This window comes from Malania oleifera, chromosome 11 (assembly GCF_029873635.1).
Source record: "Malania oleifera isolate guangnan ecotype guangnan chromosome 11, ASM2987363v1, whole genome shotgun sequence".
NCBI lineage: Eukaryota > Viridiplantae > Streptophyta > Magnoliopsida > Santalales > Ximeniaceae > Malania > Malania oleifera.
This window is the reverse complement of record NC_080427.1, coordinates 53831024-53903112: the sequence shown is the minus strand read 5'-3', so window position 1 is coordinate 53903112 and position 72089 is coordinate 53831024. Positions and strand designations below refer to the sequence as shown.

The 72089-nt window shown below is 37.4% G+C and overlaps 1 protein-coding gene across 1 annotated transcript; it reads left to right on the top strand.

The window, feature by feature from the left end:
* The first annotated feature begins 28645 nt into the window (after window positions 1-28645).
* Window positions 28646-57092, top strand: LOC131168451 (glycosyltransferase BC10). Its single transcript, XM_058127880.1, has 11 exons — window positions 28646-29512; window positions 36095-36211; window positions 37839-37939; window positions 38234-38305; window positions 38656-38737; window positions 38858-38938; window positions 39656-39694; window positions 40027-40092; window positions 52141-52290; window positions 56305-56433; window positions 56678-57092. Exons 1-11 carry the CDS (start codon window positions 29261-29263, stop codon window positions 56693-56695), a joined length of 1107 nt encoding a protein of 368 aa, XP_057983863.1. The 5' UTR covers window positions 28646-29260; the 3' UTR covers window positions 56696-57092.
* Window positions 57093-72089: the final 14997 nt, after the last annotated feature.

The window sequence follows — 72089 nt, the reverse complement described above, 5'->3', positions numbered from 1 at the left end:
ATTGAAATTAGACAAAGATGAATAAGGTATTCATGTAGATGTCAAGCTATATCGGGGAATGATCGATATCTTACAGTATCTGATTGCTAGTCGACCTGACATAATGTTTAGCGTATGTTTGTGCACAAGATTTCAGGTAACACCAAAAGAGTCACATTTACTAGCTGTTAAACGAATACTTAGATACCTGATAGGAACTGTGGAACTTGGGTTATGATATCCCAAGTATACATCTTTTGAAATTATTAGCTATTCAGATGCTAATTTTGCTGGTAGCAAAGTGGATAGGAAGAGCACAAGTGGTACTTATCTTTTCTTAGGACATTCGTTGGTCTCTTGGTTTTCCAAGAAACAGAATTCAGTTGCTCTTTCCACAGCTGAGGCAGAATACATAGCGGCAGGTAGTTGTTGTGCTCAAACGCTATACATAAAGCAACAACTAACGGATTTTGGATTAAGCTATGAAACAATTCCTATAAGAAGCAATAATATGAGTACAATAAATATTTCAAAGAATCTCATATTTCATTCATGAACTAAGCATATAGAAATAAGACATCACTTTCTTCGTGATCATGTGCAAAAAGGGGTTGTGACACTTGAATTTGTATGCACAGATGAACAATGGGTAGATATAATTCACAAAACCACTTGCGGATGATAGGTTTATCCAAATTAGGCGTGAATTAGGCCTGATGCATAGTCGAGAGGTTGCCTAGAATTATATAAAATGACATAATTCAGGGGGGAGTAACGTCACTTACGATGTAAACATTTGGTATCACATTAATTAACTTTTGATATCCTCGCATAATCTTTGAAATTTGATACACATTGTATGTTCACGATGCAATTTACATTCCACAACATAGATTTATGCATTAGTAAAGGGGATAGTTGATGTCAAAAAAAAAGGGGGAGAAGAATTTTTTTTTTAATCTGATGGTTGAATTAAGGGGTTTGTACACTGCAATAGGTTTTGCTTTTTTAATTGAATTTGTGGTTTTATTTTTGAGTTTATTGTTTCAGTTTTCTAGAAATATTCTTCAATTTTCATGGCTGTAAAAATTCCAGCTATGACTATTCATTTTCCATATTAATTTGGAGGCCAAACAAATAGGTTTTTTTTTTTTTTTTGATAACCTGAAACTCTAACTTGACCAAGCCCTGCCCTTTGAACCCACCTAAGTGGCACCAAGCCGAGTGGATGAAAAGATTGCCGCCTGCCCATTGCTGCAACCCTAGTAAGTCATGATGCAATTTGAAGGAAATAAATGCAATAATACATTATTTAGCTACATGAGTGGTGACTTTGATGTTCTATTTGGAATTTGAAAAATATTTGAAAAAGGAAAGAAAAATGAGAACAATTCCACCTTTTCATGTTTGGTTATCAAGGAAAGTGAGAAAGAAAATAAAAAATATATCAAATTAATGAATAAAATTTTAATTTTATGCATCCTTAACATTTGGTTTTTCTTAATTTTTAACTAAATTAGAATAATTTTTCATTTTTAATGGTTTTTGATATAGATGAAAGAATTTTGAATTTTAAATTTAAGTCTAGATGAATTTGAATAAATTTTAATACAATTTAAGACATTTTCCAAGCATGGATGAGATAAATGGAGCCGACTCTACTGAAAATTGCAAAGAAAGAAAGTTGGAATGTGGAGAATCAATCTTCGTCTAGCTATACACATGCTTCCTCCCACTATAAATCACGACCTCCAAACCACTCATCATCCCCTTTCCATTCAAAGACTCATATGTACTACAATTGTTTAATACCATTAATTAAAAAAAAAAATCATTTTTTGAGCAGAGTATTATTCTCTCCCAATCAAAAGGGACCTCAACCTACTCCAATCCAAGGAGCTATTTGATGGACGTTGACTTCCTTTTGTTTTGTAGCATCCAATTCCTTAAAAATGATTAGAAATATGATTCAAAGACCAAAATATATTACCCTTTCTTGAAATTTCTAAGCTTGGCAAAAAGGGACCTCCTATAAAGTTGTCAAAATTGGTTCAAATTTGACAAAGAGAACAAAGTTTCTTTTGATGTTGGACTAAAATACAAATCAATAAAGATCTTTTATAGAAAATTTATGAATATATAAATACTAAAATAATTTATATATTTATAGCAAATTTTTTTTATTAAAAAGATCTTTTGTACTAAAAAGATGAATCAATGTGGATTTGCTATGCCAGGTTACTGAGGGCACCGACTTTTGCCAAAGGGTGTGAAATACCACCAAACAAGCCAACTTAGGCTGAAGAGTGTGATGACACTAGATCGTATTACTTTGTATCATATGTATACTGGAACTGTATTGTGAAAATACTGAAATTGTGAAATGTTTATGTTTTACTGTGAAATAATACTCATGTATCCACACACTAATATAACATGTTTCTGCCTTACTGAGAGGTGTCTCAACCCTATCATACAAATATTTTTTTCAGGTCCTTCGAGTAGCCGACCCTAGCATTCTTCAAGAGCCTAGGTGTGACGACTCGAATAAAATGGAATGTAAATAATAAAGAGGAAAGGAAATTATCAGAGGACTCGTCGACTAAGATAGGATTCGTCGACGAGGGTATAAGAAAATACATCGACGAAGATAGGATTCAACGAAGAGGAAATATCGAGAGAGGTTTTGAACCGATTGAATTTTGTTGATGAGGACTGAATTTTGTCGATGAAATTATTAAAGGATTCGTCGACGAATGACGTGGCTTGTTGACGAATCCCCTGTTCTATAAATATCAAAAATTCGAGTTTTAACTTCTTAACTAAGCTAACTCTCTCCTCTCTCTCTCTCTCTCCTCTTTGGCTCTCTCTCTCTCTCTCTCTCTCTCTCTCTCTCTCTCTCTCTCTCTCTCTCTCTCTCTCTCTCTTTTTTTCTTGGATTTTGGGCTAAATTTACGCCGGGTCTACAGTTTGAAGCCTCCACGACGCTCCTGGGGAAGTTCTCTCCAAATCTGTCGAAGCGGATCGTTGGTGAAAGCAAGTTGGAAATCATCACTGTATTAAGGTAAGACTTTTTAAGCCAAATTTGACCTTACGATAGTTATAGCAAGTGATGTACACATGAAAATACTGAAGTTTAGAACTGAGAGTTTTTATTTTCAGGGTATTGATCAGGAAGTCCTATGGGTGTGAGACTGGAGTTTATAGGGGCATTTCTCAGTAGTCAATTAAGGGAATAAACTAAAGCAGTTAATTTCATGCAAATTATTATTATTTTTGAGAAAAGTTATTTTCTGGAAAGCATGTATTATACCTGTAGAATACGAAGGAAATGTACGTTTGAGAAAAATACTGCAACTATGTTGAAATGTATATATATGTATGAGTTGACAGAAATTATGATTTTTATAATGCAATGTATGGTTTTATACAGCAAATGTGTGGCATGAATATTATTTTACATGGAAGAATATCATGATATGACAATGATACGAATGGAATATGTTTTGAGAAACTATGAAAGAATACAGTACCTTATGATGTTGAAAATACATGATAAATTGATTATTTTCAGAATGATATATATATATATATATATATATGATATGATTTCGGCGCGAGACTGTATTTATGAGACGATCGGCACGAGGCCGTATTTATGAAATGTGAGGCGCGAGGCGGTATTTATGAAATTATGAAAATGCTATATTATCATGTATTATATGATATCAAAACCCGAATGTTAGTTTAGTTTAGTTCAGGAGCACGGTACCGTAGCTTATAGATCAAATGTTTATGATCATATTAGTGCTAACCACCCCACGAGGGGGTGGGAGATGGATAGTCGATGTGGCTTTCAGTAAAGTGTGGACGTCCACCTGGCAGTCCGGACCAGGGTGTGGCGAGCCCATCGTACTTACAGACATATTTGACTTGGCAGTGGTTGGCCAGCCATTGTCTAGTCTCGCCTTCAGGCTGCACAATCCGTCATGGGGGGTAATACATGACATTAGCTAGCTATTCATCTTAGGTATGTTTTTAGTATTATCAATATAACAGATGTTTACGTACGATATGATTTATCTGAAATTATGAAAGTATATGATTATTCAGTATGTTATGATAAATGTCTACAGATATATGAAATGTACTGTGTATGTATAATTACATTAAATATTCATGTTGCCACACAAATGTATTTAGTTTATTTTCCCTTACTAAGAAGTGTCTCACACCCAAACATTAAATAATTTTTAGGAAATCCAGAGAGACCGACTGGTCAGGGTCGCCGTTGAGTGATTGGAGCTTCCCTACTAGAAGGGTAAGCGTTGAACTAGGATCAGGATATTTTTGTTGTATGATCCTAGTGTTATTTTGACTTTTTGGAGGTTGTATATAGGAATAGTATTTTGATGATATAGTAAACTCTGGTATTTTTTTTTATGGTTGGATGATTGAGATTTTATACCTACTGCTGCTTAGGTTTCCGCTGTGATTGACAGGTGTCCCCGTTACCCACGGGTCCGGGTTGACTTTTCCATTCATTATGTTACATTTTATATTAAGAATTTGAGGTCGTTACAGTGGGTGTTGGTTAGCACTATCTAGGTACTTATGTAAGTACTAAATTGTGGTAAGGGTATCATTTTGAGTTATGTGGATACCTGGGGATTATGTTTTGTATTATGGGACTAGATCCTAATGTTGTATAGACTTTGGTATGATTTTTAAATGTATTAGGTTAAATTTTTCGCTACGTATATATGTTGTGTATGTAATGATGGATAGGGTATACGTGAACCCTACGAGGTCAGGCCTTTATATTGTGTAGTATCATGGATGTTATATGATACAATGACAGGTTAGGTTAGTAAATCACACCCTAGGTCCCATTTTGTGGTTCAAGGCATGACAGCTTGGTATTAGAGCTAACCAGGTTGTTAGGTCTTGTAGACTTGGTTAGGCGTGATTTTGTGAACATACCAGAGTATAGGATGTAAGGAATGGGTAGAGTAGGTCGAGGGTTGTCTTGTAGCTAGACAGGGACTCATTAATGGTGTTCTGTGTTTTTCCTAGAATGAAGATTTTAGTAAAATCACGGCAAACCATTGATGGTTTCATGTTTGTGTGGTAGGGCAGACCTGGATCTGAGAGTTTAGAAGTTAACATGATTATCCTGCAATGATTGTGTTAATTGTGCTATGATATAGGAATGCTAATCTATTCCTATACTATTTTCAGAATGAAGCCCAAGGATAACAACTAGGATAGTAGTTCAGAGTGGACTACGAGTGAAGGGTTACCTTCCGTGCCTCGGGGTTTGAACAGGCATATTATGCGAGAGATCAGGCGAAGTGTTAGGGTACGAGAGTGTCCACCTACAACTTCGGGTTGCACCATTGAGAAGTTCACCTGCATGTATCCTCCGACTTTCACTGGAGGGTCTGACGCGATTGTGGCGAAGTACTGGGTGAAGAAGACAGAAAATATACTGAAGGTTCTGCACTGCAACAACAAGCAAAAAGTTCTCTATGCTACTTTTCAGATGGCAGGAGAAGCAAATAGGTGGTGGATGGCGGTGAGTCTGCTTGAGGAATAAGGAACTGATTCATTAGGGATGACGTGGGGTCATTTCAAGGAGGTATTCTTCGAGAGATACTTCTCAACTTCCGTCCGTGACGCAAAGGCAAACAAATTCTCGAGTTTGACTCAGGGGACCCTAACAGTGCAGAGTTACGTAGCTAGATACATCAAGTTGTCTCGCTTTGCGCCGTATATGATCTCGAACGAGTGCGAAAAAGCTCGGAGGTTCGAGAAGGGTTTAAGGAAGGACATCCATAGGCTAGTGGGAATGCTGGAGATTTGGGAGTTCTTGTTTAGGTGGATAAAGCCGCTGTAGTTAAGGCAAGTCTCCGGGAGGATGAGGTGGCAGAGGATCAAAAGAAGAGGTCCATACCTTCTGGTTCACAGACTGGTTCTAGACAGGGACAGTGGAAGAAGAGGAACTATGGTTTGGGAAATCGTTAAGGTATGGAATCGCGAGGTCCATAGGAGAACGAATCTCACGAGCTTTGTACCAGGTGCAACAAATGGCATGATGGTGAATGTCAGCTGTTTGTGGGTAATTGTTACCGATGTGGCGAACCAGGCCATGTATGCTAAAACTGTCGTACGCTGATGAATGACATGCTTGCACCGAGTCAGAACCGAGGAAAGAACCAGGTGCCTTAGGGAAACACAGCTCAGGCAAGGGTGTACTCGCTTACTCCAGCGGATGCATAACACGCTGGCAACATGGTGACAGGTACCATGTAATTGCTTTCAAATAGAGCTGCTATCTTATTCGATTTAGGAGCAACCCACTCCTTTATATCTGTAAATTTTATGAAACTGTGTGGGACTGAAACCCAAGGGATGGATGAGGGGTTGTCTGTGGCTACACCATCTGGGAGTGTGGTGATCTTCAGGAAGATGTTAGGAGACTGCTCAGTGGTAATTCAGGGAAGGTCACTACTAGTGAATTTGGTAGTATACGACATGTATAAGTTTGATGTTATACTGGGGATAGATTGGTTATCTTCCAGTTTTGTGGTGATTGATTGTTGTAGGAAAGTGGTGGTATTTAGACCTCTCAGGGAGCAGGAATATGAGTTCATAGGATCGTGTGTGCATTCAACGCCACAAATTCTGTCGGCTATGCAGGCAAGAAGGTTACTCTTGGACGGTTGTCAGGGGTACCTAGCTTGTGTGAAGGAACCACCTCGGGATGATATGAAACTGAAGATATCCAAGTGGTTAACGAATTTCCAGATGTATTCCCGAAATCGTGAGGTGGAGTTCGCTATTGAATAACTGTCAGGCAAGGCACCAATTTCTAAAGTTTCATACTAGATGGTTCCAACTAAACTTAAAGAGTTGAAGGAGCAGCTACAGGAACTACTGGATAAGGGCTTTATCAAACCTAGTGTTTGGCCTTGGGGAGCTCCAGTATTGTTCTTAGAAAAGAAGGACGAGTCAATGAGAATGTGCATTGACTGCCGTGAGATCAACAAGGTAACAGTGAAGAACCAATACCCGTTGCCTCGTATAGATGATCTATTTGATCAGCTGCAGGGAATGCAGGTCTTTTCAATGATCGATCTATAGTCAGGGTATCATTAGGTGAGATTTAGGACTAAAGATGTTGCGAAGACTGCTTTTCAAACCAAATATGGCCACTACAAATTTCTATCCATGCCATTTGGGTTGATTAACGCTCCGACGGTATTTATGGACCTAATGATTAGGGGTTTCCATGAATATCTGGATCAGTTCAGAGTGGTATTCATCGACGACATTCTAGTATATTCTAGGAATCTGAAAGAGCAAAAAAACCATCTGAGGTTGGTACTTCAGGTACTATGGGAAAAGAAGTCGTATGCCAAATTGAAGAAATGTGAGTTCTGGTTAAAGTAGGTCGCATTTCTTAGTCATGTCGTGTCAGGAGGTGGTATCTCAATTGATCCAGGTAAGATAGAAGCAGTGGTTAACTAGGTGAAACCGAAGAGCGTGCGGGATATTTGGAGTTTCCTAGGTTTGGTTGGGTATTACCGACAATTCTTGGAGGGGTTATAATGACCCGAAGAATAATGATATTTAAATAATAGAGAGGAAAGAAAATGGAAACAGTAACAGAAGGAGGCAGTCGACTTCGTTGATGAACGTGAAGCGTTTGTCGACGACATTGCACTTTAGAAGTATTAACTGAGGGAATTCATCAGGTCCTCGTCGACAAACACAGGGGATTCGTCGATGAGGGTACAAGAGGGTCTCATCGACAAAGGCAAGTTTCGTCAACGAGAAGATACCGAGAGAGGATTTTGGGGAAGTCTGAAATTCATTAACGAAGGTGCAAGTTCATTGACAAAATTTCTATAGGACTCGTCGACGAATCCAGCCCTATAAAAAACTCAAAACCTATATCTAAATGTAAAAATTAAGAAAAATCTCTCTCTCTCTCTCTCTCTCTCTCTCTCTCTCTCTCTCTCTCTCTCTCTCTCTCTTTTCTCTTTGATTTCGGCTCCGTCGCTCGCCGGATCGTTGATCTGAGGCCACCACGACACTCATGGGGAAGTTCTTTCCAAAATCTGCTGGAGCGTATCGTTGGTGGAAGCTAGTCGAAATTCATCCGTGAGTTAAGGTAACACTTTTTATGCCAAATTTTGTCCTACTATAGTTATAGAAAATGATATTCACGTGAAAATACCGAAGTTTAGTTCTGCGAGTTATGTTTTCAGGGAGTTGAACAGGGAACCCTACGAGTGCAGGACTGGAAATTTTAGGGGGTTTCTTTTAGTGTCAGGTAAGAGAATAAATTAAAGCAGTTATTTTTCACGCAAATATTATTTATCCGTAAACTAATTTTCAGGAAAGCATGTATTATATCAGTATATTACGAAGGAAATGCACATTTGGAAAAATATTGCTATTATGTTGAAATGTATACATACGTATGAGATGACAGAAATTATGATTTTAGAATATGAAGTTTGGTTTTATACAGCAAATGTGTGGCTTGAATATTATTTTACGTGAAATGTATTATGATATGACAATGTAATGAATGAAACATGTTTTCAGGAATATGAATTATTACAGTATAAAATGACGTTGAAAATACATGATGATTTATTATCTAGAGTGATATGTATGAGATACTCGGCACGAGGCCCTGATTGATAGCCGGCGCGAGGCCGTGTTTTATGTATGATTTCGGCGTGAGGCCGTATTTATGAGATGTTCGGCACAAGACCATATTTATGAAATGTTCGGCACAAGGCCATATTTATGAAATTATAGAAATGCTATCAATCTATTTATGTTAAATGTTATATTATCATGTACTATATGTTATTAGAACCCATATGTTAGTTTAGTTCAGTTTTAGGAGCACAGTACCGTAGCTTATAGATCAGATATCTATGATCAGATTGGTGCTAACCACCCCACGAGGGGGTGGGAGATGGATAGTCGATGTGGCTTTCAGTGTATAGTGTAGACGTCCACCTGGCAGTTTGGACCAGGGTGTGGTGGGCCCATCATACTTACAGACATTTTTGACTTGGTAGTGGTTGACCAGCCATTGTTGGGTCCTGCCTTCGGGCTCCACAACCCGTTATGGGGGGTAATACATAACATCAGCTAGCTATTCATCTTGGGTATGGTTTCAGTATTATTAGTTATACCAGTCAGTTATGATTAATATGATGTATTAGAAATATGAAAGTATACATTTTTTCAATTATTAAATGATCAATGTTTTCTGGTATGAAGATTGTACTATATATCTATATTATCATTAAGTATTCATATTGCCACACAACTGCATTTAGTTTATTTTCCCTTATTGAGAAGTGTCTCAGCCCCATACATTAAATGATTTTTAGGAAACCCATAAAGATCGGCGAAGCGTGGCCGCCTTTGAGTTTATCGAGTTACCCCGTTAGGAGGGTAAGTCTTGTACTAGGATCAAGAGATTTTTGTTGTGGGATCCTAGATGTATTTTTGATACTTTGAGGTTGTATATGAATATAGTATTTTGGGATTATAGTAGACTCTGGTATTATGTAATTATTGGTTGATGGTTGTGATTTACATTTACTGCTGCCTTGGTTCCGCTGTGTATAACAGGTGTCCCCGCTACCCACGGGTTCAGGTTGACTATTTTATTTATTATGTTTCGTTATATATTAAGATAAGCAGGTCGTTACAGTTTGGTATCAGAGCCTAAGATACTAGGTTCTATAGACTCTAGAATGCAGCAGTAATAATACCAGAGTATAGGATAAAGGGATTTGAGGTCTGGTTTTGTAGTCTAGATGCAAGACTTCTGTGGTGGTTTGTGTGATTTTCCTGGGGTGACGATTTTAGGAAAGTCATGGTAAACTATCGTCGGGTTGGGTATCTAGGTTACAGGATTGAACCTTGAATTAAGATTAGGTGAGATGGATTAATTAGGAGTATATATTATGTTGGTTGGGTGATATGAATAGAAAAGGGGTTCTAAGTTAAGTTACTTTTTTTTCAAGATGGACCCTAGTGGCAGTAGTGCCCACGCTAGTGGGAGTGAGGATGCTGGACCCTCAGGCACTGCGGGTAGTGATTTAGATGCAGTTTTACGTAGCATAGCACAGCAAGTCATGGCCCAAATTGCTAGGAGTTCAACGGAACAGGGTGGTTCGTTGGTAGGCCACGGTAGCTCGATAGAGAAGTTCATTAAGATGAATCCTCTAGCTTTCTCAGGGGGAACAAATCTTACAGTTGCTGAAAATTGGGTGTAGGAGATAGAGAAAATATTTGCGATGTTGCAGTATTCAGAGGAGCAGCGGGTGCTATTTGCTACCTACAGACTGACTAGGAAGGCCGAGAGATGGTGGTCGGCGGTGAAACTTTTAGAGCAGTAGAGGATAGTACCCGTGGAGATGACATGGGAGTGGTTTAAGGAGACATTCTTTGACAGGTATTTTCCAGTAATAATGTAATTTAAATAAAGAGGAAGGGGAAATTATCAGGGCCTCGTCAACGAACACAGGGGATTCGTCGATGAGGGTATAAGAGGACCTTGTCGACGAAGGCAAGATTCGTCGACGAGAAAATATCGAGAGAGGTTTTTAGCAATCTGAATTTTGTCGACAAGGAGTGGGTTTCGTCGATGAAATTATTAAAGGACTCGTCGACGAGATGACATGGCTCGTCGACGAATCCAATCCTATAAATATCAAAAACCCGGATTTAAACGTCAAAAATTTTCAAAATTTCACACTCTCTCTCTCTTTCTCCCTACAGTTTCTCTCTCTTCTCTCTTCGATTTCGGGCCAGATTTTCTCCGGTTCGATGATCTGAAACCACCACGACGCTTCTGAGAAAGTTCTCTCCAAATCTGCCAGAGCGAATCGTTGGTGAAAGCAAGTTGGAAATCATCCCTAAGTTGAGGTAAGGTTTTTTAAGCCAAATTTGATCTTACGGTAGTTATAGGAAATGATATACACGTGAAAATACTGAAGTTTAGTACTGTGAGTTTTCATTTTCAGGATATTGAGTAGGAAACCCTACGGGTGTGAGACTAGAATTTATAGGGGCTTTCTCAGTAGTTAGGTAAGGGAATAAAGTAAAGTAGTTATTTTTCACACAAATTACTATTATTTATGAGCAAATTGATTCTCTGAAAAATATGTACGATATTTGAATGTTATGGAATAAATGTATATTTGGAAAAATACTGTTGTTGTACGGAAGTTATAATTTTAGAATGAAATGTATGATTTACCTAGCTTTGTGTGGCATGAATATTATTTTCATGAAAAGTATTATGATATGGAAGATTTTACGAGTAAAGCATGTTTTCAGGTATTATGAAAAGATACAGTATGATATGATGATTTTGACAAATATATGATAATTGATTTACTTTTAGAATATATATACCTGAAACGAATTCGGCACGAGGCCATGTATATATGAAATGATTTAGGCGCGATGCCGTGTATATATATGAAATGATTCTGGCGCGAGGTCGTGTATGTATGAAATGGTTCCGACGCAAGGCCGTGTATATATGAAATGATTTCGGCGCGAGGCCGTATTTATGAAATTATGAAAGATGCTATAATATCATGTATTATATGTTATCAAAACCCGGATGTTAGTTTAGTTTAGTTCAGGAGCACGGTACCGTAACTTATAGATCAGATATCTATGATCAGATTAGTGCTAACCACCCCATAAGGGGGTGGGAGATGGATAGTCGATGTGGCTTTCAGTAGAGTGTGGACGTCCACCTGGCAATCCAGACTAGGGTGTGGCGAGCCCATCGTACTTACAAACATTTTTGACTCGGTAGTGGTCGGCCAGCCATTGTCGGGTCCCACCTTCGGGCTGCATAACCCGTCATGGGGGGGTAATACATGACATCAGCTAACTATTCATCTTAGGTATGTTTTCAGTATTATAAATTATAATAGACGTTTTATGAACGATATGATTTATTAGCAAATATGAAAATATATGATTATTCATTACGATATGATGAATGTTTATAGATATATGAAATGTATTGTATATGTACAATTGCATTAAATGTTTATGTTGCTACATAACTTTATTTAGTTTATTTTCCTTTACTGAGAAGTGTCTCACCCCTGAACATTAAATGATTTTCAGGAAACCCTAAGAGATCGACGGGTCATGGCCATCGTTGAGCTATTGAGTTACCCCACTAGAAGGGTAAGATTTTGATATAAGATTAGGAGATTTTGTTGTATGATCTTAGGGTTATTTTGATGTTTTGCAAGTTGTATATAAATATAGTATTTTGATGATGTAGTAAACTCTGGTATTATGTTTTATGATTGGATGATTGAGATTTCATACTTACTGCTGCTTAGGTTTCCGCTATGATTGATAGGTATCCCCGTTACCCACAGGTTCGGGTTGACTTTTATTTTTATTATGTTACATTTTATATTAATATTTTTGAGGTCATTACAGTTTGGTATCAAAGCCTAGGATACTAGGTTCTGTAGACTCTACAGTGCAGCAGTAATAATACCAGAGCATAGGATAAGGGAATTTGAGGTCTGATTTTGTAGTCTAGATGCAGGACTTCCGTGGTGGTTTGTGTGATTTTCCTGGGATGACGATTTCAGGAAATTCATGGTAAACTATCATTGGGTTGGGTATCTAGGTTGCAGGATTGAACCTTGAATTAAGATCAGGAGAGATGAATTAATTAGGAGAATATATTATATGAGTTTGATGATATGTATAGAGAAGGGGGTTTTGAGTTAAGTTATTTGCTTTTTAGGATGGACCCTGGTGGCAGTATTGCCCACGCTAGTGGGAGTGAGGATGCTGGACCCTCAGGCGCTGCGGGTAGTGATTCGGATGCCGTCTTACGCAGCGTTGCACAGCAGATTATGGTAGAAATTGCCAGGAGTTTGAGGGAACAGGGTGGTCCATCGGCAGGCCATGGTAGCTTGATAAAGAAGTTCATAAAGATGAATCCTCCAACTTTTTCAGGAGGAAATGATCCTACAGTCGTTGAAAACTGGGTGTAGGAGATAGAGAAAGTGTTTGCAGTACTGCTGTGTTTAGAGGAGTAGAGGGTGCTATTTGCCACTTACAGACTGACAGAGGAGGCTGAAAGATGGTGGTCGGCAGTGAGATTATTAGAGCAACAGAGGACTGTACCTGTGGAGATGGTGTGGGAGCGGTTTAAAGAAACATTCTTTGACAGGTATTTTCCAACCTCGTCCAGGGAGGCTAAAATTGAGGAGTTCCTGAATCTGAAGCAGGGACAGCAGACCGTACAACAGTACGCGACGAGGTTTATCGAATTATCTCGCTTCACCCCGTACATTATACTAGATGAAGCAAAGAAGGTATGGCAGTTTGAGAGAGACTTTAGGAGAGAAATTTATAAGTAGGTGTCGATTCTGAAGTTGCAGGATTTTCCTGAGCTGGTGGATAGAGCCACTATAGTAAAGATTGGGGAGCGGTTGGAGGCTGATGAGTAGAGGCAAAAGAAGAGATCTGCACCTTCCGGTTCCCAGTAGGGATTCGGCCGTGCTTCATGGAAGAGAGGTGGCTATTATAAAGACCAAAGACAGGAAACTGGGAATCGCGGTTTCCAGGGTGTGCAGCCATCTCCAGCTTGCCCATCTTGAGGGAAAAGACACCTGGGGGGTGTGTCGTGCCGGGCAAGGTTTCTACTACAGGTGCAGGGAGCTAAGACATATGATGAGAGAGTGTCCGACACAGATTGGTGCTGCTCCTGCTCCTAGATCTGCTCGAGGAGGCTATCAGGTGCCACGTGGAGGCCAGCAGAGGAATGGCCCCTGCTAGGGTTTTCGCTTTGATGTCGGGCGATGTTGAGGTAGCCGGCGACGTGGTGACATGTATGGTTAATATGTTTTCATTTAAAATTATTGCACTTTTTGATTCTGGTGCCACACACTCGTTTGTGTCCTTGGGATGTGTTAAATTGTGTGGGGTTGAAACACAATTATTAGATGTCGAGTTATTAGTGGCTACACCGACCGGGTCAGCGGTGAGATGTAGTAGGGTACTCCGTGGTTGTCCAGTTGATGTTCAGGGGAAGATTCTATCTGCTGAGTTGGTGGTGCTGGATATGCACGAGTTTGACATCATCTTCGGCATGGATTGGCTAGCAGCTAATTCTGCTATTATAAACTGTCATGCAAGGGAAGTGATATTCAGACCTCCAGGGAAACCAGAATTCAGATTTATAGGGTCACGAGTGCAATCTTTACCTCAGATGGTCTCAGCTGCTTAGGTGAGGAGACTGCTCCAAAGTGGTTATCAGGGATTTGTGACTTTTGTGAAGGAAATGTCAAAAAATGAATTGAAGCTTATCAATACACCTGTGGTAAAAGAATTAACAGATGTGTTCCCAGATGAATTACCAGGTTTGCCACCTGATCGTGAAGTAGATTTTACTATTGATCTACTTCCAACTACCGCGTTGATCTCTAAAGCACCGTATCGAATGGCGCCAGCAAAGTTGGTAGAATTGAAAGATCAGTTGCAAGATTTTCTTGACAAGGGCTTCATACAACTTAGTGTATCTCCGTGGGGAGCTCCAGTGCTGTTCGTGAAAAAAAAGGACGGGTCTATGAGGATGTGCATTACAGGGAGACTAATAAAGTGACCATAAAAAAAAAGTATCCTCTACCCCGTATCGATGATTTGTTTGACCAGCTCCAAGGTACACGGGTGTATTCCAAGATCGATCTTAAGTCAGGCTACCATCAGGTAAATGTGAGAGTAGAAGATGTATCGAAGACAACTTTTAGGACCAGATATGGGCATTACGAGTTTCTTGTTATGCCATTTGGTCTGACGAATGCTCTTGCTATATTTATGGATTTGATGAATAGGATTTTTCATCCATATTTAGATCAGTTTGTGGTTGTTTTTATTGATGATGTACTGGTCTATTGAGAGGAGCTATGAGGAGCACGAGATACATTTGAGGCAGGTTTTGTAGATGCTCAAGGAGAAGAAGTTGTATGCAAAGTTCTGCAAATGCAACTTCTGGCTCAAGAAAGTTGTGTTTTTTGAGCATGTAATCTCAGGAGATGGAATTTCTGTGGATCTTAGTAAGATTGAGGTGGTAGTGAATTGGGCTAGACTGAGGAACGTCCAGGAGATTAGGAGTTTCTTGGGGTTAGCCGGTTATTACCATCGTTTCGTTGAGGGATTCTCAGCTTTATCAGGGCTTCTGACACGACTGACTATAAAGAATGCCAAATTTGAATGGGATGATAACTACGAGCAAAGTTTTCAGGAATTGAAATAGAGGCTAGTTACAGCACCAGTGCTGATCATTCCGTCTGGGGGCGAGGGTTATACTATCTACAGTGATGCGTCCTTGAAAGGACTTGGCTATGTATTGATGTAGCATGGTAGGGTAGTAGTATATGCGTCCAAATAGTTGAAAGAATACAAAAAGAACTACCCTATCCATGATCTTGAATTGGCTGCAGTGGTACACGCATTGAAAATTTGGAGGCATTACCTGTACGACGAGCAGTGTGAGATTTTCTCCTATCACAAGAGCTTAAAGTATTTCTTCACCCAGAAGGAATTGAATATGAGGCAGAGAAGGTGGTTAGAGTTGATTAAATATTTTGATTGTACTATCAGTTACCACCCAGGGAAAGCAAACGTGGTAGCTGATGCACTGAGTAGAAAATCTAGGGAATCAGCATTGACAGCTATAGAGATCCAGTGTCTGATCATGATGAATCTAGAGAGACTCGGCATTGAATTGATAAATAGTAATACTCCCGTGTGTATCGCCAGCCTAGTGGTACAACCTACTCTATAGGAAAGAATTAAAGCAGCCCAGAAAGAAGACCCATAATTAGTAGAAGTGATGGATAGAGTGCAGAGTGGTCAGGGGGAGGAATTCAGTATTGCAGACGACGGAGTTTTGCGGTTCTGTTCCAAATTATGTGTTCCTATCGATATTGACATTAGGAAGACTATTTTAGAGGAGGCTCACAGATCATTGTATACAGTTCATCCCGGAAGTACGAAAATGTATAGGGATCTGTGAGAATTTTATTGGTGGGGTGGTATGAAGAGAGAAATTGTCGAGTATGTAGCCTAGTGCTTGACGTGTCAGTAGGTAAAAGTTGAGCACTAGAGGCCAGCGGGTTAGTTGCAGTCATTATTTATCCTAGAGTGGAAGTGGGATCATATATCTATGGACTTTGTTTCAGGGCTACCGACAACATCGCATGGCCAGAATGCGATTTGGGTGATAGTAGATCGATTGACTGAGATCACCCATTTCTCCCTATCAAGATCAGCTATCCCCTCAACCGTTTAGCGGAGATTTACGTTCAGGAGATAGTTTGTGCTCATGGAGTACCCATATCTATCGTGTCAGATCGAGACCCGTGTTTCACATCATGGTTTTGGAAAAGTTTGCAGTAAACTCTAGGGTCTCAGCTATCATTTAGCACGACATTCCATCTTCAGTCAGATGGGCATACTGAGAGGACAATACAGATACTAGAAGATATGTTTCGAGCGCGTGTATTAGATTTTTGGGGTAGTTGGACTCAGTTCATGCCGCTGATAGAGTTCGCGTATAATAACAGTTACCGGTCCAGTATTGGCATGACACCGTTTGAGGCACTGTACGGTAGGAGATGTCGATCTCCTTTGAATTGAGATGAGATGGGTGAGCGGCGAGTTGTGGGACCAGAGCTGGTACAATAGGTGTACGATAAAGTTCGGCTTATCAGGGATAGAATCAGTGTAGCTTAAAGCCGACAGAAGAGTTATGCCAACAATCGCTGCAGGAATTTAGAGTTCGATGTGGGTGATCATGTATTTTTGAAGATAGCTCCATTAAAAGGGGTTATAAGATTTGGTAGGAAAGGTAAACTTAACCCTAGGTTTATCGGTCTGTTTGAGATTTTAAAGAAAGTGGGGCCGGTCACCTATAGGCTAGCTTTGCCACCTACACTATCCAGGATGTACGACGTATTCCATGTATCTATGTTGAAGAAATACGTCCCAAATCCTTCTCATATTATCAGCTATGGTGAGTTGGAGCTCAGTGATTCGCTAGTCTATGAGGAGGTACCAGTGCAGATTCTGGATAGAAAGGAACAAGAACTACGTAATAAGAAGATTCCTTTAGTAAAGGTTCTATGGAGGAATCATGCAGTAGAAGAGGCTTCTTGGGAGCTCGAGGAACAGATCAGATAGAAATACCCGCAATTATTCCAAGAAGTCCATATGTGATTAAGAAATATAAGTAAATAGGTAATATTTTTTTTCAAGTACATGTAATGTTTTAGTTAGTAAGTGGTATTTTAGTTTTAGGGGAATTTTCTTTTGGTTTATATAATCTCCCAGGACTTGAATGTAACCACAGTATTCCTCCGCCATAAGTGAGGGTAAGTAATAAAATAAGTCGACCATTTTTCTAATTAAGGGATGATGAACTATATGGATAGTAAATTTTGAGGACGAAATTTTATAAGGAGGGGAGAATGAAATGACCCGAAGAATAATGATATTTAAATAATAGAGAGGAAGGAATAGGGAGGAAGGAAAATGGAAACAGTAACAGAAAGAGGTAGTCGACTTCGTTGACGAACACAAAGCGTTCATCGACGACATTGCATTTTGGGAGTATTAACCGAAGGAATTCATCAGGTCCTCGCCGATGAACACAGGGGATTCATTGACGAGGGTACAAGAAGGCCTCATCGACGAAGGCAAGTTTTTTCAATGAGAAGATACCGAAAGAGGATTTTGGGAAAGTCTGAAATTCGTCGATGAAGGTGCAGGTTCATCGACGAATTTTCTACAAGACTCGTCGATGAGGTGACATGTCTTGTCGACAAATCCAACATTATAAATAATCAAAAACCCGAATTTAAAGGTAAAATTAAGAAAAATATCTCTTTCTCTCTCTCTCTCCCTTCTGTTTCTCTCCATTCTCTCTTCGATTTCAGCTCCGTCGCTCGTCGGATTAACGATCTGAGGCCACCACAAAGTTCCTGGGGAAGTTTTCTCCAAATCTGCTGGAGCGGATCGTTGGTGGAAGCTAGTCGAAATTCATCCCTGAGTTGAGGTAAGACTTTTTATGTCAAATTTGGTCTTACTGTAGTTATAGGAAAAGATATTCACGTGAAAATGCCGAAGTTTAGTTCTACGAGTTATTATTTTCAGGGAGTTGAACGGGGAACCCTACGAGTGCAGGACTGGAAATTTTAGGGGGTTTCTTTCAGTGTCAGGTAAGGGAATAAATTAAAGCAGTTATTTTTCACGCAAATTATTATTATTTATTAGTAAATTAATTTTCTAGAAAGCATGTATTATATCAGTATATTACGAAGGAAATGCACATTTGGGAAAATACTGCTATTATGTTGAAATGTATATATATGTATGAGATGTTAGAAATTATGATTTTAGAATATGAAGTATGGTTTAATACAGCAAATGTGTGGCATGAATATTATTTTACGTGAAAGGTATTATGATATGACAATATGAATGAAGCATGTTTTCAGGAATATGAATTATTATAGTACAAAATGACGTTGAAAATACATGATAATTGATTTATTATCCAGAGTGATATGTATGAGATATTAGGCGCGAGGCCGTGATTGATAGCCGGCACGAGGCCGTGTTTTATATATGATTTCGGTGCGAGACCGTATTTATGAAATGTTCGGCACGAGGCCGTATTTATGAAATGTTTGGCACGAGGGCATATTTATGAAATTATAGAAATTCTATCAATCTATTTATGTTAAATGTTATATTATCATCTACTATATGTAATTAGAACCCGGATGTTAGTTTAGTTCAGTTTCAAGAGCACGGTACCGTAGGTTATAGATCAGATATCTATGATTAGATTGGTGCTAACCACCCCACGAAGGGGTGAGAGATGGATATTCGATGTGACTTTTAGTGTAGAGTATAGAAGTCCACCTGGAAGTTCGGACCAGAGTGTGGCGGACCCATCGTACTAACAGACATTTTTGACTCGGCAGTGGTCAGCCAGCCATTGTCGGGTCCTGCTTTTAGGCTGCACAACCCATCATGGGGGGTAATACATGACATTAACTAGCTATTCATCCTGGGTATGTTTTCAGTATTATTAGCTATACTAGTCAGTTATGATTAATATGATGTATTAAAAATATGAATGTATACGTTTTTGCAATTATTAAATGATAAATGTTTTTTTGGTATGAAGATTGTAATGTATATCTATATTATCATTAAGTATTCATGTTGCCACACAGCTGCATTTAGTTTATTTTCCCTTATTGAGAAGTGTGTCACCCCTTAACATTAAATGATTTTCAGGAAACCTATAAAGACCGACGGAGAGTGGCCGCCGTTGAGTTTATCGAGTTACCCCATTAGGAGGGCAAGTCTTGTACTAGGATCAGGAGATTTTTGTTGTGGGATCCTAGATGTATTTTTGATACTTTGAGGTTGTATATGAACACAGTATTTTGGGATTATTGTAGACTCTGGTATTATACAATTATTGGTTGATGGTTGTGATTTACATTTACTGCTGCCTAGGTTCCGCTGTGTATAACAGGTGTCCCCGCTACCCATGGGTTCGGGTTGACTATTTTATTTATTATGTTTCGTTATATATTAAGATAAGTAGGTTGTTACAGGGGTTCTTTAAGTTATCTGTCCCTCTAACACGGTTGACGAAGAAGGATGTGAGATTTGATTGGACTGATGAGTGCGAGTAGAGTTTCTAGGAGTTGAAACACCGATTGGTCACTGCTCTGGTTTTAACCATCCCATTTGGGGATGGTGGTTTTGTGACTTATAGCGATGCATTTCTGAAGGGTTTGGGAAATGTGCTGATGCAATAAGGGAAAGTAATTGCTTATGCTTTTCGGTAACTCAAGGAGTACGAGAAGAATTACCCCACGCATGATCTGGAGTTGTGGTAGTAGTATATGCGTTGAAGATCTGGAGACACTACTTATACAGTGAATAGTGTGAGATATTCACGGACCACGAGAGCCTTAAATACTTTTTCACGCAGAAGGAGTTGAATATGAGGCAGAAGAGGTGACTAGAACTGATCAAGGACTACGATTGCACCATTAGCTATCACTCGAGGAAGGCTAATGTGGTAGTTGATGTGTTGAGTCAGAATTCATAGCATGCAATAGTATTTACCGTGATAACTCAGCATCATATCAGATGGGATCTTGAAAGCCTTGGCATGGAGTTGGTGGATGGTAATCATCAGGCTTTCATTACTAGCTTGGTGATCCAGCCGACATTATTAGAGAGGATTAAAGTCGTGCAGGCTAATGATGAAGAGTTAGTCAAGGTTGTAGAGAAGGTGCAGCAGGGGCTGGTTGCAGATTTTAACATCTCCAAAGGAGGTGTATTGAGGTTTGGAACCAGACTGTGTGTTCCAAACAATGAAGGGATAAGGAGGATGATTATGGAGGAGGCGCATCGTTCTTTGTACACGGTACATTCGGGTAGCACGAAGATGTATCGAGATCTGCATGAATATTTCTCATGGAGTGGCATGAAAAGGGAAATTGCTCGATTTGTGGAACAATGTCTGATGTGTCAACAGGTAAAGATTAAGTATCAGGGGCCGGCTGGGCCATTGTAGCCATTGAGCATTTTAGAGTGGAAATGGGAGCACATCTCCATGGACTTTGTCACCGAGTTACCACCAGCACTTCACAGGCAGAACACAATCTAAGTGATCATGGACAGGTTGACTAAATTTGCTCACTTTGTACCGATGAAGGTTAGCTACTCCTTGAGTAGGCTAGCAGATTTATACGTGCAGGAGATAGTCAGAATGCACGGGGTACCGGTATCCATTATTTCAAATCAAGACCTGAGATTCACTTCTTGATTCTAGAAGAGCCTATAGGAGGCACTAGGGACGAAGCTTACTTTCAGTACAACGTTCCACCCCCAGACTGATGGACAGTTAAAGAGGACGATATAGATCTTGGAGGATATGTTACGGGTTTGCATGTTAGATTTCGGCGGTAGTTGGATTCAGTTTCTACTGTTAGTGGAATTTACCTATAACAATAGCTTCCAAGCTAGTATTGGGATGACATTGTTCGAGACATTGTATGGTCGGAGGTGTCGGTCTCCTCTATACTAGGATGAGGTTGGTGAACGGAAGATCTTGGGTCCTAAACTCATACAGTAGGCTTCTGAGGAGGTTAGGTTGATTAGGGATAGAATTAAATCAGTTTAGAGTCGGCAGAAAAGTTACGCGGATGTGCGCTGTCATGAGTTGAACGAGTTGGGGGGGATAAGATATTCCTGAGAATCGCTCCGATGAAAGAAGTGATGAGATTTAGAAAGAAAGGCAAGTTGAGCCCGAGGTATGTTGGACCATTCGAGGTACTTAAACGAGTGGATTTGGTAGCCCACAAGATTGCATTACCCCCAGCGCTCTCTCGGATCCACGATGTATTCCATGTATCTATGTTGAGAAGGCACATGCCAGATCCATCACATGTGATTAGTTACAAATCCTTAGAGATTGGGGATGCTTTGGTGTATGAGGAGATACCCGTTCAAATTCTGGACCAGAAAGTTCAGAAGCTGCGTACCAAAGAGATGCCATTAGTGAAAGTACTGTGGTGGAATCACGCAGTTAAGGAGGCTTCTTGGGAATTGGGGACAAAAGTATGTTAGAAATATCCACATTTGTTTTGAGGAGTAATGTTTACAGGTATAGTTTGGGTAAGTATGCGATGTATCTGTTGTTTAGAGTGTTAATGCGTGGTTAGTCTCTGGGAGGGTTTCGTGATAAATGTGAACTCTCGAGACCCTGTGTATGTAACCATGGTTTTCCTCCGCTATAAGCGAGGATATATTATATATTTGGGACGGGGCTGCTATGTGGGTGGTTGTTGACTTTTTCTAGAGTCGGGTGTGTTTTTGGTTATGTTGATGAGTTATCGAGTGAGGGATTTCAAATTTCGAGGAAAAAAATTTGTAAGGAGGGGAGGTTGTAAGAATTCGACTTAAGAAATGTGGATTGAATAAATAAGAAAAAAGAAGGGAAATTAAAAAGAGAAAATCAGCAAGGCTCGTCGACGAGGCTCCTTCTCTCGTTGACGAAGTCCCTTCTACAGCTCAGCGATGAAATTCAGAGGTTTGTTGATGAGTGACACCGAGAGATTTTGGGAAATCTAAAATCTCATGCTCGTCGACGAGGCCACTCCATCGTCAATGAACTCCCTTCTTATGCTCATTGACGAGGATGTCGCCTCGTCGATGAGGCTGACTAGGTCAAGGAGTCTATAAATATCATTTCTTATTGCTTCATTGGTAAGAAACCCAAATTCTCTCTCTCTCTCTAGAACTCGAATCAACTTTCTCTCTCTCTTTCTCTCTCTCTCTCTCTAAGATCCAGATTATCTATTACCCAAATCGACGATCCGACATTACTATATGGATCAGGGGAGGAATCTCTATGGTTATAGTGGATCAGATCTTCATTTTGAGGATTCTCGGTTTTTGTCTAGAAATCAAGGTAAGAGTATGATTTCATTTTTGGTTCGGTAGATATGTAGTAGATAGAATTATATTGAAGTTGTGTTCTTCGATTCTTAGGTTTTGGGAACTCGGTTTGCTGGTTTGGAGCCTTTTAGTTCATATTTTGATTTTCGGGGAAAGGAAAGGGGTTTCTTTTTATATCATTTATTTTTGTAATCTGAATCGGGAAAACTATGCTTTACGATTATACGGATGTTTCGATTGCTTATTTGGAAAAATCTATCAGGTGAAATTATAGGATTTTCAGGTTTACAGTTTTTAGGAAAATCAGAGGTTTTGGGTATCATCTTTATTTTTGTTAAAAAACTATATATTTGGTTAAACTGTAATATAAAGATGATCATACCTTTGATTATGTTAAACTATATTTTCAAATTATCTATTATAAGATTATTTGTTTACCCAAATAAGTATGGAATGAGATGATGAATTGAACGATGTATTTTGTGAAAAAGCGTGCTGGTTAACTACCGTAGGTTGTGAGGTATTGAAATGAGATATAAGAACGTGAGTTCTAAAATATTCCAGGTTTTATGAAAATGCCGAGTCGGGATAATACCATAGATAAAATATCAAAGCGGGTTGGATTAAAATGCCGCAGGCTGAGATATTGAACCGAGTTAGAATAATACCATAGGGTTTTATGTCCAACTTTTGCCGAAGAGTGTGCAATAACACTAGATAGTTCGGTTTTTACCAAAGGGTGTGAGAACACTAGATCTACACCGGTTCAACGCCGTGGGGGCTTATGTTATGCCAGGTTACCGAGGGCACCGACTCTTGCCGAAGGGTGTGAAATACCACTAGACAAGCTGGCTTAGGCCGAAGAGTGTGACGACACTAGATCGTATTGCTTTGTATCATATGTATATTGGAATTGTATTGTGAAAATATTGGAATTGTGAAATATTTATGTTTTACTGTGAAATAACGCTCATGTATCTACACACTGATATAACCTATTTCTCCCTTACTAAGAGGTGTCTCACCCCTATCATACAAATGTTTTTTCAGGTCCTTCGAGTAGCCGACCCTAGCGTTCTAGCGTTTTAGGAGCGTGGGTGTTGGTTAGCACTGTCTAGGTACTTGTGTAAGTACTAAATCATGGCCGAGGTGTCATTTTGAGTTATGTGGATACCTGGGGATTATGTTTTGTATTATAAGACTAGATCCTAATGTTGTATAGACTCTGGTATGGTTTTTGAATGTATTAGGTTAAATTTTCCGTTGCATATATATGTTGTGTATGTGATGATGGATAGGGTATACGTGAACCTTATGGGGTTGGACCCTTATATTGTATAGTATCATGAATGTTCTATGATATAGGGACTAGTTAGGTTACTAAATCACACCTTGGGTCCCATTTTCGAGTTTAGGGCGTGACATACCTTAATTAAGGTATTAAACTTAACTTTAGTCTTGGCGTAAGTTATGAGTGCCCTAAAACTATTTATTAGACATTTGCTACGTAGAAATTAAATCAAATCGAAGGAATGAAATCAAATTCTCTACTATTTCATCTTACTTTTATTTTATCTACAAACAAACACGGCGTTAGTATGTCTCTCAATTGTAAGTCAATAAAATCAGTGGAACTTGTGGGTCCATAGATCTCACGAGGAAGAGGTATATAAACAAAGATTAAAAAGTTAATACTCATCATAAACCTTTACAATTAGGTCCCAAGGGTTGCATGTGGGAAGGCTGATGTACTTCGTCAAATTCGAAGGCATGAACACATGAAGTTAATTCAAAAGTGAGGCCATACACTTAATCATGCAGCTAAGCACATGGCTAGATTACTAAATTTACCAAGGACACATTGACCTTCGTGTAATGTAATACCCTTCATTTATATATATATTTATATGTACATATCCTTCATTCTCATGAAGGGATTTAGATAAAAAGAAATAATTGGGGTACATTGAAATTTTAAAAATAAAGAGTTTTTGTAAATTTAGGAATTGCCTCACTGAATATAATATTTTAAACTCACTTTTAAAGATAATAAACATGAAAATTTTTAAATTGAAAATACAAAATAGAGTAAAATAATTGTAATAACATGCTAGAAAGTGTTTTTTTTTTTTTTTACTTTTATTTGGTAAATGAATGATATGCAAAGCAATTATTGCTATCATTAAATGCGAATGCCTATGCTTTCAAAAATATAAAGAAACATTTATAATTTATTATTTACTTATTTCTTTGCTTCTACTGAATTACTCTTTTGGGTTCTGATTGGAAGCTCATTTGACCTAAACTATATGACGGAAGATAATTTCATCACAATTTTTCATAAATTTCAACCCACACTAAAACTTAAAAGATGACAGTTTTAAATTCTAATAATTCAAATGTCTATTCAAAAATTTGATTGTTAAAAAATAACTAAAACTTAACGGACAATCCAGTGCATAAAGCTCTCGTATATGTAGGGTCCAGAAAAAGGGTGGATCACAATGAGTTTATAATACACAATCTTACCTTACATTTTTGTAAGAAGTTATTTCCACGCCTCGAATCCGTGACCTTCAAGTCACACGACGACAACCTTATCGGTGCACCTAAGCTTTGCTTCGAAAATAACTAAAACTTGTGAGAAACTAATTGTAGATACAATATTAATATTAGTTATTATTATTGGTGGGAAATAGTTAAAAAAGCAAAGAGTGGGGCTGCCATGGCTGTTAAGGGTGGAGTGCTTTTGGTAGAATGATGACTCAGACATGGACAAAGCTTCTTCTAGTATATAGGCATATCCAATGATACTGCAGATCCCATCTTCCTTGGCTGACTAATTTTTTATTTTTTATTTTTTAGTGGGGGTGCATTAGTTTCATGTGTGTGAACTCTCCAACCATAGCCCATGTTGATATGTGATAATGACCAGGGTTGGTGCTTGCTCCCTTCTTCTCCTTCTTTCTCATCAAGCTTTCATTGATGCTTTAATTCAACATCACTCCAAACAAAACTATCATGCACAAGCAACATATATAATGCTTGCCAATTATTATTATTATCATTTTAATTATTCAAAATTTTTAGACTCGGGTGACATTAAATTGAAGGAGGACGTAATTAGTTTGATAAATTAAAAATTTAGTTTTTGTGCATGCATAATCGAACCTAAGACTTCTTATTATCAAGGAACCTTACAGTCTGTTCGTATTTACTTTAATTAACAGCTCGTTTGGTTTGACGAAATGACTATTCATTGGAACTAATTACTAAAAATAACCCATTCTTAGGAATAAACATTCCCTAAACCAAACATAGCCTAATTCTTGGAGATAAATTATTATTAATATCATTATAGACTACCCCGTCATAAAATTAATTTTAAAATTATAAATTATATTGTCATCACTATTTTAAAATTATTATTAATATAATTGATCTCAGGAATTGAACCCAAACTATTCAATGTGTGTTATTTCTCACCCTAGCCTACAAGGGATTCACCATTTTTTTTTTTAATAAAAAAAAATGGTGCCTCAATGCAATGCCCTAAGAAGGACCGAGATCCATATAATACTCACCAACCCTCACAATCTGTATAATACGTGTATATGAATAAATCGCTAATTACTAGAGATACAAAACGAGAGTCAAAGTCAAAATTTCATCTTTGTGTGAGAAATCGAAAGGTGAATCATTGTGTTCAAAGACGAGCTCAAGAATTTTGTCAACTTAAATACATTATTATTATTATTAAACATGTTACATAGGTTTGACTTTTGATTTTGAACAAACTTATGGCATTCTGGCTTTTATTATAAGCTCAAGAAGTACTTATGTTGGATGTTACCTGGACAAGCATGTGCAGAATTCCCTTTTTAAATGTGCTTTTGTCAACAATAATAAAATTAATGATGACTATAATGATGATGATGCTTTTGAGAATTTTTCAATTCATAAATTTATATATTTTCTAACTACGCATTAGGTTAAATTATTCAAGTACCCCATGAATTCAGAAATCATCTGATAAATTATAATAAAATTTTTTAAAAATAATGCATGAATATAAAATGAGTTCTGATGAAGATTTTTTTTAGGGGAAGGTAGGGGTAAGTATAATTTGGTTTTAACCTAATTAACCGATTGAATTCGTTCAGTTTGATTCGATTAATTTGTAGTTTGATTTTGTTTGATTTCAGAATGAGGTAATTCAGGTATTCGGTTTTTGGTTTGGATATGGGAAAAATGTAATTCAGTTAACCGAATTACCTGGATTTTAATTAATTAATAATTAAATGTAAATTATTAAATTATATAGTTTTGGACTAGGGTTCCAAACTTCCAATGTTCCATTTGACCATTCCCAGATTCCCTTTCCATTCGACCATTCCCATCTCGACATACAAATTATATATTCATTGTTTTCTATAATTAATTTTAATTTTATTCGGTTAAATTCGGTTAATTGAATTACTTAACAATTCGGTTCGATTGGGTACGGTTCGGTTAAAGAGCTCAATTCGGACGGTTCGGTTATGGGGTGGGGTTAATCGAAAAAATTCAGTTAATTTGGCTAATTGGCCGAATCGATTGATTGCACACCCGTAAAGGAAGTGAGCACTTTTTTTTTTTTTGCTGCTATAAAACTTTTAATGGCATTTTTTTTAACTTTTTAAATTTATGTGAGAATCAATGAGTTTTAATACTAATGAAAAAAGATTAGATAATTTTTTTATTTTTTTAAAGAAATGAAATCAATGTAATTAAAAGTAGAAAGACTAAATAAAGATAAAGTTCAAAATATTTTAAAAATTAGGTAGTTATTTTATTTTATCAGTTAGTGAATTGGTGGTTGAGACAAATTATTTTTTTCCCAATTTAACAAATGATGTTATTTAGATATTACATTTATTTTTCATGGAGTATTATATTTTATATTTATGTAAATTAAAATAAATTTATTTATTGCATTATTTTTTTTAATAACAAAATGTTCAAACAAACAAGACCATATATATATATATATATATATATATATTTCATATGTATCATTAATGAAAATAATAAATTCAATATAAACATTTAACAAAAATAATTAAAATGGTCAAATTTTTCCATTTTTGCAATAATATTTTAACAAATTTTTTAATCAAACTAATTCTGGGGTTTAATGAGTATAGATATTGGATTATTCTAATTTCAAAATATGCATTAATATGAATAATATTGCAAAAAAAAAAATATTTTAATTTTTTTGAAGTTTGATGACATTAAAAAAAAGTTTAGTCACATGAAATAAGTTTGATAACATATATTTTAATTTTCAAATAATAAAGTTAAATTGAGAGCTGTGTTGGAGGGAATAAAGATTTGCAAACATTTGAACCATACTAGTATTGATATTAAATGTGATTCGAATATTATACTAAATTGGATAAGATCTAATAGGTGCTCCTTGTGGTATTTGTGAGATTTTTGGGAGCAACTTATTGGTTTATTGAAGGAAGTAGACTTTTCGATAAAACATTGGTATAGAAAAGAGAATACAGTGGCAGATGCCTTGACTCGACAAGGTGTTATGGGGAGGAATAGTTTGTTTATAAATAGTAGTCAACTCTCTAGAATTATTAATGAGTTGTATAAACTGAGAAAATGAGTATGACTTATATGAGATATGTTTACTGATTTTCTGTTAGTTTTGATTTATGCTTTATGTTGTTTATCTTTTATTTGTTTTGATGCGTGAGATTTGTTTTATAAGTCCTTCTTTTGTTTTATTTGCTTGTACTTGTAATTTTGTTTTTGGCTGGATGTTGGTGTTCTTTTTTGGGAGACTTTTAAAGTTTTGTCTTTTGTTTCCTCCGTTAATTGTCTTGTAACCACAGTATTAATCCGTCGAAAGTGAGAGTTTATCAATAAATAAATGAAGGTGCTGCAATTCTTTTAAAAAATATATATATATATATTTTAATTTTCAAACAAGTAAATATTTATAAAATTGTGATGATAATTGATAAAATAATTATATTTATAAATATAGAAATATTTATAAAAAGCTGCCACCAAATATTTTTATGTGATTAAATTAAAGAGCCCAAGCCTTGACTCCCTGAAGCTCAAGCAACGCATACGCATCACCCGACACCAAAAAAGAAAGAAGGAGAAGCTCGCTCGGCAAGCTCAATTCTCTCTCTCTCTCTCTCTCTCTCTCCGTCGACCGTGGAGTCAGTCCACGAGATTCTCGAAGGAGTCTCTTCGAGTCTCAAACTTTCAAGAGTTCTTCCTTCTCGAATCCACCATTTCTCTCGTTGTTGATGTCTAATTGTCTCTGTCTCGTCAAAATTTTCAAGAAATTCCGAGCTGCACATCTCTTGAATCTTTGCATACCAATACCATTACACCAATCTCCACATTCAGTGGATCTGGTTCGATTTTCTTGTCAAAATATATGATCTTCTTCGATAGCTTCATCGCAGAGAGTTTTTACAGAGAGAACGCATATAGCTAGCGAGAGAGAGCTTCTTTTTATGTACTTATAGGAGTCTAGAGCTTCTTTTGGACTCCTCTAATTGAAACTGGATCTTATTTTTATAAATTGTGTCGATAAACGGAGTTTGGAGCCCAATTTTTGAGTGTTCGTGTCGTCGTGTTAGTTGGAGATGGTGGAATACTTTCAATGAAGGTGACATCAATGAAGCGGAAGGTTGTTTCACCGCAGAAATCGAATTATAAATGGAAGAGAAAGTTGTGTGCTGCGCTTTTACTGGCGTTTTGTTTTGGAAGTTTAGTGTTGATGCAGAGTCAGTACAGTAGAGTTCTGATACTCGCGTCTTTGCCCCTTCCATCCGCTCAAAGACCTAAAATTGCGTTTCTGTTTATAGCTCGAAATCGGATTCCTTTGGAAATGGTTTGGGATGCCTTCCTCCAGGTACTTTTCACTTCAAATGTCTCTTTATTTAACTCGGTTTATGCGTGTCCTGATTTAGTTTACCGGATTTAATTTCAATTTATTAGTTTTAATTTGGTGTGTGGTTGTCCTTTTAATTCTATTTACTCCAATTTTTATTTACTGAAAAATTATGTCCTTGTAAAGCTGTTCATTTTATCTGGTGGAGGATTATCTATCTAAAGACAAAAAATGAAGCGCTGTTGTTAGGTGTTTGATGATATGGGATCAGGCAAGATCTGTTCAAAGATGTTTTTAAAACAGATTGAAACAAAATGAAGAGAGCACAGGAAGAAGAAAGAGCAGTACAGAAAAACAGAGGAAGACGATATGGCACTGAAGGAGCTTCAAGAATTCATCTCATTTCCCCCACTGAACTGTACACAATGATCAAAATAAATAGGGAGAGGGAATAACAGAATTACAGCATCTCGAGCATATACAACTGACCAAGCAAAATTGATAACAGAAAGGGATAATATGACAGATTTGTTTAAGCCATTCATGTGGGGTCCCTTCCTTCAGATTTCTGGTGTGAGCTAGGGAGCTGAGCTGGAGTCTGAGCTGGAGCTGAGGTCTGGGCATCCTCAATTCATAACAGCCCCCCTCAAGATGGAGAGTAGATTTTTTCTACGCCCATCTCAGACAGGTGAGAATAAAACAGGGAAGAGCCTATAGGTTTGGTGAACATATCTGCCATTTGCGAGCTGCTGCTGACATGTTGAGTAATCAGACTGCCATCTTGAATTTTTTCGCAAATAAGATGGCAATCTAGCTCAATGTGCTTTGTGCGTTCATGGAATACTGGGTTTGCAGTAATGTGTAAGGCAGCCTGGTTATCACATAAGAGAGTGGCAGGTTGAGAATGAGAGACTTGGAGATCATTCAAAAGGTAATGGATCCAAGTCAATTCGCAGCATACCATTGCCATGGCTCTGTACTCTGCCTATGCAGAAGACCTGGAGATGATGTTTTGCTTTTTGGACCTCCAAGAGATCAAAGAAGAACCATAGAAAACGCAGTAGCCAGTTATGGACTTTCGGCTATCAGGTTACGAACCCCAATCACTGTCACTATAAGCCTTCAGCTATAAATTGGAATCTGATGGATAGAAGAGTCCTTGACCAGGTGCCCTCTTGATATCTAAGAACCTTGTGTGCTGCATTTAGATGAGGGACTCGTGGAGTTTCCATGAATTGGCTGAGAAGTTGGATAGAATAAGAGAGGTCTGGTCGAGTGATGGTCAGGTACATTAATCGGCCAATGAGTCTTCTGTAAATGGTGGGATCCCCAATAGGTTCTCTCTCATCTCTTGACAACTTGAGATTTTGATTCAAGGGGATTTTAGCAGGTGTAGACCCAATGGTTCCCGTATCTAATGGAATGTCCAATGCATATTTTTGTTGACAATGATGAATTCCCTTTTGCTGATCGTGCAACTTCGATGTCAAGGAAATATTTGAGTTGCCCAAGATCTTTGATCTTAAACTTTTCATTCAAAGTTCCCTTAAGTTCGTCAATAGATCTCACGTCATTGTTGGCCATAATTATGTTATCAACATAAAATAAGATGGCAGTGAAGGAACCATTATACATTTGAGTAAACAAGCTATAATCTCCCTTAGATTGAGTGTAACCATGCTGGATGATGAAGGAGGCTTGGCATACCATTGCCTCGAGGCTTGTTTAAGACCATATAAACTTTTGAGCAGCCTGCAGACCTTTGTTTCATCTGATGTGGGGTAACTAGGTGGTAGCTTCATGTATACTACTTTATCAAGATCACCATGAAGGAAGGCATTGTTGATGTCGAATTGATGTAAATACAAGCCTTTGATTGCTGCCAATGCTAGTAAGGCTCTGATAGACACTATCTTAGCTACACGGGAAAATGTTTCATGATAGTTTATACCTTCTTCCCGTGTGCATCCTTTGCAGACCAATCTGGCCTTGTATCATTCAATGGTCCCATCAACATTGTATTTTATCTTGTAAACCCATTTGCATCCGATTGCCTGCTGACCAGGAGGAAGATTAGTGATAACTCGGGTTTTATTCTATTCAAGAGCCGCAATCTCAGTTTGCATAGCTTTCTCCCAATTAGGATTCTCAACAGCATCATGATAGGAATAAGGTTCAGTGTTTGTAGTGATAGAGGTGACAAAGGTCTTGTGTTTAGGTGAAATGTTATGATAGGATAAGTGGCACAAAGAGGAAAAAGACTACCTGGAGCTGCAGGACCTTGTTCCTTGTTGGACTCTTGTGAATGGGTGAGAGAGCTAGCAGAGCTAGCTTGCTGATAGACAAAGTGTTCAAGGTGGGATGGTGGCCTCTTGGTTTTGTTAGATCTCCTTGGGAGATGAGGACTGCCTATAGTGTGGTCTGAGGTCTCACCAGGAGGTTGAGGTGATGTTGAAGGCTGATTTGGTGTATTTTGTGGGTTGTTAGGTTCTGTAGTGGCATCAGCTGGTGTAGGAGAGTCTTCATAGGAGAAGTCCATAATAGTAGGCTGAGGAAAGGGAAGCTGAGTAGTAGGGGCATATGTGACTTCTCCAGATTGGAAGGGGAAAATGTCTTCATGAAAAATAACATTCCTCGAGATGAAGATTCTTTTAGTTTGGAGGTCTCACTATTTGTATCCTTTTAGCCCAAAGGGGTATCCCAAGAAAACACACTTTCTGGCTCGGGCATCAAACTTGTGTCTGTTATTTGAAAGAGTTGAGGCAAAGGCTAAGCAACTGAAGACTCTGAGGTGGGCATATGCAGGCTTGGCTTTAAAAAGGAGTTCAAAAGGAGTCTTGGATTTTAAGATAACAGATGGGGTTCGGTTAATGAGGTAGATTGCTGTTAGTACACAGTCACTCCAATATCTAACAATAAGTCCACTTTGGAATCTCAAGGCTCTGCAACATTTAAAATGTGTTGGTGTTTTCTTTCATCTATGGCATTTTGTTCAAGAGTCTCGACACAAATTCTTTGGTGAATGATGGCCTTCTCATGATAAATTTATTTCAAATCAAACTCCCCTCCATTGTCACTTTGAATGGTTTTGATTTTGGTTGCAAATTGAGTTTCTATGATGGCACAAAATCCTTTTAAGGTAGAACTTGCATTGGATTTAAATTTCAAGAGATATACCCAGGTGCACCTGCTGAAATCATCAACTATAGTGAGAAAGTATTGGAAACCATCATAAGAAATTTCATTACATGGTCCCCAAAGATCACAATGAATGAGTTCAAAACGATGTTCAGATTTGTGTTGACTATAGGGAAAAGGAAGCTTGGCAAGCTTGGCTAAGGGACAAACAAAGCAAGACTTAGCACTTAGTGAAGTTTTGCATACAAGTTCAGGCTTAAGAAAATCTAATTTGACTAATGAAGGGTGTCCTAGGCGATAGTGCCAAAGGTCTAGGCTCTGGCTGTTGGTAATGGCAGCTGCTTTTGGTGGTATGTTGGTGACTTTGGACAGGGCTTGAGTCAAAGATGCTGGAGAGACTTCATTCCGCAGAAAATGGTATAACCCATTCTTCACCTCACCTATTCCAGTCGTGTGCCAAGTCAAAAGGTCTTGAATTAAACAATTTTTAGATAAGAAAATGAGACAACACTTCAAGGTGTGAGCCAATTTTCTGGCAGAGATGAGATCAAAGGAAAAAGAAGGAACACAGAGAACATTGTGAAGGATAAGAGCTTTTGTTACTCTCACTGTGCCAATATGGGTCATAGAAATAGCTTCTCCATTAGGCAAGGTTGCAGAGTAGGAGACTTCAGCTGTTATGGAGGTGAAGAAGCAGGTTGCACAGACCATATGATCTGTTGCACCTGTGTCAATTATCTAGGGAATAGTTGAAATATCTTTGGGCTTGGTGGTGTAAGCTGAGAGACATAGAGGTATGCCAGAGAACTGAGGAATGTGTGCATCGTGAGGAGTAGCAATAGCAGTTTGAACAGAATGAACCGAGGCTTGACTAGTCTGCTGGAGCATGGCCATCAGTTGCTGGTATTGCTCTTGGGTTATAGTGCTTTGACCTTCATGAGTTCCTTGTTCTGAAACAGGTAGAGGAGATGCTGAAACTTGATGAGCATATGAGCCAGTAGGTGGAATCCTACCATGAAGTCTGTGCCCTGGAGGATAGCCATGAAGTTTATAACATTTCTCTACAGTATGTCCTGGAGTATGGCAGTGATTGCACACTGGTTTGTTGGGGTTGGCCTTGAAACATCTCTCTCGAGAGTGACCATGAATTTTGCAATGAGAACAGTAGTATTTGTCATGTCTTTGAGAGTTGTTTTGAGGTGTGAATTGTCTGGTGCTATCCTTGGCCAGGAGAGCAAGAGGTTCAGTGGGAGAAGCATCAGAAGATATCTCTCTACGCTTCTCTTCCTGTTGGATAATCGAGTAAACTTCATTCAAATTGGGAAAAGGTTTAATTAGCAATATCTATGCCTTCAAACCTTTGTAGGAGTCATTGAGTCCCATTAGGAACTTCATTACCCAATCCCTATGTTGATTCTTGGTCACTGTTTTCAAGCCATCACAGCTACAGCTAGGGATGGATTCATAGTTCATTAGTTCATCGAGAAGTGTTTTCAGCTTGGAGAAGTAACAACTCACCGAATCTTGTTGTTGCATTAAGGCAGCTATCCCTTGTTTGATTTCATAAATTCTTGGGGCATTTTGTTGCGCTAGACGATGCTCAAGCTCAACCCACAACTGATGTGCTGTTTCTGCATATAGGGTGCTGCATTTGATGTCAACCAAGATGGAGTTTTGCAGCCAAGTAATAACAATATCATTGCATCGAAGCCAATGATCCATCAAGGGACTATCAGGATCAGTTGGCTCACAAATGCTGCCCTCGATGAAACCCAGCTTGTTCTTAATATGCAAGGCACGCTTCATTGACCTTGCCCAAGGATGATAATTGCTGGAATCATGCACTTGCGTGACGAGTAAAGCTCCAGTGTGGTCATTAGTACTGATGAAGTATGGACTGCTACGCTGTGATGGATCAAGATGGTTTGATTGATGGTTTGAGGCCGTTGAATTGGCGTTTTGGTTTTGGTTTTGATTGGTGTCTTGATCGGAATTGGTAGAATCAGTTCGAGCCATTAAGACCAACCTGGCTCTAATACTATAAAACAGATTGAAACAAAATGAAGAGAGCACAGGAAGAAGAAAGAGCAGTACAGAAAAACAGAGGAAGGCGATATGGCACTGATGGAGCTTCAAGAATTCATCTCATTTCACCCACTGAACTGTACACCATGATCAAAATAAATAGGGAGAGGGAATAACAGAATTACAGCATTTCAAGAATATACAACTGACCAAGAAAAATTGATAACAGAAAGGGAATAATATGAACAGAAAAACAGATTTGTTCAAGCCATTCACGTGGGGTCCCTTCCTTCAGATTTCTGGTGTGAGCTAGGAAGCTGAGCTGGAGTTTGAGCTGGAGTTTGAGCTGGAGTCTGAGCTGGAGCTGAGGTCTGGGCATCCTCAATTCGTAACAGTTTTTGATATTCGCAGATGTATTCTGACCAAATTTTCTTTTTCAATGGGGATAAATGGCTAAAAAAAATGGGTAGGACCCGTGGTTACCAGCAGAATAACCAAAAGGATTATGTCACTGCCACTGCTAAAGGTGTGTTGTGAAATATAAATTTCAAATCACTGAATTGCAAAACATAGAATTGTTTTGCCTGATCAGTGAAAAATAGCTTGAATTTCCGTGGGCAGGTTACTTATGTAGTGGTATATGGAAGCGTTCAGCCATCTGTTGGCCTCAATGAGTTGGTAGGCACCATAAGTTACATTGTTCATTTATATATATGGGACTTTGCAAGATTTTTTTTTTTAATAAAAAACATTATATGGTGCAAAGCATTTTAAACAAGCTCTAGTCCAATATGTTAAAATGTTTTTTTTTTTTTTTTCCTTTTTTTCACCCAAAATTGGGAGTTTGATTCCTTACTCAGTCTCTCCCTACCAATGGTAAGTATGTTGTTTATGGGGTGTGGAGATGGTGGGGCTGGGCTGGGAGAAACCCTGTATGCTGAAAAACTGCCAAAAGAAATAAAAATTGAGTTAACGCAAGGTTTTTTTTGTAAGATGTAGATTGAACAAACTGGAAAGGCTACTGATTTGGACAGTCAGCTCAATACACAGTTTTGATGACGCAGGAGTTAATTTTACTGTGTAATGCTTTGTTGTTTTATCTTGTTAGCACTTGATGGTGATACTTGATCAACTTGTTTGATAGATTGCTTTGTCCTATAGGGAGTTGGGGATTATTTATTTATTTATAATTTTTTTTTGGCGCTGTTCGGGGTGGACTGCAGGGTCTAGGTTCTAATATAATTTGCTGTATTCACACATTCTCCGATGAAAAACGGAATGTAATTCCATCTTCATTATCTTGAGCATGTGATGCTATGATTTTACGGTTCATAATGATAAATTTGAAGTTCAAGGGTGATGTGCACACACCTACACTGTCTGTGCATATATTATGTTCTGTTAATGCTTTTACATAAATGTCAAGTATGTTGTTTGCAGGGAGAGAAGGAGAACAGATTTTCAATTTTTGTTCACTCTAGGCCTGGGTTTGTGCTTAGCAAGGCAACAACCAGATCTGTGTATTTTTTAAATCGTCAAGTTAATGATAGTATACAGGTTACTTTTCCTACCTTGAATCTCAAACTAAAACTATGATGTTCATTATGAAATTCCAATAATATTTTTTTTTTTGCAAGGCAAAATTTCAATAAAATTTGTTTATGGATGTCGTATATATATTTTGTATGCTGTGTTCCTTTGAAGTAGCCAATGTTTTGAATTATCCTGATTTTGATCACTTCAAAATTTGTATTCCAATGCTGGATTTATTATTTGTCTATTTGTTGCCTAAAAAAACTTTGTGAATTTCCACCAAGAGATTTGCTAGTGAAAAAGATAATATTCAACAAATTTGAATTATCAGGTATGATACATAATCCATGATCAGGTTTACAAAAGTGTAAGAAATTACAAAGTATCTTGTCTTTTTTCCACAACCCAATCAAAAAGTAGATTGATTTGAAAACATTCTGATAAATCATTGATTCGTCTAGTGTCTGATAAAGTCAGTTTGCAGCAAGTATCTACTACATACATTTGTTTTTGCTGTAGTGTATTGTGATAAGACTAACATTTACTTGGGGCAGGCAAAAAATTATCACAAAAAAGAGAAACAGTCTCTTCCATGCACTGGCAAAGACATTCTATTTCTAACACTTCCTCGTTGTGATCTTGTGTGATGTTGAAACCTCTCTCTCTCTCTCTCTCTCTCACACACACACACACACACACAAAAACACACACACACACACACACACACACATGTATACACAAAAAATGATGGCATATTACTACCTATGTGGTTCCCTAAACAATTGATGTTATGTGGATCAAATAAGTGTTTGAATGTTTGTAAAATGTTTAAACTGAAACTTTGTTCTAGTTCAAGCATTTAATTTAACAACACCGTAGCAGTCTCTGAGGTTCATTTATTCTTGGTAGCTTGATGATGAATTTCTTCTGAGAGCCCAAAATTTTCAAAAGCAGAAATACCATCTTCAACTTATGATTTGGTGATCCATTTCCTCTAACTGCCTGTTTAGGATTTAATAATAAATTATTGTATTTTTATTTTAATGGCTATGCTTATGAGCATTTGTAAGCCATTCCTCTGCTTTTTAAATTTTTATGACTTGTTCAGTCTCACTAGCATAAAAATTTAAACTATACTTATTAAGGCCCCTGCATTCAAACTTAAATGTCTAATTCTTTCATGGTCTCAGAATTGCCATTTTCATGCCTTTACATAAAAGCACGTGACTATTGCTAGATCATTTTATAGTTTTCTAAATATGCTAACATCAAGATTATTGTTCCTTCCAAATTATGCTTCTTGGGACTTGAATGGCTTATATATAATCAAAACATTGTGAAATTCCACTACCTTCTACTCAATTTCAGAAGCTGCTATTCTGTGGCCTCAAAAGTTTATTCAAAAGCTTACCTCAGAATTATTTGGCTCTAACATTGCTTATTGTAGGATTGAATGGCAATGTTGGGGCCTTCAGTTCATTAGTCAAGCTTTTTTCTGGCCATGTTAATTTTGACTTATCACATTTTTTTAGCCATCCAGCAATATTTCCTTGTTAGCTTGATTCATATTGCATAATGTTACGATGAACAGATTTTCACTTGTGGATATTTATTGACTTAATAATGTTAAGCGCATGCACTTCTATGCCAGGTAGATTGGGGAGAATCAAGCATGATTCAGGCAGAGCGTGTATTGCTTAAAAATGCACTCGTTGACCCATTTAATGAAAGATTTGTTTTTCTATCAGACAGGTAAGTTTTGAGCTCACTCTGCCTCTTCTTCTTTCTTAGTACTGATCAGCATCTGTATATTGGGGCTTAATGAAGCATTTTTTTTTTTTTTGTTGTGAAGGAGAAAAAGTAATCCTTTTTTTGATTATCTTTCTGTTTTGACTAGTTGAGATTCAAAGGGTGCCTGTTTGGTTACTTAAATGAAGTGCACTGAATCCTTCAGTCATAATTCTTGTTCAGTAAATAAGAGGACATGATTGTTTGATCCTGTTATCTAACAACATTTCATATTTTGGCTATTTTATCTTGCCTCAGCTGTGTACCTTTATACAACTTCAGCTACACATATGACTACATCATGTCAACTTCAACTAGTTTTGTAGACAGGTGCGAGGACTAATCTATGCATCCTTCACTTATTCATGTGGATGATTATCCTGGATGTTGTTATATTAGTCACTTACTATCCCCTGATCTATAATTTTATCTATCTCCATCCTTATTTTTGAAATAAACTTTGATTTTTCTAGTCCAAAGTTCTTGTGGGCTGGTCGTGCGTCTGGGTTTTACCTTGCATCCTGTTTTCAATGAGAGGGTGGTGATAGGGTCCCATGAATCCATGTCATGTAAAAAAATATCATATATCTGAAATAAGTTTAGTGTAGTGTCAAACACCTGCATGTTTTGTAGTGGCTACTGTATTTTAAAGCTATTTGGAAATTCAATGCTGGAAACAGCTTTGCTGATACGAAAGAGGGCCGCTACAATCCAAAAATGAATCCAATTATTCCTGTTTTTAACTGGAGGAAAGGATCTCAGGTAAGAGATCAATACATTGGTGTAGTTGCTCCCAAAATATTAATAGAGCAGTAGAAAATAAAAACAGCTGGCAAATGTGTCGTGCAGTCTTATGGCAAACACTACTTGTCTTTCTTGCAGTGGGCAGTCCTGACCAGAAAGCATGCAAAGGTGGTTGTTAAGGATGATATGGTGTTTCCCATGTTTAAACGGCATTGCAAGGTAATTTGTCTTAAAATTGCTTTCCACTAATCTTCTATGGAATTTAAAGTTGTCTTACAGCCCAAAAGGATTGTACTTTTTTTTGGGTGGAATGGGATGGTCGTTCCTTTTCTTTTTTCGATTTGGGACAAGCTGGTTCAGGAGATGATGCAGTTAAGGATACTTTATCCCTTTCATCAGCTTATTACTAGTTTCGATTTTTCCAGGTGTATGCTTTGAAACTTTTTTCTACAGTTACGAAGTGGACAGAAAAAAAAGATTTATTGATCAAGTAGAACTTTTTGAATGTGAAAATATTATTGTATTATAATATTGCTAATGAGCTGTACAACATACTAGTTGCTCAGGCCCACTTCATTCGCATTTTATGTTCTTATTGGATGATAAACATTGCAGAAGGATAGCATGTACAGATTCATCTCTGAACTTGATATTTATGTGCTTGGTCTTTTTTTATTAAGTAATGTGATATCCCGCTAAGTTTGGTTCAATGGTGCTTTGAGAAACTGAAAATCTTAACATTGAGTGCAAAACAACAGAGTAGGAGTCATCTTCTACTGCATAGCATTTTTTTTGGTAATTATTATGTAGGGCATGTAATTGATACTAAATTATTTTTCATAATATTCTTTGGCATTTAACCGTACCCTTTTTGTCTATCAAGTATCAGTACCCATTACATCCTCTAATCTTAACCTATTTATGATGATTCTGCAGAGAAGATCACTTCCTGAGTTTTGGCGGGATCATCCTCTCGTAAGTCCTTGTCTGTTACTTTGTACACATGCACGCGCACAGGCACAGGCACGTGTGCACACAAGCACGAACACACACTCATTCACACAGTTCTATTTATTTATTAATTTATCTATGTATTTATTTATTTTTCTTTTTTTCCTGCATAATGTTTGCTAAGGAAGGATATTTGCACCCATTTTAAGAGTGTTACATACAAAATGTAGTTGCTGTACCATGAATTATTTTAAAATTATAATAAATAAGATTTGTGTATCTGGAAGCAAGTATTTTCAAATGGTTTTTACAGATGAAGCTTTAATTTTTGTTCTTCAATTCTTGTGTGTGTGCAGCCTGCTGATGCATCTAAGGAGCATAACTGTATACCAGATGAACATTATGTTCAGACATTACTTGCTGTAAGTTGATTTCTTTTTCAAAAATTGTGACCCTTGTTTTATTAGAGAGATTGGAATCCTTCATAAAAGAGTTGTAACTCTCCAGAGTACAAGATATGATGAAGTGGGTTTTGGGTCAAGTTTATGCCCTCAGAGCTAATATGTTTATAATGATCAGTCTCTAATTCATTAAAATTTATATTATAAATGCCAGATAGAAATCCAAAAATAATAATTAAAATAGCTATAGAATCTTGTTGAGATGGGTTGTAAACTAAGTTCTTATGTATGTTTTTGTACAAATTGTGTATGGTCTTTTGACTTGATTTTACTATCATCAATAACTACTAACTACCACATCAGTGACATGCAATTGTTCTACATGTCACCTTAGGATTTAGCCTCTCTAGTCACAGCTATTTTTTTTTTTTTAAATTAGTTTTCCTTGTAGCTATTCACAACCAAGCAGCTTCTAGTTTTTATGATCTAAATTTTAAAACCATCTACATAAATAAAAGACGTGAATGAAGGTGTGGCATTAACCATTAAGGAGATTTTGGATTGATTTGAAGCAGAACTTGAGCCAACCATTGGGAACTTTAAGGTTTAAATGGAAGCATTTCTACCATAATGGAATCAGTTCTATTTATCTTGAAGGGTGGTGTGGATAATGTGCGCTAATCTGCAAGCTTTAATTGTTGAAGGCCTATGATCATGTTAACTATGAAGGCTTGTAAGTGGTGCTCATGACTCAGTTTTTTGTTTGTTGTGAAGATGATCAGTAGGATGAAAAGCAGAGTGGTTGCGGAAGGCTTCACAACTTTTTCAAAGTGAATGACAGGGGAGATGGGGAAAATATCTATTTCCTGTATATGCAGTTTTTTTTGGCAGATGATATGATATCTTTTATACGGCAGAGCGCACCCCAGTTATCAACCTTACGTGTGTACTCTCCTTTGAAGCATTCTCAAAGATTCAAATTAGTTTATCAAAAAGGTGAGTTGATACCTTTGGGAGATGGTTTGAGTGGTCAGCCAAACTCTTGGGTTGCAAGCTTCAGCAATTACCCATTACTTATGAGGATCTTCTTTTGGTGCCAAGTTTAAAGAGAAGATGATGAGGGATCCAATTATTTAGGAATTTGACAACAAACTAGCTTGGTGAAGGTCACATCTTTCTTCTCCTTTTTCTTTTTTATTTTTTGTTTTTTCTTGGAGCATAGGCGCAACGGTAAGGTTATCGTTGTGTAACCTGGAGGTCATGGGTTCGGGACGTGGAAACAGCCTCTTGCAAAAATGCAAGGTAAGGCTGCGTACTATAGACTCATTGTGGTTCACCCCTTCCCTAGACCCCGCATACGCGGGAGACTTGTGCACCGGACTGCTTTTTTTTTTTTTCCCTTGGAGGGGAGAGGGGGGGGGGGGGGGCCCAGTTGATAATCTCATTTGTAGGGTTTTAGGAGTCTTAGGACTTGAAATTGTGCACTTCAAGTTCTGTTGACTGAAGGAACTCATGAGGGGAGGGGTGGGAATCAAATTGATGGAAGGATGGATTCGGGAAATATTACAATAACACCCTTCTCTCATATTATTTTATGAAAATGCTTTTGTCTTATTATGTAATATATTATAATGGTGATATGATAAATTAAGGGAGGATGACAATATTATTTGTAATAATATTAATAGGTAATATATTGTAATATTTAGATATCATAAATCTTTAAAATGAAAAAGATAAAAATTTATGTTTTTTTATCAAACTAAATAATTGCGTTATTATTGATACACACATATTGAAAAAATTGTAATAATGTTTCTTAATTTGTACAAAACAAAATAATTGCATTATTTAGAATTTTTTAAATCTTTTTTTAACTATGGATGTTTTTATAATTTCAATCATATTCCATTCTCAAATCCTTATTCCACCTAACCACTTGAATATGAATCAGTTACGGATCCCATTTATATTCTGTACACTCTTCAAATCCATTGATTGGAATGATCCATTTAGATTCTTATGTAATGAGAATTACGTTCTGTACACTGTCCGAATCCATTGATTGGAATGATCCATTTGGATTCTTGTGTAATAAGAATTATTTTTTATTTTATTCCTGTGACTCTAATTCCAGTTGCAGACAATTGAACATCTTACCTAGTTAGCCTTCCTAGGCCCCTTTTGTTTCCCTCTGGCAACTATGTTTCTTCAAAGCTTGAGTATATTCAAAAAGGTAGTTTTGAAGATGACTATCAATACCACCAGTTCAGTGGATAAAGCAAACACTATCAGGTGGAGGATGGGGGCTTAAAAAAATTGTTTTGTTCAACATTGCTTTTCTTAAAAGTAGTTGTTGAGTTTCATGGTTCAGAGATAATTTTGAAGGGTTGTAATCATGGATAAGTATGGAGTTGCGTTAAACTGTTGGGGAAGTTACGGGGTAGGTTTATGGAAATTATTTGCAAGGGTTTCAAGATAAGGACGGGCTCATCATCTTTTGGAATCATGTGTAGTGTTGGGCTGCTGAGCACATATGGCAAATTCAACTTGTAAAGTATCCCATCCTGTCTTGTTCATGTTCGGGATTCATCACTGATGGGGATGTGCCTGGGTAATGGGGACAGGGATGGGGATGAGGATTATTTTGTCCTCATTGGAAAGGATGGCATGGGGATTGGGATTTTGGAATGGGTAGGGCGATGCACCTCCCAAGCTCCAATGCTCTCCTTGTTTACCCGTGATTTATGTATAGGAGAACTCTTGTATATTTAAGGCAGGAAAAAATTACTATTAAATTTATTTAAATAGAACATAAATTTTCGTTTAGATGATTGATTTCATGGAGAACAATTTTCTTTTTCATTTATGTCATTAACTTCACAAATTTTGTCGAAAATGGATTTCTCGGTTGGAGCAAGATTGAGAATGTGGTCGGAATGAGTATGGGATGGGAGGATAAATAAAATCCTTCACAGGAAGTTGATGAAATGGGGATTCGTTTCCTTTTTGAGGATGTCAGGATGGGTATGGAGAATGGAGTTCCCAGCCCTGCACCATCCCATTTTCCATTGTTTAAGGCACCAATTTTTATTCCCAATTTCCCCACATAATTTGGCTACCAACCTGAATGCTAAAGTGGGTAACTTTCTTCAAGTGGACACTTTTTTCTTGGCATCCTATATTTGTAAGAGATGGTCATTGGGATGCAGTTAATATTAGAGCTTTTTAAAAATATTTATGCAATCAATTTGAAAATTGGTCAAAATGATAAATTTGGATGGTTAGTTTTTCTATGTTGCTCTTTTGGAACTCAATGAGCAGGCTGAGGAGAATTTCCTGCAGAAAGCAATTTGGAAGATCAAAACCACTCCTGGGGTGATGTAGGACAAATTTCCAACACAAAATTTCGATTTTAACTCTAATTAGACTTAATACATGAAGCCTTTTTAGAAACCTAACAAAACTCAAACACTATTTCCCTAAGCAATAATAACCTATAAAAAAATATTCCCCAAATAAATATACCCGAATAAAAAAAATGAAAATAAAATTATATCCATGCTTGCATACTATCAATGAGGCAAATTAGAAATATATGTGTGTGTGTGTGTATGTAAATGTAAACTCAACCTCAAAGTAGAAACGTGCTAATTGATGTTATCTTCTTTGCCCTAGTCACTATGATATTCAACTGTGTTCAGCCTGATCGACAGACAAACTCTCTTCAGGCTTAGTTTCAACTTCCATATACTTGGTAATTTCCATGTAATTTCCATCATAGTAACAGTTCTTAGGAAATTCCTATAAGAATTTTGTGTTTGTCCACAATTGTAATTGTCAAGTGGAAAGTTCCTGAATCAGTTGGCTTGGAGGAGGCATGACGTGGCTCGTGCTATGGAACTGATATTTTCTTGCAAGTATCCTTCTACTAATTGCTCTTTTTTCTCAGCAGTCCTATTGAAGGCAGTGTGTCGATCAATTGAGCTAAATGTACAATCGCAACTCAAGTCGTAGATAGAACTCTCCTATATATTGAATTATCTGTTTTTGTTCGTCTGCCACAAAAGAACATCCTGCAATGGACATATGAAAATTGTGTAAGCATCAACATCTCTATCATGTTGAGCTATTGATCTAGTAAAATTTTTTCTTAAATGAGATGCCTCATAAGATTCCACGCAGTTATTGGAGCTTGTCTACGAAGTTGTTGATGAACTAGACCATGCCACCAATTAGGGAAGTACATGCAAGATCCCTAAGGCAAATAATTGCCATGCCAGCTTTTTCTTTCTGTTTGATGACACTATAGGCAAAGAAATTTTTCGATTTGATGGAACCAAATCTCATAACATTTGTGGATCCCCCTTGCCTGTTAACTTGGGGAAAGTAATATTCATTCCATATTCCGGATTTCTAGTGACTTGCATGGAAGCAGGTGTGTTATGGATACATACAGCAGTTGAGATATTGGAACTTGTAGGGAGAAACAATACTCAAACTCCCTCTTTGTGTGAATTTGCGGGAAACTATAAAATAGAGCAATATATATGTGGAATATATATATCTAAACACGACAAGCACAAGACACGATTTTTACGTGGAAAACCTTCTCGGTGTGAGAAGGAAAAACGATGGGACCGTAGTCCACTTAAACAATTTCACTATCAACAACTACGGGAATGCATGAGTCTTCTCTAGTCTCAATTAGAGGCATACAATCAACATTTATCTTCAAGAAATGGAATTCCTTGGCTTAAATCAACTTCAACAAGAATTAAAGAAAGATCTCACCAAAACAGAGGCTACTGTTCACGGGCTAAAAAATAACACCGACTGCTCATAATCGAATGTCCACCGTTCACAATGAGGATTCACGTGTCGTGAACATCCCTATAAAATTTCAGCTCAATTGGACCAAAAATTCTTGTTGATCGGAGCAGTTGATCAAGACTAGACAGCTCTCTCTCTCTCTCTATGTGGCGGCGGTGGCGGCTCTCTCTTCTTTTCTTTCTTATTTTCTGATTGTTCACCACATTTTGCAATAGCAAAGGATAAGGTTATTAACCTTATTCTTTTAAATGGGCCTCTCCACACATGGGCCTGTATTGGGCAAGTTTGGGCCATCCTCACTTAGGAGGGAAACCCAACCCAACAAATATCTCCCTTCCCGACTAGGTGGTTGGATTTGCCATCCCGGCGATCGAGCGACAAATCTCAAGCTTCTTCCTTGCTAGTGCCTTTGTTAACATATCGGAGCCATTATCATCGGTGTGAATTTTCTCAAGTGTTATGAACTTGTCATTAAGAATATCTCTTATCCAATGGTACCTTACATCAATGTGTTTCGATCTCGAGGTGAATAGTACTTTGATTATTACAAAACAACACATATTGTTGTTGCGTGAAACCAAGCTCCCGTAAAAACTTTTTCATCCATAGCAACTCTTTACAAGCTTCTGTTGCTGCAATCAACTCTGCTTCAGTTGTAGAAAGTGCAATACATTTTTGTAACCTCGACTGCCAAGAAATAGTCCCTCCTGAGAAAGTGATCTAATAACCCAAAGTAGACTTAATAGGTATCCACATCTCCAGCCATATCAGAATCTGTATAGCCAACCAACATTGGTTTGCCACTCCCAAAGCTAAGAATCAACTTGGAAGTGCCTCGTAGATATTTCATAATCCACTTTACCGCATTCCAATGTTCTCTTCTTGGATCTGAGAGAAACCGGCTAACAACACCAATTGCATGGGCTATGTCTAGCCTCGTACAAAACATTGCATGCATCAAGCTTCCTACTGCTGAGGCATATGGAATTCTTTCCATATCTTCCTTCTCTTCATCTGTTGAAGGGCTTTGCTTTGTGCTCAACTTAAAGTGTGTAGCAAGTGGAGAGCTAACCACTTTAGCCTTGTTAATGTTGAACCTCTCAAGCACTTTCTTAATGTATTGTTTCTGTGATATAAACAGTTTCTTGTCTTTTCTGCATCTATGAATGTGAACCCCAAGAATTTGCTTTGCTGGCCTCAAGTCCTTCATCGCAAATGACTGACTTAACTGCTTCTTCAACCTGTCAATTCTGGAAGAATTCATGCCAACAATCAACATGTCATCAAGATAAAGCAATAGAATAATAAAATCACCATCAGAAAATTTTTGCACAAAAACACAATGGTCAGAAGTAGTCTTCCTGTAGCCTTGCTCTTCCATAATAGACTCAAACTTCTTATACACTGCTTGGGTGCCTGCTTCAAACCATAAAGACTTTTCTTAAGCCGACTCACATAGTCCTCTTCCTTTCACCCTGAAACCCTCTGGTTGTTCCATATATATATCTCCTCCTCCAAATCATCATGAAGGGAGGTAGTTTTCACATCCATTTGTTCAATCTCTAAGTCTAGGCTAGCAGCTAAACCAAGAACCGCACGAATGGATGACATCTTCACAACAGGGGAAAAAATCTCATCAAGGGCAATACCTTTTCTCTGTCTGAACCCTTGAAAACCAGTCTAGCTTTGTACCATGGTTGTGAAGTGTGTTCATGTTGCTTCACCCTGTAAATCCACCCGTTCGTCAAAGCTCTCTTGCCCTTAGGCAACTTCACCAACTCAAAAGTGTGATTGTCATGCAATGACCACATCTCATCCTGCATAGCATCAACCCACTTTGACTTATGTTCATCTTCCATGGCTTTTGCATAACACTCAGGCTCTCCCTCGTCAGTTAGTAACACGAATTCATTTACAAAATACCGAGTGGAAGGATGTCGGTCTCTGGTAGACCTCCTGAGTGGAACATCTGGTGGTATCTTTGGTACTGGCAACTGATCATGAGTCTCATCTTGTAAGGGAACATCAGTATCACTTGGACCCTACTGGTCATTGTGAACATCATGTTCAAACCTGTGCTGGCAACTCTGTCAAAGGAGTCGGATCCTAGTCAATCAAACCATCATAGTATTGAGGCACTACTTTTTCTGTCTTCTCAATATCATGTATGATTTGATCTTCCATAAACACATCTCGGCTTCTCACAAGTTTCTTCTCAATTGGATCATACAACCTGTAGCCAAACTCATCTAGGCCATAGCCTTGGAAGATACACTGTTGAGTCTTCACATCTAGCTTAGACCTCTCATCTTTGGGAATATGCACAAATGCCTTACACCCAAAGACACGCAAATAATCATAAGAAACATCTTTGCCACTCCAAACCTTGTCTGGTACATCAAACTGAAGAGGAACACATGGTGTGAGATTAAGAACATGTACTGATGCACCCAAAGCCTCCCCCCAAAAGGAGTTTGGCAATTGTGATTGTGAAAGCAAGCACCTTACTCTCTTAACCAGTATTCTGTTCATCCTTTCAGCTAAACCATTCAACTGAGGAGTCTTCGGAGGTGTCCTTTGATGCCGAATACCCTGTTGCTTGCAATATTCATCAAAAAGACCCAAATTCTCTCCCCCATTATCTGTTCTAATGCACCTCAAAATTTTCCCAGTTTGTCTCTCAGTTGAAGTCTGAAATTGCTTAAACACATCTAATTCCTGATCTTTTCTTTTCAAGGTATATACCCATAACTTCCTTAAATGATCATCTATGAAAATCACAAAGTAAAGGCAGCCTCCAAGTGTTATAGTCTTCATAGGGCCACTGCCATCTGAATGAACAAGATCAAGTATACCTGCCTTTCTAATGGAAGGGGAACTCTTGAAGGAGACTTTGTTTTGCTTCCCTGCCAAAAAATGTGTGCACTTTTTCAAAGATGCACTCTTCATCCCAGATAGAAGATTCTTCTTGGCCAATATTGCCAAGCCTTTCTCACTAATGTGGGCAAGTTTCTTATGCCACAACTCTACTAAAACCTCATCATCCATTGCATTAATAATGTCTTTGGAGAGTTTTTACTCCAGCATGTACAAAGTAGAAAAACTTATGTGCTCGAGCAACAACCATAGCACTTCTAGTGAGCTTTTACTTACCATGGCAAAAGGTGCTGCAGTACCCATCATCATCAAGTTTACCTATATAAATCAAGTTCAAACGGATTTTAGGAATATGCTTCACATCTCTAAGAACTAGCTTCATGCCATTACTCATCTCTAAACACACATCGCTAATACTAACGATTTTGGCTAAGCCACCATTGCCCATCTTCACTATCCCAAAGTCACTAACTGTATAAGACGTGAAGAAATCACGTTGAGATGTAACATGAGTTGAGGCGCCACTATCAATCACCCAGCTGGTCTCATGGCATGCAAAATTAATGACATCATCATCATAAGCAGTGAAGAAGTTTCCGGAAGTAGTGATGGCAACTCGATCATCATTCTTGCCATCTCCATTCTTCGTATCCTTCCCTTTCTCTTTGTTCTCTTTCTGCAACTCTCAACAATATTTCCTTATGTGCCCTTTCATGCCACAATGATGACACTCAACATTAGCAAACCTGTTGGACTTGTTTCTGCTTTTATCTCTATTCTTCGGACCTCTGCTCTTACTCCTCCCCATTCTTTCTGTAACCAAAACTTCTGACTGTGAAGAGGATCCCTGTGATTTTCTTCTCATCTCTTCATTCAATACACTGTTTTTAGTTAGATCCATATTGATTACACCATTTGGAGCTGAGTTAAATAATGACATTCTAAATGTCTCCCAAAAGTCTGACAAAGTACCAAGTAAACACAAATCCTGAACCTCATCATCAAACTTGATACCCATCGCAGCAAGCTGATTAATAATTCCTTGGAAAGTGTTCAAGTGATCTGTTAAGGGAGTTCTATCTTGGTATCTCAAACACATCAACTGCTTCATCAAAAACATTTTATTATTTTCGGTCTTGCGAGCATACAGCACCTCAAGTTTTTGCCAAAGTGTGCGTGCATGTGTTTCACCATCAATATGATTCAAAACAATATCATCTACTCACTGCCTAAGATATCCACTAACTTGTCTGTGCAACAAAGTCCATTCTTCATCAAATTTATTTTCTGGCTTCTCAGAAGCAAACACAGGTAAATGGAATTGTTTCACATAAAGTAGGTTTTCCATTTTTCCTTTCCATATATGATAATTTGAAACATTCAAAGACACCATTCTACTTAGATTAGCATCCATAATTCAACACAAGATATTTAACAGAATAATAACCACTTAAGGGCGCTCGATCGAACCTTGCTCTGATACCACTTTTTAGGGAAAAACAACAATACTCAAACTCCCTCTTTGTGTGAATCTGCAGGAAACTATAAAATAGAGCAATATATATGTGGAATATATATATCCAAACATCACAAGCACAAGACAGACGATTTTTACGTGATAAACTTTCTCGGTGTGAGAAGAAAAAATCACAGGACCGTAGTCCACTCAAAAAAATTTCGCTATATACAATTACGAGAATGCATGAGTCTTCTCTAGTCTCAACTAGAGACATACAATCAGCAACTATCTTCAAGAAATAGAATCCCTTGACTTAAATCAACTTCTACAAGAATTAAAGAAATATCTCACCAAAACAGAGGCTACTGTTCAAGAGCTAAAAAATAGTGCCGAATGCTTATAATCCAATCTCCACCGTTCACAATGAGGATTCACATGTCGTGAACATCCCTATAAAATTTCAGCTCAATCGGACTACAAATGCTCGTTGATCGGAGCAGTTGATCAAGACTGGACAGCTCTCTCTCTATGTGGCGGCAGCGACTCTCTCTTCTTTTCTTTCTTATTTTCTGATTGTTCACCACACTTTTCAACAGCAAATGATAGGGTTATTAACCCTATTCTCTCAAATGGGCCTCTCCACATATGGGCCTGTATTGGGCAAGTTTGGGTCATCCTCACTTAGGAGGGAAACCCAACCCAACAGAACTAACATCATTGTCCTCGATTCCTGTATTTTTTCTGTCTGGATCAATATATTTATCAGTGTGGAAATATTGGATTCAAGAGCATCAAACTTTTCATTAAATTCAGGATTAAGTTGATTTTGTAAAGCAACAACCTGAGAATTGAGAGAATCTGCCTGACATATTTGCTTATTTAACATTATTTCTGCACTTCCTTTCCTCCTAATTCACAGCGACTTTTTCAGCAATGGGATTGTGTGTATGTGTGTTCATAAGTTCAAATGATACAATTTTTTTTTTTCGTATGGTCATTCTGGGACAATTTAACTAGGCTGGTCATTTCAGTTTGGACGCTGGACCAGCTGGTTTAGAGACTTGGTGACGCTCTGTTGGGCAGATGCAGAGCTGGGATGGGATGACTCAGATCAAGTTAGGTTGAACCTGGTCTCTTTAAACGTTTGCTTTGATTAAGACTGTAGGATTAGGGTTTCAGTCTTTTTTATTATTTGTTGAGTCCTGATCTGTACAGATGAAGCACAGCAGTTGCAACCCTGCAATGTGATGAGAGGGATGAGGATTGAACAACCCCAGATAATGGCAACAGAGCAATAGAGTTCTGTAGTGAAATATTTAATGGCAGCAATGAAGTGCAGGCTTGATGGTGACAGCACAAAGATCTCGCTAGGATGAGAATAAGGTGTAGAAGGTAAGGAAACAAGTGGTGAGATGAAGGGACACGGAGGCAACTGAGGCTAGGAATACAAACTCAATAGTGGAGCTTTGGCTGCTTTGCTGTTATTTTGGCGATGTTGTGATGAAGTTTGTTTCGATAAAGTGGTACTGATGCTGTTTGTGGATACTTGATGATTGGGGTCTTCAGCCTTCGATTGGAGGTTGCAACTAGGGCCCATGGAAAGAAGGCAATCCAACTTAGTGAGCTCGAACGCGCGACCATGGAGACTCTATCTTTGGCGGGGGAGAATCAGTTAGGTAGGGAACATTCTTTCCTATCATTATTATTCCACCCGTGTCACCCTCTATTCTATACTCTTAGAACAGTTGTTAGTTGGAAGACTTCTGGCGAGTGCTACTTTGGCTGAAACTGAACCCGGGAATTCTGTACACCCAATCGACACTAACCCGCCTGTCAACTGGCACTCCCCATTTGCACTTGAGACATGAAGAAGGGTCCCCCCTAGCCGCCTACCTACTTGTGCTCTGGAGTGGTTGTGAATAAAGAATGGTTGATGAAAATGGGGATGTTTCTGCAAGATGGTGGTAGATGGTAGAGTAACTACAGTAGTGGTGCAGATTATGCAATTTAAGTTGAAATGGCAAATCCTGTGGGTTTGAGTTGAAAACTGCAGTGAATCCTGTCAGACAGTAACTGCTGTGGCTATTTGAATTAAAATTGCAAACCCTGACAAATAACAATGGATCGAAGTCTCTGCTGAGACCACTTGATGCAGGACAAAATTTCCAACCAACTAAATGCCAATTCAAGTCTAATTAAACTTAAACAAATAGGGCCTTTTGTAGGATTAGAGTACTAGGAGAACGAGAAAACAAAGCCTAAATAAACTCAAATGCTACTTTCCTAGATAATCTAAAACATAAAAGTTATTGCCCATAAAATTACTTTAAATAAAGAAACAGAAAGACAACTAAACCATTGCTTGCATGCTATTTCAGGTCACCATCTTCATGCATCTTGTCTTTAAATGGTTTATAAAAGGGAGAATGTGCAATCAGCATTTCTTGTGCAAAAGAGGCATTGCTCGGTCTTCTTTGTTTTTCTTTGCTTGAGGTCTTTTTGACTTGGCTTATGCTATATTGGTATTTGTTGGCTGTGTTCTGAGTCTCTAATGAAAAGCTCCTTGCTTGGCAAAGACACTTCAGGAGATGAGCAAAGGAGAAAGCTTGGCCCTTGGCCCCTCTTGCTATATGGACCATATGGAGAGAGAGCCACCAGTCAAATTTATAAAGAGAAACGGATTTAGTACTTTTCGCCCTCTTCTTTTGTTGGAAAAGGAGAGGTTTCATTTTTAACTGGAATGATCTTGTTCCCTTCAATTTTTATGTATATTACCGCCGAATAGTTTTATCACTGTGAATGGCGTGCCTTAGAAATTTTTTTAACAAATTTTATTTTGCAGATTAAAAAAATATCAGCTTTATGTAACTTACCTAAACCTGTTGTCTTTCAAAATGCAGCAAGAAGGCCTTGAAGGAGAAATCACACGAAGATCACTGACATATACTTCATGGGATCCTTCATCCTCCAAAAACCCTGAACGGCGTGGATGGCATCCTTTAACTTACAAATTCTCAGATGCTACTCCCAAGCTCATCCAATCTATAAAGGTATACGTATTCCTGTTCTATGATTGTGCCATATTCCCTGCAAAACTATATGTTCTTCACTTATTATCAGGTTGATCCTTGATGTTGCTTGTGGGATTTAGCTTAATCTGAGAACAGATTCAACTGTTCAGTTATTGAAAACTTAGGGGTTGTTTGGGATCAGTGTCAAAAATTAGAGAAATGAAAACCAAAAACCAAAAACAGAAACTAAAAACTAGAAACTAACAACCTGTTTGGTTAACATTTATAAAACTAATACAAATTAAAAACTTAATTAAAAAAATGCTCATTTTCATCTTTAAATCAAAATATTATAAAAATATGATTAAAATAATAAAATTACAAATAATACACATTAATAAACATACTATAATAAAAATAAAATTTATTATAATTATTTTACTTAATTGTTCTACTTTCAAATTTTACTTTACAATAAAAAATTTATTAGATATGACAATTGAAAAATAGTAAAAGTATTTTGTAATTGGTTTATTATTATTTTTTAAAATTTATTTATATATATTTTAATTATATTTAAATTTATATGATCATTTAATTCTGATTTTAATTTAAAAGTATATAAAATAAATAATTTAGCCCAAAAAAGCTATTTATGGATATTAAAATTTTTGGCAAAAGGTTGCTAAAACAACCGAAAATCATAAAATCTGGTTTTCAGTTTTTTGGCAAACAACTGATAAACCAGCAGCAGAAACAGGAAACCAATAATAGAAACAAACATGTTTTTGTAATATGCTTTTTTTTATTGTGGAGAAACAAAAACAGAAAATAGGAAACAACAATGATACTAAACAGGCCCTCACTGTGCTACTAGCTTTGCAACAAAAGATTTAAGTATATTCGCTTGATTGAAAATATTATGACAATCCAAAAATAAAAATTAAAAAATGTGTGTTTTGAAATGTTGCTTAGCGGGAGAGAAATTGGTTATTGATGTGTCAATCTCAAGTTATTTGTGCTTCAATAACATGGCATGCCAATTAGACCTGGCAAAATGGATAAAAATCCGTTAATTCGATCCGCATCTGACCCGTTTTAACCGACTTATAATCAACCGCTTGCTAAATGAGTCGAATATGGTTTTCCATTTTCATATCCGCCTTCTTAGCGGGTTGGGTCGGGTTTATCCGGAGGATATCTGCCAATCTGCTTAAAAGTCCATTACTAATTAACCTATAATGGTCCAATTGCCCACAGCCCACAACCCAAGTATGAAGAGCCTAGTGCGGTAGTGCACACACGGCCCATGCTACATAGACGACCCAATAGCCCACACGGCCACAGGGCCACTGTCCATAGTCCGTCAGTCCCTCCATCCCACTCCCAGGCCAACCTAGTCCCAAATCTCAAATCCTATTAGGGTTTCATTGATTCAAAGTTCAAACTTTCAATTCCAGCTACGCAACCACATCCCACGACGACGACGACTCCCACTGCCACTGCCATAGCCGACTGCCACGAGCCACGATTCCCTCGCCCAGTCTTCCCTCGCAGCCTCGCCCATTCGGCCCTCGCCAGCTATCATGAAACTGCTGGTATTGTCCTCCACGCGGTAACAATTTATTTAGTCTGCCCGCTGCCCCTCTTACCTTCCCAGTTCTTTCCGTCCTTCCAAAATAATTTCCAATCTCCTTTCTCCAAGTGAAAATCCAAATATTTGCAGCAGCGGTGCTTCTTTCCAAAATGTTTGTTCTATCTCCAGGCCCTTGCTTTCAAGCCCTTTGTAGGTATTTTCTCCTCTCACTCTCCTCTTCCTTTAGTTTGTAGGGTTTAATGAATGTCTTTGTTTCGATTTTGATTAGGATGAGGCGTGGGAGAGCTGTTATTAACCTGCAACATATGGAAGGTTGTAGAATTTTGATTGGATACTCATTGTAGAGTACACGCCCAGCGAAACCCTCACCAAACACCTATTCATCCTTTCCATTTTTCTGACCTAATCCCTCCTTAAAAGCATTGCAAATTGCAGGTCATTTTCATTATCAATACTCTTTTCCTTCTTCTTCTTGTGTCCAATACAGTCCATCTTCATTTGAACGATTTAAATAAATCTTTCAAACTTGTGGTCTATCTTCATTTGACTGATTAATTTAATTAAATCTTCAAACTTATCTTGATGTTTAAACAACCAGAGGGTTGCCTTTTATGACTTAATTTTATTTCAACTGGCTGTAATCATCTACTCTATATTTCTAATTTATAAAAAACAAGTTTTTGTGTGAAGTGCACAAATGAATGGTGGTGGAGTCAAAAAGAAAGTGCGTGATAACCTCAGTGGGATTAATCTAAATTATAATAATTAATTGTTTTTACTGGAAAACCATTCTTAATAGTTATTTTACTAGAAATAATGAAAGTTAAGTGCAATAAGTCCCAAATATTGTTGGTGATATGCATGAGATACTATATGAGGTCTTTCAAATGCATAGGCACAATTAGAATGAATTTGAAGGCTCACCTAGAGAAGAGACTACTAGCCGAGAACCTACACATGGCCGAATGAGGATTTCAAAAAGTTTTATGAGTTGCTAAAGGATCTAGATAAAACTTTGTGTACTAGTGGATTGAACCTAGGCACTTAAAATGATAGGAACAGTCATCCATCTTACCTAGCAATTCAATTTAGATTTTTGATAGACTCACACAAGTCACACAGTTTGAGTTTCTATTTTGAGTTGGATTGAAACTAATTTATTATGTTTTAATGCTTACAATTTTACTTACATGAATCAGGAGTTGTTAATTAGTATAAACGATTGAATGATTAAAATAATTACTAAAAAATTTAATACACAAACTAATCGTAAGTTGTCGTATACAATTTAAATTATTATGACACAAAATAAATTATTAATAAAATTATATTTGAGAATGGCGGATTATCCGCCCATCCGCCATGAATTATCCAACCCGAAACCGCCTAATCCGCCACTTAAACGAATCGAATATGGATTATGATTTCTCCACCTGATAATCCGCCTTATCCGCCACGGATTATCTGACCCGATCCGCTTTGCCAGGTCTAATGCCAATATTGCAGTTGCGATAACGTGGATGTCATTTTTTTGAAGCCTGAAGGCATCACTTGTTTCTCAGATTGAATGATGGAAAGGCAAGACATATAAAGAGACAGAAATTTGGAGTAAACCTCCGGTGAACCTTACTTGAAAGTGAAGGGGGAAATGAGAGTAAATTTACAATGAACATTAAACCAGTTAGAGAGCTCATCCTCAAAACCTAGGTCTTAAGGAGAGAGAGCTAAGAGGATCTTATACTAACTTGAGACTGCCCACAGAGGCGATGTGAGACTAGACGCACACCAATACTCCCTTTGAGCCCATGGGGGGAAATGAGGCGAGGAGGAGTTCAGTCCACTGAGGAGCCAAACAACCCAAGACCTAGCTTTGATATCAAGTTAGAGAGCTCCTCCTCAAAACCTAGGTCTCAAGGAGAGAGAGTTAAGAGGATCTTATACTGGCTTGAGACTGCCCACAGAAGCGATGTGGGACTAGATGCACACCAATAAAACCCATTTGATGGTTTGCAGCTTGACTTGTATCTGGAGCTGTTTCCATCTCATGGGTAATAGAAGTGAACTTTTAAGTTTGTAAAATGGTGATGACTGGATTTGATTAGCATGACAACTATGGGGGAGGTGAAAATTTTTGACCTCTTGCCCAAGTTGAAATTTTTGGTCAAATTTGCACAAAAAAATTATTTGGGGCATGTTGCAGGGGAACTATTAAAAAAAAACCCTTTTAATGTGTCTCATAAGAACTTTTATATTTCTATCAACTCATGTCTAGAAAGCTTTTATTTTCCTTCAGTCTTCAACTCTTTGAACATAAGAAGGTGGAGATTGAGGTGGTCAAACTTAAAAACGAATATTGCACAGTATTTCACACCAGATTGGTTGACATAATAGTTATTATGAAACGAAGTCTGTTCAATGAAGAAATATAATCTAAACTGATGTGGTTCCTTTTTCAGGGAATAGATAACATATATTATGAAACTGAACATCGAAGAGAATGGTGTAGCAGCAAAGGAAAACCCTCAAAATGCTTCCTCTTTGCGAGGAAATTCACCCGTCCAGCGGCTCTAAAGCTTCTTAATACGGTAAGTTCCATATTTTACCTAGCCATGTCAGTTTAAGGCTTATTACTGTATTTATATTCTTTGTAGAAACTAGTTATTGACTGTGAGACATGGACACAGAAAAAGTTATCGAGAAGGATTTGGTGGAGAATCACATAAATGTTTTTTTAGTTGTAGATTTGTTTTTATTATTGTTATTTCTCTTATATGTTGCAACAATCAACATACATTTATTTGGTTGTATTTTATGTTGTCTGTTTTTCAGTCTGTGCTGGGAGCTTAAAAATGAAGCTGGAGAGGTAAATCCTACCTATGTTGAAGTAAATATGTATGTTGTAAGTTTCACACAAACTCGCGTATCACCTGGTGGGTATTCCACGTTTGAAGAAATATGTAGGAAAGGCAAAAGAAAAAAGAAACACAAGTTTTGCATATTTTGAAGCATAAAAGCATCCACAATTGGCTTTGTCATTTCTGATTCACCTGGTTAGTGTGTATAATAAAAGTATTCTCTCTCTCTCTCTCTCTACCTGAAAATGTCTTGTTGCTGAAATGGCAACAATAATATTTTTTTCAAAACTTCCTAGTCTAGTGGCTGAAGGGACTGGAAAGTTTTGGAGTTCATTTGTAACTTGGAAATATTAGGAAAGGAATGAAAAACATTAATCCTGCATTTGGAAGTTTGTATTGCATTTGAATGGTTTTTGACTAACGTAGTGTAAAATTGCATTAACTTGCATCTAATTTCATTCAGATTCCAAATTAAAGGTTTATGTAATTTTCAAAATAGGAGGCTTCCATTTCTTTTAATATAATTTTAAGGTCCTATTTGGGACTTGGAAATAGAAAGTAGAATATGAAAGAATTTGGCTAGAAAGAAAATTAAAAAGACATTAAATGAACAAAAAATTGATTTTGTTAATGTCAATATTGGATTTTTAAAATTTTAATCATATTAAAATAAATTTTAATTCTTAATAATATTTGATAGAGAAAATATAATAGAAAGTAATTTTTTAATTTTTGAAATAAAAAATTAGAGGAAAAATAAGGAGAATATGAAGAATTTGCGTCTTTTTTGTTAAATTTAAAGAAGTTCGTAGACTTTCTCAAATATTAGGTAAATTGATTGTGAGACTGTGTGTGTGTGTGTGTTTGTGAGAGAGAGAGAGAGAATTGGTAGAGGTTATTGAGAAAGAAAATAAAATATATAGTAAATTAATAAATAATAAATTTTATTTTCATTAATAGTTTTTTAATGTTAATAAAAAATATAATAAAATTTATTTATTTTATTTCCTTCTCAATTAAAATTAATTGGAAAAGCGCCTTTAAAAAATGAAAAATAAAAGACAGATCATATAGGTATGAAGCAACTTCTCAACGTCATCCTACTCACAAGAAATATGCACATTGGCTCAAGCAACTGATCATCCACCTTTGTGTATTTGTAAGGTTTGTACCTTTTGTACCTATTTTGTAAAAATTTTGGTGATAATGGATTTGGACTATCATGCCCCATGGACGTACCTCAACATTTGAGGGAATTACGTTAAATTTCTTATGTCTCATTTTGTTTATTATTTGCATTACTCCATTGATTTACTTGTGGGAATCGTTTCATATATAATTTTTTCCTAACAAGTGGTATCAGAGTTGTGTTCTTTGGACTCATTAGGTTTGTGTAAATCATGGATGGTAATATTGGTAGCATGATTAGCTTCAATGGAAGCAATTGGGTGACTTGGAAAACAAAAATGTAAGACCTTTTATTTTGCAAAGATTTGAATGGACCTATTGAGGGTGATAACCGAAAGCCTAAAGACAAGAGTGATGATGAGTGGAATATGCTTAATAGAAAAACCGTTGGTGTCATCCGTCAATGGATTGATGATAGTGTTTTTCATCATGTTTCTACTGAATCTGCACATGAATTGTGGAAAAAAATGAAGGGTCTTTATATATAAAGATGGTGGTCTTATTACCAAACATTTGAATGAAATGAAAAATATTATTGTAACGACCCGAATAATAATGGTATTTAAATAATAAAGAGGGAGAGAAATTGAATCAGTAACAGAAGGAGGCAGTCGACTTCATTGACAAATGGGAAGCGTTCATCGATGACATTGCATTTTGGAGGTGATAATTCAAAGAAAATTTCCTAGGCCTCATCGATGAATACAGGGGTTTCGTCAATGAGCGTTCTTCATGATCTCGTCGACAAGAAGATACCGAGAGAGGATTTTTGAGAAGTCTGAAATTCGTCGACGAGGATGCAGGTTTGTCGATGAACTTTCTACAGGAATCGTTGACGAAGTGATGTGGGTCGTCGACGAATCTCGCAATATAAATAGTGCTTAAATTCAGTTTTTACACAGAATTTCAGTGCAAACTCTCTTTCTCTTCTCTCCTACGACCTCTCCCTCTTCTCTCTTCGATTTTAGCCCCGTCGTTCACCGGATCGACGATCTGAGGCCATTATGACGCTCCTGGCAGAGTTCTCTTTAAGTCTATTGGGGCGGATCGTGTGATACCCCATGGATGAAAGACTTAAAAGATTAGATGTTACTACCCATATCAACAGGGTGCACCTTTCTTTTCGGGAATCTTCCCATATGAACTCCATGGTTAAGCATGCTTGGCTTGGAGCAATCTTAGGATGGGTGACCTCCTAGGAAGTTTTCTTAGGAAGTGTGTGAGTAAAGACAAAACACACTGAAAAGGACACATGTTGTTCTGTGGGGCCAATCATTACTCCGATAAGGCCCACCTCCTGTTGTTTGGTATAGGTGGAGGAGGAGAGACGCAGTGTTCCCTGGCAGACTCAGGTTGGAGCGTTACAAATGGTATTAGAGCCAACACCCAGCTGGAAGTGTGATAAGATTCACATCGCTTGAGTTTGGAAATGTGGGTTCGCAACGAGGACGTTGCGTTCTATAAGTGAGGGAGAATGTGATACCCCATTGATGAAAGACTTAAAAGATTAGATGTTACTACCCATATCAACAGGGTGCACCCTTTCTTTTCGGGAACCTTCCCATAAGAACTCCACGGTTAAGCGTGCTTGGCTTGGAGCTATCTTGGAATGGGTGACCTCCTGGGAAGTTTTCTCAGGAAGTGTGTGAGTGAGGACAAAACACACTGAAAATGACACGTGTTGGTCTGTGGGGCCAGTCATTACTCCGATAAGACCCACCTCCTGTTGTCTGGTCAAGGTGGAGGAGGAGAAATGCAGTGCTCCCTAGTAAACTTAGGTTGGAGCGTTACAAATCGTCAGTGGGATCAAGTCGAATTTCTTCCTAGAATCAGGGTAAGACCTTCTAGTCAATTTTTGGCCTTCTGTTAGTTGTAGGAAATGATGTAGGCAAAGAAATATTCATATTCTGTTCTGGAGAATGTTGTTTTCAGGGTGTTGAGTGGAGAGCCCTGCAGGGGTAGGACTGGTGTACGATAAGGGCTTTTAATAATCAAGTAAGGGAAATATGCTATGCTAGGTTATTTGAGTATGATTTCAGTATAAAATTATAAATGTTCTACCAGAGTATTATTCACAGCAGAAATTTATACAATTTATCAAGTATGATTAATATGTTTTAAAATTACTGTGTGACTTGAGAATATAGATATAGTACAGAAATATGTTTTACAATATTTTCTTGAGTTATGTTTTACAGAATATACAGACAATGGATATGTTTTATAATAATTGTAGAATACCATGATTATATAGTTGATATAGATACAGTGTACAGTACCATGACATATAGTTTTACAATTTATTTCAGAAAATACAGTTGATACAGATACAGTTTATCACAGTGTCATGGTTTATACAGTTATTACAGAATCATGGTAAAACATATAGTTATATACAAAAATGTATTATATAGTATCAAACCCTATTGGACCGTTACAGTTTACAGAGCACGATACTGTAGCTACATACAGTATATAAAGTGCAACCACCTATTCTGATAATACGTGGTATAAAGGTCGATCGCATAAAAACCCACGAGTGGACAGGCTCCCCATCAGATATAGGTTGAGGAGGGCTGATCAGACTGATGGAGTATAATGATTTATTCCTAGTTGGCCAGTCAGGATAGATCCCGCCTACGGGCCGCACAACCCTGTCATGAGGGGTTGAATCATGACATACAGTTATCCATAGGGAAGTTTTCAGTTATTACTATATTTATATAGATTTACAGAGATAGAAAATATATATATATTTATTAGAAGTATTTTGAATAGAAACCTAAAGTACAAAAATGTTAAGCAACTAGAAAAGGGTGATGGTTTATATTACTGGTATTGTATTTACAGATTCAGTGATACATGATTATATAGTAATAAATTTTCATACTATTTTAACTCATTTGTCACACACTAGAAATAACATATTTCGTCTTACTAAGTGTTAGTTCACCCTATGACTTTAACATTTTTCAGGTGATCCAAGTAGGCGAGCAGACCAGGCTCGCAGATAGAGGGGCCTCAGTATTGCCCTGATATTAGAGTGAGTATTTTTGGGAGTGTTTTTTTATAGCCCTAGTCAGTTGAGGGTATTTTTGGAAAACAGTCATATATATGTATTTTGGGAAACATTTTAGTACTCTGGTATTGTATATAATTATATGTGGTTATGTTCATTTGATTTCCGCTTCTCGCTGCTTAGGTTGATGGTTGAGTTTAATTCAGTTTGGTATCAGAACATTATTAATGTTATAGTATATATATATATATATAAACCTAATTAAATAGCAGGTCGTTACAATTATCAATAAACTTGCTACTATGAAAATAGTTTTTGATGATGAGTTGCAGGCCCTAATGCTTCTTAACTCTTTGCTGGAAAGTTGAGAGACTTTGATTGTGACAGTTAGTAATTCGGCTCCCGATGGAGTTGTTACTATGAACCAAGTAACTAGCAGCTTGTTGAATGAAGAAATTAGAAGAAAATCAGTTGGTTCTTCTCATTCAGAGGCATTTGTGACAAAAAATCGGGGGAGAGGCAGAAGCAAAAGCAAATATTCTCACTATAATGATAAATCAAAAAGCCGGTCTAGCTCAGTTTTGAAAAAAGATATTGAGTGCCACTATTGTTATAAGAAAGGGCATATGAAGTGGGAGTGTAAAAAATTAAAATTCAAGAAGCAAAAAAAAGAGAAAAATTTTGAGAAAAAACATGAAGACACAACTTCAATTGTATTTGATGGTGATCTTATGGTTGTTTGTGATGAAAGTTGCATTAATTAGACAAGTCAAAAGTCTAACTAGGTTATTGATTCCGGTGCGTCATTCCATGTCACTTCTCGGGAAGATTCCTTCACTTCCTATTCCAAAGGAAGTTATGGAGTTGTTTAGATGGGAAATGAAGGTTTGTCAAAAATTGTTGGCATGAAAAATCTTTGCTTGGAAACAAATCTTGGATACAAGTTGGTGCTCAAAGATGTGAGACATGTACCCAACATTTGACTAAATTTGATATCTATTGGAAAACTTGATGATGAAGGGTTTGACAACCATTTTGGTGATGGAAAATAGAAGCTCACAAAGGGTAATTTGGTGGTGGCTAAAGGTAAGAAGACTAGTACACTATACATGATGCAAAGTAAAATTGGTAATGGTGTTGTGAATGCAATTGAGAGTCACTCTTCCACCGGTTTGTGGCATAAGCATCTTGGGCACATGAGTGAAAAAGGAATGCAATTTTTGTTCAAAAAGAAGCTTCTACCCAGGATCAAAGGTACCCCTCTTAAAGCTTGTGTTCATTGTTTGGCCGGTAAGTAACATAGAGCTCCTTTTTGTACAAAGTTTGTTACTAAAAAAATATAATGCTCTAGATTTGATACATTTCGATGTATATGGTCCTTTGAAAGTTAAATCTCATAGTAATGCACTTTATTTTGTTACTTTTATTGATAATTGTTTAAGAAAAGTTTGGGCTTACACTTAGAAAACTAAAGATCAAGTTTTAGATGTGTTTAAGCATTTCCAGGTCAAAGTTGAAAAGGAGATCGAAAAGAAGGTGAAACGTGTGCGCTCGGATAATGGTGGAGAGTACATTGGCCCATTTGATACATATTGTTATAGTCAAGGCATTAGACATCAAATGACCATCAAAAAAACCCCTCAACAAAATGGAATTTCCGAAAGGATGAACCACATCATACTGGATAGAATGAGATGTATGCTCTCTCATGCGAAGTTGCCAAAATCATTTTGGGGGATGGTGATGGACTTGATTAATTTGTCTCCTTCAACTCCTCTACTAGGTGAAGTTCCCGAAAAAAATTGAAAAGGTAAGGATGTCACTTATGATCACTTGAAAGTGTTTGGTTGTCATACATTTGTTCACATTTCAAAAGATGAAAGATCCAAACTTGATGACAAGACGATGCAATGTATTTTTTTTTTTACTATGGGCATGATGAATTTGGATATAAATTGTGGGACCTGGTTGACAAGAAAGTTGTTAGGAGCCGGGATGTTGTATTTTTTGAAGATCAAACAATTGAAGATTTTTGGTTGAGCAACTACAATCTAACGGGAATGTTTTTGTTGACTTAGAGTCACCTTTTCCACCTTTGGCATATGATGAAAATATCGAAGATATTCATCCACCTCTTGAAAATGTTGAAAATGATGAAATTCCAAGTGATGTTGAAGATGAAAATGAAGGGGAGCAACAAGTTCAAGAGCAAGCTCTATTGAGAAAGTCTTCAAGAGAGCCAAGACCTTCAACTAAATATCCATCAAGTGATTATGTTACTCTAACAGATCAAGGGAAGCCCGAAAGCTATCAAGAAGCCATGAAACATGAAAATAAAACTGAATGGATGGAGGCTATGTAAGAGGAAATGAAATCCATAGTTGACAATCATACTTATGATTTGGTTAAACTTCCTCCTAGAAAGAAAGATTTGAAAAACAAATGGGTGTTTAGGTTGAAAAATGATGGAAAGAATTTTCGGTACAAGGCTAGACTTGTGGTAAAAGGCTTTAGTCAGAAAAAGGGAATTGACTCTGATGAAATATTCTCACCGGTTATGAAGATGTCATTTATTCGGGTTGTTCTTGGCATAGCAGCATACTTGAATTTAGAGGTTGAGCAACTAGATGTGAAAATCGCTTTCTTACATGGTGACTTGGAAAATGAAATTTACATGGAACAATCGGAAGGTTTCACACAAAAAAGGAAAGAGGATTTAATGTGCAAATTAAAGAAGAGTTTGTATGGGTTGAAGCAAGCACCACGAAGATGGTATAAGAAATTTGATTCTTTCATGATTGATCATGGTTACTCAAAAACCTCTTCAGATGATTGTGTATTTGTGAAAAAATTTACGGATGATACTTATATTATTCTCTTACTCTATGTTGATGATATGCTCGTTGTAGGACAAGACTCCTCCAAGATTGACAAGTTGAAGTTGGAGTTGAGCGAGTCTTTTGCTATGAAAGACTTGGGACTGGCAAAGCAAATTCTTGGCATGAGAATTATTCGTGATCGTGAAAAAGGGCAAATTTGGTTGTCTCAAGAAAGGTACATTTAAAAAGTGCTTGAGAGGTTCAATATGGATAAAGCAAAACTTGTTGGTTGCCCACTTGTTAGTCACTTCAAGTTTAGCACAAAACAAAGTCCTGTAAGTGAGAAAGACAAGGAAGAGATGAAGAAAATTCCTTATGCTTAGGTTGGTTCTTTAACCTATGCAATGGTTTGCACAAGACCGGATTTAGCGTATGCTGTTGGAGTTGTTAGTTGATTTCTCTCTAATCCAGGAAAGGAGCATTGGTTAGCGGTAAAATGAATTCTTTGATAACTTAGAGGCATTTCAAAGGTGTATTTGTGCTTGGGAAATGGTAAATCCATGCTCTATGGATTCACGGATGCCGACATAGCCAATGATGTTGATTCTATAAAATCTACTTCGGGTTATTTGATGACTTTTGTAGGGAGAGCTGTGTCATGGCAATCTAAATTACAGAAATGTGTTACTCTATCTACTACAAAAGCCGAGTTTATTGCCATTACCGAAGCTCGCAAAGAATTGCTTTGGTTGAAAAGATTCTTGAAAGAGTTGGACATGGAACAAGAAAGGTATGTTCTTTATTGTGATAGCCAAAATGCAATTCATTTGAGTAAGAATTCTATCTTTCATTCAAAGTCAAAATATATTGATGTTAGATGTCATTGGATTCGGGATGTGTTGGGTAAGAAATTATTGCAGCTTGATAAAATTCATACTGATGAAAATGGTTCGGATATGGTGACAAAAACATTGTCTAGAGACAAGCATGTTGGTAGAGTCGTCCCCATAAGTCGGGAGGGGGAGATTTGTTGGGTTTCTCTCCTTGTGGGGCTCGATGCATTGAAACTGGGCAATTTTTTTAATGGTGTGTTTTGGCTTCTCAAGATCAATGTCTACACATGCCCAGCTATTTTGAATTTTCTTCTCCAGCCTTTGCATTGGGTAGCACTCAACAGCCCCTCCACTTGGATTTTCCACACACAGCAGCGCAACTCCTCCTATTTGATTTTTTTTTTTTTGGTTAACAGTAGCAAGCTGCTCCTTCGTTTTTTTTTCTCCATTCCGTTTTCACTCACAGTAGAAATGCTTCACTAGCTTCTCACGTCTGCAGCATCAGATTCCTCATGCCTGTAGAGCTGCATGCGGCCTTTCTCCAGCGTGCTGTTCACTCCTATGACTCCAACTGCGTACTATTTATCAACATTTTGGGATTTCTCTAGTTTGCTCTTTTGATTGGTTATTTTTTGGAGCTTTATTCACAATATTTGGTGAGACCTTTTTTTATCTTGTTGCATTTGTTATACACCTTTGTGTATTTGTAAGGTTTGTGCTTTTGTATCCACTTTGTAAAAAAATTAGTGATAGTGGATTTGGACCGCTGTGCCCCGTGGACGTACCTCAATATTTGAGGGAACCGCGTTAAATTTTTTATGTCTCATTTTAGTTATTATTTGCATTACTCCATTGATTTACTTGTGAGAATTATTTCATATATAATTTTTTCCTAACAGCAAATTATTCTTGAGAATCTCAGTAATTCAGTTCAATAAAGATTCATGAACTCATTCATTTGAATAATAACTAAGAATGAATAAATATATTAAAATTCGATCTAAGTTCAGCTAAACCTTTAATTAAAAAATTTGGACATAATTAAGTAAACTTGTCCCATTAATAGTCTTATCTCAATGACAAAAAGTACATTCCACTCTTAAATGGTTTTTTGCCCATAGTATAAAGATCCTATTTAGTTAGACCTTTTATTTTATTTTTTAAGTCTTAAAAATACACAAATGTAGATATATTTGCATGTATACACCAAAAAGAATTTTTGTATTGCAATTTTCATTGAACTTTTTATTATTATACTACTTCTAAAAATGTATAGCCAAAAATATTTTGCTTCTCAAAGTAACAGAACTTGTAATGCTAAGTTTATCCTTCATCGTGTATTTTACGTAAAATAGAAATTCTAAATGTGTCCCAAAACTCAAATTTAAATGCTCCAAGCTCTTTATTGTTGTGATAATAGGGCATCTTCCAACAATGTGCAGTGGAATAAACATTGTATAAAGAATCACACATACATACTTGCAACAAAGTAAATGGTGAATACAAAATTATTCCGCAAGCATAGCAATGTAAAAAGAGTAAAGATAAGAGCAGCAACACCAGGAATTACGTGGTTCGGCAAAACCTACATCCACGGGAGCAATCGGTAAGAGATTTCACTATGAAAATAAAAAATATACATTCAATGATCTTCTCTCTTTCTCTCACCCCTCTCTTACTCTCTTGTTAAAATATGCTCAGAAGAACATATATAACAAGCCCTTGGAGGTTTCCCTTTGAATCCCCAACCGTCACACTGTTCAAATTCAAAATTCAAATAACTTCACACAACCCAAGCGCACTCGTCAACGAGTACAGGAGATTCGTCGACGAGACAAAGAAGCCCACACATCAACGAGTCTATACTCTCATCGACGAGTTTTCTGCTCTAAGATTTTCTGGCTCTCGGTATCTACTCTTCGACATGCACAGGGCACTTGTCGACTAGTCTTTTTCTGCCAGCACAAGAAGACTTCTCTTACATGTTTTCCTTTGTTTGGTTGTAATCCCACTAAGTATAAAAGTCAAACACAAATATAACAATCTCCACCTTGACGATTATACGCCCCTTAGGAGAACCTGAGAACATGACTAATTTCTCCACCTTGAACTTGCTCGATCAGGATCGTCTCCCTTCTAGCACTTGGAGACATGCACCAAGTCCAAGCAATGCCGCTTGAACTTGCCGATGGCAGCTTCAACTTCTACCATCAACCCTGATACAATTGTAGATACAATACTTGAAAACTTCATCCTAGGCTTCTAATAAGACCTTCCCACAATAGAAAACATAAAAACTGCTGCAAGCCTTATATCACCAAAGCCCCCTGCATAGTCCTCAACAAAATTAACAACTGACGGTCCACCTTTTTGCCTACTGAAACACTCCATTACACAATCATGGAGGACCTTTGACATATCATGGACATCACAGTCCCTTCTTGGGTATCGAGTGGTAGACATTCCATATTGATTCTCCACAAAACCCCCTGATATGGAAAAGGAAGTCTCCTTGCAGTTCCATCCATAAAGCCATACTGAGATAACACCAATCTCCCTGTAGCCCTATTCACAAAACCACCCTGAGATAATACTAATCTCTCTGCAGTTTGGTCCATGTGAATTAGTAAACCAAGACCCATCTTGGCCGTACCCAACACATTCATGTCAAAACCTTTCAACAGAGTTCCCAACTGATTAGCCTCAATTAAAGCATTTCCAACCAATAACATGTTATTCACATACAACAGATATATCACTTCATACATCACTATCACCCTCTTCCCAACTGAAAGTCTCACCAATTTATACTTGAATGGTGGTCTGATAGTACAAATGGGCCCACCATGATCCTGTTGGTCTCTCGAGCTAAAAACTCCCTGCAATATAAATTATGTCATCTTTGCACTAAGTCTGTTGCTCCACTCGCATCACTTGCCCATTCATACTATGATACTGTTGACTCGAGATAGAACTCCCCGTATTTCTGCCCTGAGTCCCTAACTCCACCTGAATAACATGATTGCTGCTACTGCAGTTTTCTAACATTAGTTTCTCTTCCTTTACCTAAGTAGGCTGCCCCATGACTTTAGTGCCAAAAGTTATGTCCTCGATCACCTCTTTATTTGTCATAGGATCACTCTGCTTGCACCATCCTTTCTTATAACCCAGAAAGATCTACTATCCGAATATAACACCAAGCCTAGATCCTCTATCACTAGAATAGTGCACCAGTGGACATCCACTCACAACCGAGTAGTCTATCACAAAACTTGTCCATAATTCACTTACAACTTTCCCATCTAACTGATAATACTGTAATTTACCCAGAATGTATTACTAGTTGACGTCATGTATTACCCCCCCCCCAATGACGGGTTGTATAGCCCAAAGGTGGGACTCGACAATGGCTGACCGACCACTGTCGGGTAAAAAATGTCTATAAGTACGATAAGCTCACCACACCCTGGTCTGGACTGCCAGGTGAACGTCTAACATTTTACACTGAAAGCCACATCGACTATCCATCTCCCACCCCCTCTACTTGCAGGGGCGGTTAGCACAAGTCTGATCATAATAATCTAATTTGTATAGCTACGGTACCATACTCTTGAAACTGAATTGAACTATCATTTGGGTTCTGTTAACATATAATGCATGATAATATACTTGCCTAACATAAATAGATTGATAGTATTTTCTATAATAACATACATACATACATACGACCTTGCACCGATTTCTTTCATATCTGTGGTCTTGCGCCGAACATTCATAAACATGACCTTACGCCGAAATCATACATAATACATGGCTTTGCTCTAGCTATCAATCACAGCTTTGCCCCGAACATTTCATACTTATCATTCTAAATAAATAATTCATTTATCATGTATTTTGAAATCATAATGTACTGCATTATTTCATAATCTCTGAAAACATACCTTATTCGTAAAATTGCCATAACATAATATTTTCCATGTAAACTAATATTCATGCCACACAATGTTGAATAAAACCATACATTCTATTCTAAAATCATATTTTCTAGCATTTCATAATATATATACATTTCAACATAATAGCGGTATTTTCCCAAATATGTATTTTTACCAATCTACACAGACATATATATATATATATATATATATATATATATATATATATAATACATGCTTCCTGAAAATTAATTTGCTAATAAATAATAATAATTTGCATGGAAAATGACTGCTTTAGTTTATTCTCTTACCTGATTACTGAAAAGAAATCCCCCCTAAAATTCAGTGGTCCTGCACTCGCAGGGTTCCCCATTCAACACCTTGAAAACAACAACTTTTAGAACCAAACTTCAGTATTTTTTCATGAATATCATTTCCTATAATTATGGAAGACCAAATTCTGAATAAATAGCCTTACCTTGAATTAAGAATGAATTCCAAAGTAGTTCCATCGACGATCCACTCCTGTAGGTTTGCAGAGTTAGATCGTCGAACCAGCGAAAATCTAGCCCGAGATCTTAGAGAGAAGGGAGGAGGGATGAACTGAGGAGAGAGAGGGACATTTTGTGTGAGAATTCAGCCAAAATATGAAGTTTAGGCCTATTTATATACTAGCCTTCGTCGATGAGCCACGTCACTTTGTCGACGAGGTCAAGAAGGCAATTCATCGACGAATACTATTCCTCGTCGACGAAATTTAGAGTTGAAAAAATAGCCTCTCGGTATCTTCTCGTCGACGAAGCACACCTTCGTCGATGAGCCCAAATGCAACGTCGTCGACGAATGCGAACCCTCTTTTCTATTTCCATTTTTCTTTCTCTTAATTATTTAAATACCATTATTCTTCGGGTCATTACACTTCATACTTCACAAGTACAAACTTATAGCATCGAAACAACACTCAAAATATGTTGTAGCTGAGAGGGAGATTGTTCAAAGAGCCTGATCATATTTGTTGATATCAATTGTACGAAGGTTATTGGGGTAAAGAGGTCATTAGAAGATTTAAATCAAAATGATATTTTAGATAAAATATTTGTTTCATTTTAAAAAGAGCAAAAGACACTCACCACCCTTGAGGTATGACAAAAAGATAGATACCTCTCCTAAGGTGTCAAAAATGTCACAGACCTCCCATGAGGTTTCGAAAATGCCACAAACCTCTCATAAGGTTTGCCAAAAAGACACAGACTTCCCCTAAAAAAAACTAATCTTTTTGCAATATACATATATATATATATATATATATATATATATATAATTAAATGATTCACCCGATTGGTACCCAACCCAAATCCGCCTAACCCGTTTATTAAATGGGGGTTCATATTGACCTGTTTATAAATAAGTCACCTTCTACCAAACTTGAACTCGATTTAAATGGATGGATCATGGGTTGTCCGTCGGGTTCCGATCCATTTTGTCACCCCTACTTCTCTTATTTTTGTATTTTTTATTTTTTAAAAAAATTGTAATGAGAGTCTTTCAAAAATGGCTATGTAGTAGCGGGCCCACGAGTTAATAGCCCTACCTACCACCAATCCATTGAATGTACTCGAAAAGACAAACTAACCGACACGTTTTGAGGGTAAGTTTTTCAAAGCTAATCACTGGCCAAAACGGTCACTCGGTCATCCGTAGGTGAGTTGCTCTACACGTTTGCTGCCCTGTTCTCAACCCACAACACAAGGAAACTAAAATTGTCCTCTTATCACTTTATCTACTTCACCTCTACACTCTCCCACGCCCCATAGGTTTATGATGTTGCTTCAACAGCAACACTCATGTTACCTTTTCACACTTTCTATGGATATGTCTTTTCCTTTTCCTCCTTTTTTTTTTTCTAATACAAGGAACTCTAACTACCGACAAGCCCTTTGGACCCCCTAATGCGGCACCAAACCCGGGAGCAATGTTCACCTCCCTCAGGTCTCACTGGTCAAGTAAAGGTCGGATGCGGTCATAGCTTAGTCACACCAAGGTTAGACTTTCTATTGGGATGTAAATATCGCCTAAGATCAAATAACACACACAAAAAATAACACACAATATTTACGTGGTTCGGCCAATTTTGCCTACATCCACATGAGAGGAGTAACTTCACTATATATATATGAGTACATAGTGAAGGAGGAGGAGGATTACAATTCACTCAACTCTCTCACCTCAATACACACTCACAGTGTACTAATAATTATATCTTCACTCTCACTCTCTATCTGTGTTTTTAAGTACATCACAACAGAGGGGGAGTACCCCTTTTATAGGAGGAGATTCCCTCCAAAAATCAGCATCTTTTTCCTTGTCAAAAGGCTGGTGGAGTTGCTGCACCAAACAACAACCACTTTTGACAAATTTTAGTCATCTTCCTTTTCATCTTCATCATTTGGTTTTGGATACCCTTTTCTCCACAAAAGAGGCCACCGAATTGCAGCTAGCCAATTTTGACATTGGCATGCTTAGCTGCAACAAGTATTCTTGCCTCCTTTATTAATAAATGAGGCGGGCCCCAACAAATCTCCCCTGCCCGACTCATGTGGAGAGTTCCACCAAACCTATAGCGGTTCTACAAGCTTCGAGCTTTGACTTGGACGTTGTCTTAGTCATCATGTCTTATGCATTGTCATCAGTATGGATCTTCTCTATACTTAGCTACTTTGACTCCAACACTTCGAATCCAATGACATCGAAAATCAATATGCTTTGACTTTGAATGAAAACTTGGATTCTTACTGAGATGAATAGCGCTTTGACTGTCACAATAGAGAACATACTTCTCTTGCTTGAGGCCAAGTTCCTCCAGAAACTTTTTCATCCATAGAAGCTCTTTTCTTGCTTCAGTGATGGCATTGTACTTTGCCTCACTAGTGAACAATGCAACACATTTTTGTACCTTTGATTGCCATGACACTGCTCTACCTGAAAATGTCATCAAATATCCCGAAGTAGACTTTCTGGAATCAACGTCATCGACCATGTCTGCATCTGTATAACCTTCCAACATAGCTTTGTCATGACCAAAACATAAAAATAAATGAGAAGTACCTTTAAGATACCTAAGAATTCATTTGATGACTTCTCAATGTTCTTTTCCACGATTAGAAAGGAATCGTTTGACTACTCTTACTACATGAGCAATATCGGGTCTTTTGCATACCATAGTGTACATCAAGCTACCCACGGTTGAAGAGTAAGACACTTTCTTCAATTCTTCTTTGTTATTTTCACTTGTAGGATATTGCTTGGAAGTAAGCTTGAAGTGTCCTACAAGGGGTAACTAACTGGTTTTGCTTTGCTCATGTTAAATCTTTCTAGCACCTGCTCAATATACCTTTCTTGAGATAACCATAACTTTTTATTTTTTCTGTCTTGAAATATTTTCTTTTCTAGAAATTGTTTTGTTGGACCTAAATCCTTCATTGCAAAGGATTTGCTTAGTTCTTTCTTCAATTTTTCTATCTTCTTAGTATCACGACCAACAATCAGCATATCATCCACATAAAGCATGAGAATAATGAAATCATTGTTA

What these genes read in the sequence shown, in the direction of transcription:
- LOC131168451 (XM_058127880.1), top strand. Translation starts at nt 29,261, where the DNA reads ATGAAGGTGACATCAATGAAGCGGAAGGTTGTTTCACCGCAGAAATCG. An exon ending in TTTGTTTTTCTATCAGACAG is followed by an intron (nt 37,940 to 38,233) that starts GTAAGTTTTGAG and finishes ATCTTGCCTCAG; the next exon opens with CTGTGTACCTTTATACAACT. An exon ending in AGCTCATCCAATCTATAAAG is followed by an intron (nt 52,291 to 56,304) that starts GTATACGTATTC and finishes TTCCTTTTTCAG; the next exon opens with GGAATAGATAACATATATTA.